This window comes from Dreissena polymorpha, chromosome 6 (genome assembly GCF_020536995.1).
Source record: "Dreissena polymorpha isolate Duluth1 chromosome 6, UMN_Dpol_1.0, whole genome shotgun sequence".
In the NCBI taxonomy this organism is placed as follows: domain Eukaryota; kingdom Metazoa; phylum Mollusca; class Bivalvia; order Myida; family Dreissenidae; genus Dreissena; species Dreissena polymorpha.
Window position 1 is genome coordinate 37,521,739 of NC_068360.1, and position 72,089 is coordinate 37,593,827.

General features: G+C 34.6%; 1 protein-coding gene across 1 annotated transcript; it reads left to right on the plus strand.

The window, feature by feature from the left end:
* The first annotated feature begins 18,495 nt into the window (after positions 1-18,495).
* LOC127835593 (uncharacterized) lies at positions 18,496-36,102 on the plus strand. Its single transcript, XM_052362028.1, has 7 exons — positions 18,496-18,560; positions 20,948-21,114; positions 21,325-21,449; positions 22,021-22,168; positions 34,247-34,374; positions 35,039-35,255; positions 35,546-36,102. Exons 1-7 carry the CDS (start codon positions 18,496-18,498, stop codon positions 35,812-35,814), a joined length of 1,119 nt encoding a protein of 372 aa, XP_052217988.1. The 3' UTR covers positions 35,815-36,102.
* The last annotated feature ends 35,987 nt before the right edge of the window (positions 36,103-72,089 follow it).

Here is a 72,089-nt window from a genome sequence, read left to right on the forward strand (position 1 = left end):
ATACAAATTAGTTTATGTGTTATTAAGTGTTTTAAATACTTTTTTCATATACTTTTTAAATATAAGCATGGGGCGAGATGGTATTTATATATTTATCTACGTGTACATTTAATATAATTATACATATTGTGTTAAATGTTTTCAATACAACAAAACTGCTTTTGTTTACGTAAACGTTATTTTAATAAATATGTTTGTTAAAAGCATGTGGAAAAATATGAACAAAAATTGCGCACTATCGCTTTTTTTTAAACGACACTTTTACACGAATATTTATTGTTAATGCAATTATAACACTGCATTTGTTTACATGTACACTTTTTATTTACATATTGGTTCAAGTGTTATTATTACTTTTATTCACCTGTACATTTCAACTTTTCTCCTATCCGTGACCATGTTTATTCATAGTATTTGTATTAAAGCCTGGTTTGCAAAGTTTTCGAGGTTCTCGTGGTTTATACTGTATAACTGTCCTTGCTGACCAGATCATTTTTGTATACTGTTCATGAAAGTTCAGTACACGCGTTTTTGTTGCGCATTCGGCCAGGGTAAATATATCCAGTAGTGGAACTGCTCCGGTGCAACTTTGTGGATTTGATCGTTTACGTCCCTATAGTATATAACTCCATCACGGGACCATGCGGATGTCACTATGTCCGTCTGCTTCTTTCGCACGCATGCGAACATGTGAGCATTGAATTTGGTCAGGTGGTCGTTGACGTAGATGGGGGAATTCAGTTTTCGTAGGTGCTTGGCTTGTTGCATTATGCAGCTTCTTTTCATTCGTGATACCATTATCAGAACAATGGGCCTGTCTTTCTCTTTTGTAAAAATGCCAATTCTATGGGTTATATCAATGTCGTTCTTTGTTAGGTTTAGATCCGGTATGTATTTGTTCAATGCGTTTATGACTTTCTCTGCTGTTTCATTTATATTTTCGTTTTCTTTGTCTGAAATGCCTTCTATTTTGATATTGCTTCGTCTACTATATTGTTCCAGTTCATTAATTTTCAATGCATTGTTTTTGCCCTGTGTTTTCATTTGTTTCTGAAGCCGTTCATTTTCACTTTTTTGCTCATTAAAGTCGGCCGAGTTGATGTTGGTATTTTTTTCCCATTTTTGTTATTTGTCGCAACAAAATGATTAAGAGTCAACATGTGATGGTATTTATGTCATATGTGCAAAAAATTTCGTCAAAATCAGTCAAGAAATGCCCAAATTCAGTCCAAAGATAGGGCTGTTCAATTTCTGTCCATGGACAGAAATGATCTCAATTTAAACACGCGCGGGTCACATGTAAAACCACGTGAAATAAAATAAATGCACAATTTCGGAGCACAGGTGCTGGGCGCGTGGCCAAGTCACTTAAACACTGTCAATATGTCATAAAACAACATTTTTCATCATTTTGACAAACAATTCTGATATAATATATGTGTTATCTACACTTCCGCGCTTTTCATAACAAAGAAGAACTACTAAATCACAGATTTGTCTTTTGTCCGTGTTCGATGATCCGTCCTTCACCTCACGCTATTTATCCAACTATTGGTTCCGCGCCTCAGAGTTACCGAATATCTGAAACCGAGAACCGTATTTACCTTGAGCGTCTGATCGACATGGAGCTGGACTCGAAATTGCCGATAAACAAATTCCGATTTACAACTATTAACAATGATTGCGACGTTATAACGCAAACGAAAGGACAAATCTGTGTTGTAAGTTGATAAACTCGTATTTGTTTATTGTACTAATGAGGATTATGTTCCATAGCTGGGATATTTCGATAGTTTTACTCTTGTAAAAATCGGCACTGAACGTTCGGTCACACGAGAGCCGACCTGGCATTTCTACGAGTTCGAGAATTGTTTTCTTGTAGTTTATTTTGGCAAGTAGCGGTTCTTGGTCATTTTTCGTCACGAGGCAACCTTTCCCAACAAAATGGTACATAGTTTACGAAAATCGACCGCCATTTTGGCACTTAATTGCTTAAACTTGATGATGTAGGTGATTTTCCTGTGTCAAAAGATACCTACCTTGTATATATATATCAGATTGGCCAAAATAATGATTTATTTTTTGATGACATATTGATAGTGTGTAAGTGACTTGGCAACGCGCCCAGCACCTGTGATTTAGTTGTTCTTCTTTGTTTTGAAAAGCGCGGAAGTGGAAATCCCAAGAAATCGGCGCTCACGTGAACCAAAGCATGTATTCGTCACAGGTTAATAATAGTCTTGATGTTTTACGTCATGTACATGATTAGTTTTGGTATTTTTGATGCTTTGGCATTTTTGGCACACTTTTTGCGAAAATCAGTAAGGAAGAGTTATGCTTTAGAATGTATCTGACGAATACTGATCAATTCTGGTAGTTGAGAAAACCAGATTGTTATGAGAAATATCAACTCGGCCGGCTTTAAGGGATTTGCCTAACGTTTCAATTTCCTTTGCTAATTTGCCATTCTCAATCTCTTTGTCGAACAACTCACTTTCCACTTTTTCAATTCTTAGGACTAGTGAACCTAGCATTTCTTCTTTTAATTGGAGAACAAAATCTTTGATAAGTTCTTTGAGTTCACTGCTGTCTTTGGTTAGCATATTGCTAAATTTTTGGTTTATGCTATGTATGTCGGACGCGATATTGATCTCTTGTTCATCTTGAGAGTCATCTTGTGTGTCACTGTGTTGATTGTTTTGTTTTTTCTTTTTCTATTTGATGTTTTTCTGCTCAGAAACACTTGTATCGGCGTCGTTTACGCTACTGCTTACGCTACGCGTGCGTTTGTCACCTGCCTTTATAAAACGAATCGGCCTATCTGTAACGAGGTTTTCTTTTCGTTTTTTATCTGTTTATGAATAATGTTTGTTGTTATTTTTATACACAGACCATCATGTAAGTAAGTACACAATTGATTCAATTGTTCTTTTAACAAAAGGTCGGTACCGCAACAGACGTGGCATAATACCATTAGCTTGATAGTTCAATGTTAAGTTTTATATAATGTAACTTTAAGTTAATCGTATGGCTAATACTCAACATTTATGTTAATTTAGTAGGCGTGCAATTCAAAAAGCATAATTTACGTCGAATATTGTTCATATTAATACACTTGCTTGACCCGAAGAACGCCGCCAGCCAAAAATAACACGAATGATTTCTGCGAGGGATATCAAACCATAAATAAGCGGTTCAATGTCGCTGTTTTAATCGGCAATGTGTGTAACCATCGTATAATAATACTTGCAGTAAAGTAAAAAAAAAACATACATGCTCATCCACATAACACATATAACCTTTGCACATTATGATATATATGGTTTTGATATTATGAAATTCAAAACATTTGAAAAAATGTTGTATATACTTATGCTATAACTGCCATGAATTGCGCACGTATTTGTAGAAGATATTGATCATATGATCAAACTGGTTAAATGCATTTTTTTATGTATACGCAGATACCTACATTTGTAACAACAGCCTGATAATTGGAACTATGCTTCCTGTGTTTAATAAATTTTCAGATTTATTCCTATGTCAATCAATGGAGGTTGTCTGGAAAGCGTTGCTATTTTCACAGTGATCCGCACACAACGTCGTTTGACCAGAGGTTTGTTAATTAACATATATACAATACGTATTTAATATCCCTTTACAAAATGGAATAGATTCCTAAATACATCCACAATCCGTGGACTGTCTGGCTAATGCGTCCGTTTGTTTACGTGGAATTCCTAGAACTCTAGTCAAAGTAAATAAATCAGTGTGATAGATGTATTGGCTGCATTCAACTTGTAGCTGTGTACATGCAATTCTTTGAGTTCGGTTACGCATGATTTAACTTTGATTTGATGAAATCATGTCGCATGGTAGGTATGGTTTTATACCATAAGGGCAAATCATCTTTTTTTCTTAAAAACAAGACTGGCATTCAGGAATGTATCACTAGATCATTTTGCAGGACATTCGCTTTTTATATATTAATTGCAAGCGATATATTACATAAACAGTTACTGTGTCACTTTTAATTTGCGTCCAAATTGGGGTATATTTTGTTTTGTTTCAGCAATACCTTTGAAAGCATCGGTGCAGGTGTGTCGTAATACGAAGTTTAACATTGAGGTATGATTTTGTTTCAACAACTTACATCTTAATTTAAAAACTATTAATGTAATGAAAACACATGTTTGTAATTATAGAAAGGAATAATTACTGATGTGCATATATCAAACTAAGTTATATTTAACTACAAATTGATAGACTGTGTATTTATGTTAACTATTTGCATTTTTTTTTCAGCTCATAGCTCATACTTTATGTTCTCAAAAGGTATGAAATAACACATTCTATCGAATAGCTATATAATTTTATCAAACTGAAAATCATTCTTACAGCAATACTATAAATTGTGTCTTAATTGTGTCTTAATTAATTTTAATTGAAACCTCAGCCATAACATATTGATATAAATGTAAGTTCAAAATCGTGTTTGCTTCACCCAGTCTAAGGCTGAGTCCAGCGACGTACAGCAACAACAATATAAGCATGGGGCGAGATGGTATTTATATATTTATCTACGTGTACATTTAATATAATTATACATATTGTGTTAAATGTTTTCAATACAACAAAACTGCTTTTGTTTACGTAAACGTTATTTTAATAAATATGTTTGTTAAAAGCATGTGGAAAAATATGAACAAAAATTGCGCACTATCGCTTTTTTTTAAACGACACTTTTACACGAATATTTATTGTTAATGCAATTATAACACTGCATTTGTTTACATGTACACTTTTTATTTACATATTGGTTCAAGTGTTATTATTACTTTTATTCACCTGTACATTTCAACTTTTCTCCTATCCGTGACCATGTTTATTCATAGTATTTGTATTAAAGCCTGGTTTGCAAAGTTTTCGAGGTTCTCGTGGTTTATACTGTATAACTGTCCTTGCTGACCAGATCATTTTTGTATACTGTTCATGAAAGTTCAGTACACGCGTTTTTGTTGCGCATTCGGCCAGGGTAAATATATCCAGTAGTGGAACTGCTCCGGTGCAACTTTGTGGATTTGATCGTTTACGTCCCTATAGTATATAACTCCATCACGGGACCATGCGGATGTCACTATGTCCGTCTGCTTCTTTCGCACGCATGCGAACATGTGAGCATTGAATTTGGTCAGGTGGTCGTTGACGTAGATGGGGGAATTCAGTTTTCGTAGGTGCTTGGCTTGTTGCATTATGCAGCTTCTTTTCATTCGTGATACCATTATCAGAACAATGGGCCTGTCTTTCTCTTTTGTAAAAATGCCAATTCTATGGGTTATATCAATGTCGTTCTTTGTTAGGTTTAGATCCGGTATGTATTTGTTCAATGCGTTTATGACTTTCTCTGCTGTTTCATTTATATTTTCGTTTTCTTTGTCTGAAATGCCTTCTATTTTGATATTGCTTCGTCTACTATATTGTTCCAGTTCATTAATTTTCAATGCATTGTTTTTGCCCTGTGTTTTCATTTGTTTCTGAAGCCGTTCATTTTCACTTTTTTGCTCATTAAAGTCGGCCGAGTTGATGTTGGTATTTTTTTCCCATTTTTGTTATTTGTCGCAACAAAATGATTAAGAGTCAACATGTGATGGTATTTATGTCATATGTGCAAAAAATTTCGTCAAAATCAGTCAAGAAATGCCCAAATTCAGTCCAAAGATAGGGCTGTTCAATTTCTGTCCATGGACAGAAATGATCTCAATTTAAACACGCGCGGGTCACATGTAAAACCACGTGAAATAAAATAAATGCACAATTTCGGAGCACAGGTGCTGGGCGCGTGGCCAAGTCACTTAAACACTGTCAATATGTCATAAAACAACATTTTTCATCATTTTGACAAACAATTCTGATATAATATATGTGTTATCTACACTTCCGCGCTTTTCATAACAAAGAAGAACTACTAAATCACAGATTTGTCTTTTGTCCGTGTTCGATGATCCGTCCTTCACCTCACGCTATTTATCCAACTATTGGTTCCGCGCCTCAGAGTTACCGAATATCTGAAACCGAGAACCGTATTTACCTTGAGCTTATGCTATACTTATATACTTATGCTATAACTGCCATGAATTGCGCACGTATTTGTAGAAGATATTGATCATATGATCAAACTGGTTAAATGCATTTTTTTATGTATACGCAGATACCTACATTTGTAACAACAGCCTGATAATTGGAACTATGCTTCCTGTGTTTAATAAATTTTCAGATTTATTCCTATGTCAATCAATGGAGGTTGTCTGGAAAGCGTTGCTATTTTCACAGTGATCCGCACACAACGTCGTTTGACCAGAGGTTTGTTAATTAACATATATACAATACGTATTTAATATCCCTTTACAAAATGGAATAGATTCCTAAATACATCCACAATCCGTGGACTGTCTGGCTAATGCGTCCGTTTGTTTACGTGGAATTCCTAGAACTCTAGTCAAAGTAAATAAATCAGTGTGATAGATGTATTGGCTGCATTCAACTTGTAGCTGTGTACATGCAATTCTTTGAGTTCGGTTACGCATGATTTAACTTTGATTTGATGAAATCATGTCGCATGGTAGGTATGGTTTTATACCATAAGGGCAAATCATCTTTTTTTCTTAAAAACAAGACTGGCATTCAGGAATGTATCACTAGATCATTTTGCAGGACATTCGCTTTTTATATATTAATTGCAAGCGATATATTACATAAACAGTTACTGTGTCACTTTTAATTTGCGTCCAAATTGGGGTATATTTTGTTTTGTTTCAGCAATACCTTTGAAAGCATCGGTGCAGGTGTGTCGTAATACGAAGTTTAACATTGAGGTATGATTTTGTTTCAACAACTTACATCTTAATTTAAAAACTATTAATGTAATGAAAACACATGTTTGTAATTATAGAAAGGAATAATTACTGATGTGCATATATCAAACTAAGTTATATTTAACTACAAATTGATAGACTGTGTATTTATGTTAACTATTTGCATTTTTTTTTCAGCTCATAGCTCATACTTTATGTTCTCAAAAGGTATGAAATAACACATTCTATCGAATAGCTATATAATTTTATCAAACTGAAAATCATTCTTACAGCAATACTATAAATTGTGTCTTAATTGTGTCTTAATTAATTTTAATTGAAACCTCAGCCATAACATATTGATATAAATGTAAGTTCAAAATCGTGTTTGCTTCACCCAGTCTAAGGCTGAGTCCAGCGACGTACAGCAACAACAATTGATCTGGAAACCGCTAGAAGATTGTGTGCAGCAACAATGAACACAACGGGTGTTCAGAATTGCTCTTCCATTCCTGGTCTCGATATTGAGTCGTACTACGACAACTGCGCCTCTGATATAGAGGTGTGTTGCCTTACTTTGGTTTATCCAAAAAGAATCGATCGTTCACATGTCCGTCACAAAATGTTTATAAACATGTTTTTATTATAATTTTGCGATTTGACATTCTTTGCTTATTAAGAATTTTATTATGAATGAATGTACAACGAACACATTATGGACTAGAATTTTTTTGAATCAGTGAATATATATTGTAAGGAATACACATTCAAAGATCATATTCTTTATTGAGTGTAAGTTGATGGCTTACAGTGTTAAATTAAGTGTGTATTAATATGCATGGGCACAGGCGTCGAATTCGATGGATTGGACTCAAATACACATAGAAGGAATAAAACAAGCCTGTATTGAACATCTTGAGTTTCACAAACCGATTCCACTCGAAGTTTTAGCGACGGCCGCAGTAATTGTTGAAAACGATACATCTACCGATCATGCGTATGAGTCATCTTTGACTCCATATGACGCTGAAATTCTTCTCGGCAACCTTCAAGACGTGTCCTGTATCAATGACTGTAGCGGTCGCTGTGAATGCGTTCACGGTGAGTTATGATTAATTTTTAAATATTTACATCTATATATATAAAGTCATTATAAAGTCATTATATATAAATATATATATCATTATAGCTATCGTGTTTTTATGCAGCTGCTTGCAAATGAGACACCGGATTTATCAGCAATGACTGCTCTATAGATGCAAATGCTGCGCCAGAAATTATCGGCATCCCCGATAGAGGACTCTGTGATTTGTCTGAACATCTGTGCGAACAAACAGCAATCATAGGAAGAAATCGTGTAGATTCAGAATTACTGACATGCAAGTTGATACCGTTTAAGGTATTTCATTAAAAGGGCATATGTAGTTATAGTACTTGATTTTATGTAATTTTTGTAAAAAAGTATAGTAATGGAATATAGTTCAATTAAATAATTACTCAACGCGGTGTTTTCTTTTTAAGTACGTCGCAAAATATATATTATATATATTTGTTTTTATATGTATTGTCCTTTATTTTCAAAAACAACGATTTCGCAGTGTTAAATGATTCGTCTCTTTCTGTAGTCGTGAATTCGAATCTGAAATAATGTTTCAACAATTGCGTTTTGTATTTCAGTTATTTGTGTTCATAGTGAATTCGAATCAGAAATAATATCTCACCACTTGTGTTGAGTATTTTATGGATTTGTTTTTTATCGATTCGTTAATACCTCGTATAATTCGTAAAAATTAAATATGTAAAACCTAAGAGAATAAATCGTTTTTGTACACATTTGTCTGCAACGGCCGATATTCCCATTTAAATAAACTCTAATGTATGTTAAGAAACATAGAAAACGAAGTTTTAACTTATTATTCTACAATGTTTCATCTGTTCATTTGCATCCATTGGTTTCTGAATGTAGTTTCATCTTGATGCGACAATAGAATTAGAATACCCCATAACAGTGAAAGCCCGGTTAGACACATTTCTTCAAGTAATTGTTCCACTCCCAGCCGAAAACAGAAGACGCCGATCTACCAGTGATCTACAAACTGATAGTTGTGCCACCGGTTATACTATATCGATTTCAAATGACGGACGTACGTACAGTGTAGCAGACATCATAGTCATGTTTGACTCCACATGTATGGAGTGTCACAAGGACAATGGAGCTTTTTCGTGCACAAAAAAGGTATTGTTGTCTTCTTGCATGCAACAACTTTGCTTCTTATCATTGAATAAACTTAGCATCACAACAATAAAGCATTAATTTACCATTTAACTAAACTCTTGACCCGTGTATATATTTACAGCCCGGCTCCTGCGTACTTGATGGACGGTGCTACGCTCAGGGTTACGCCATTGGATGCTACAGTTGCCAAGGGGATTCCCCAGAGTCCCTTTAATGGACCAAATGATCAGGTATGTTTTCTTAACGTAATGATCGATATGCACCTAACAAACATAAAGGTTTATTTGAAAACAATACAGCTCTAATCACGTACTTTGAACCTATTTATTTTAGCTCGATTGCATAAGGCTTATTGAAACGCTTATCATTTAAAACAAATATGTTGCGAGTCGATTTATTTATATCATTGCACTACATATAATTCATGAATTGTTTAAAATGTTCTTGTTCTGGTTCCATTGGTACAACGAGCAAATATTGGATCATTGTTCTCGTTATTGGCGTAGTCGGTGCTTCAGCTACTGTGATAACAACATTATACGTGACCAGATGCGTGTGGTACGTATATGGAGCACACATATTACGTGTGGTATATTTAAACAGCTTTAATTTCGATCAATTATACTAATGTAAGCATCCTGTTGGATTTTGTTGTCAAGTGTTTGAAATAATATGGTACGGTATTCAAACACATTCAAATGGAACACAAACTGTTCACAATTGCTATCGCCAAAACTTATTGTGTTTGAGACTATGTAATTGCAAGCATAGGTTAATGTAATTTGTGATGGATACTGACAACATGTTTATCTGAACTGCATAATTTGCATGATTTAAAATTGAAACAACATACATCTGCATATTTGTCTGAGCAATCTGACTTTGCTAGTTAGAGAGTAAATTGGATTTATATTTTCCCCGGGTATACTCAAGATTGAAAAGGTTAATGCAATTTAATGGAATTACTAATATTTGTCTTGTTAAGCATTAAAAGGCATACAATCCCTGCTTATATATGATCGAATACCGTGCGTCACGCCGTCGTCAACAGTTTGCGTCCAAGTGTCTGTAATAATTTCTTAATTTCGAAGCCAATCTTCTTAAAAATTCACACACAGGTTCCATTACATTACATAAGCACATTGTTCAATATAACTGAAAATAGAAGCAATCACATCTAAAAAATAGATATATGTTAGAACACTAGTTATTCCTAATTATGCGGTTATATTAGTAAATAATTTCAAATAAATTTTCATGAAATGCCTTTCTGTCAAATGTTTTCAAAAGTTCATGCTAAAGATGACTGCTTGAGCTAAGATTAGAGTTTTAGTTAACGTTGTGTATATTTGACAGATTATCTTGCGTCCCTGGCAAAACTTCATTAACAAATGTAAACATACATTTCTCTGAGAGCCCTCTACCAAACAGTTGCACATGCTTCTGCGCTACTTCACACTATGGCACCATAGCGTTACGAAAGATATGTGTATATATATACATTGTTTTTCTAATACTTGGGTAACATTCGTAAATAATTAAACACAAATAATTATAAAGAAAGTCTTCCACTGCCAAAACTGTTCAGAATGATTTCGCTATATTGAACAAATTATGATCTTTAAAGAATGAGACTATTTGCAATATATTTCACTGGGTTGACGTCTGCCCAAACTTATTCGACGAGGTTCATCTCCATTTGTCATAATACAAGCTTACGTTTAACATGTATGCACCATGCAAAGTACAAAACGTTAGTTGTTCTAATCAGAGAGCTAGATTTTTAAATATATAGGTAACGCAAATTAGCATTAAATCGCCCTCTGCCAAAATCATTTGTCCGGCTCGAAGTAAGAGCAGAAGCTGGTTCCAACTTTAAAGCTTTCTTCAACCTGAGTATAAAGCTTCATTAGCAACATAAACATGTGGTGTTTACCTTTTACCTAGTTTTCATTTTGAATTGCAGGCATACGAGATTGATGATACTTTAAACGCATATGTTTTTTTTATATTAATAATGAGCTAATTGAAAGGATATAATACTTAACTCCCCTGAAACAAACGTTTGGAGTGTCTTATTATTTTTAAGGTATTACTTAATTCTATGAACTAACGTCTAAAAGAGCTTATTATCAAAGAATATGAATAATACACCTGACATCTCACAACTGTACACGCTGATCAGTATCCAATTAATAACATTTCTGCGGACATACAAGAAATAGAAAAAACACTATTTGAATTCAATATATGTAAATATGTATTTAAAATAATTGCGATTTGATTATATATTCTTTAAACTAAGATACCTATGCGACTATATGGCTTCTAATCTACGCTTTTCATTTAAATGGCTTTAAGCAAGAAGAAGAACATCACTGGCGGTGCTTGGTCCGGCCAAACCGATATTTCGCCCAGTATCTACCAAATCTACACATAGGATTTAACTTGATGTGGACTTTGATAAACAAACGACAAAACAGGCTTGGCCATTTGATTAACTTTTATTGCTATATATTTATTAACTTATATTGCTAAGGATAGAAAGTTTAATGATATAATGATGACAAATATAAAACTATTACCCAGCCTACACTTATCAACACTTTTCGATTGGTTGTTTCAATTATGAGGCGTATTTCAAAAAATGAAACAATTACTATATTTTGTATATGTTATTGAAAAGTTTTATTTTTTATGTATATTGTTATATGTAGTGTGTTTTTGAAAAAGTGTTTGTGTGATGAATGTTGAAATTGTATTTATATTTTAATAGTGTACATTCAAAATTGGCTATCAGATATACGTACATGTGTGTCTAGAATGATAAACTGTATTTACATTATGGTGTGTTCAATGCTTTGTCAGCTAATAAGACAACTCTTAAACGTATCTCTTTTCTCCCAAGTTTTTAATCTGATAACTCTGATACATAACTTCTCTCCAGATATTATTTTTGTGGAGAATTAGATTTTAGCAGAACAGTTTCATTAAAACATTAAATGACCACTAATTATGTCAGCTGTTTGAACAAGATAAAGGAGCCTTTTCACGTTTTCGTTAATTGACAAAATAAAAAAAAATGTTTCAGATGCGCATATGTTCGTTGTAATGATATTTGTGAACAGTAATTCTGAACATTTACCATGCTCTAAAATGTCCATTATATTATTCTATTGACGATTTAAAAACCTGAAAATAATAAAGCGTTGCAACACGAAAGAATTGAATAATTTGGAGAGTTCTGTTGTTTATTTAACGGATACTGTTGAATGTGACAAACCCAGTCATGGCATAGACTGGATTTTAGTTGATTAAAACTTCCTTATAAAAATCCGTTAAAGCAGACAGGATCGTTCATGATTAGTCTGAGAGGATTGCACAGTTCTTCACTTAATATTATTAAAGATTATAATATTTAGTTTTTATGATTAGTCAATGATGTATATATTTAAGCGATTTAATCTCTTTGCAGCAGCAGTATTGATACATACACAAATTATTATAAGTAGTTCAACCGGTACTATTTTTTCTGCTAATGAATGAGATGTTAAGAACATGTTAAGTACATTATATACAGGTGTGTAGTGACGCATTATTAATATGTTGAACAAATTGCAAACTAATGGAACACAGAGCAATAATACTTAAAAAAAATAATATGTATTATTTAAGTCGTCTTTGTGTTTATGTTCAGTCGGAATAAATACAAAATTGACCTTAACCCAACGTTGAACGTTCGTGCACGATTATGTTACGGGCAGATAATTTCACCGGTACAATTTATAATAAGCCGTGCTTGTGTAATAAGTCGCAAACAAATACAAATATCGCGACACTCGCATATCAAGAAGTCATAGACTTACGTGGGAAACGGAATGCAGACTCAGTACCCCGTAAACGAAAAAAACATATAGAGACCAATTACATGTTAGCTTAAGAACACACATTTGAAGAGCATAACCTTTATGAAAACATGATACAACGTTAAATTACATTTGTTAGGAAATAACTTGATCTAAATGTCAGGTATTGGTGTTTGTTGGAGTTACGCTAATTTAAGAAGGTCAACAATCTTTTGTTATTTCTCTTTTTACTAAGAACCGCAAATACGTTTATGATCACTTAACATCAACCGTAAATACATTTGATGTAACCCTCTGGAACAGACACTGCAAAAGCTTGTGTGATTAAAAGTGGTATTACGGTATGCCGTTATACTTAACATAGACATTAACAACTGAAATTACAATTACCCTCGTATTGTTTTTTGTCGGAAACTGTTATTATCAATGCCATTTCATTAAGCGGTAATTCGACAATCAATCTCATAAGACAATTGTTTCGTTCAACTGGTTGCAAACTTCCGAAGAACTGTCACGTAACTTGTTACCCGAAATTAAAGATGGGAGCATAATCAGTACATCGTTGATTGTTTTAAATGTGAAAAGTTGGCCAATATGGTTATGTTAATGTTAACGCTGAAGTCACACACATTCGTCACATATACATAATGTAAATAAATTTACATTAACTTTGGCACACAACAATGGATATCAAGATGAATCGGACAGATCAATTCTAAAACCAAACATTAAAATTGTTTTGAGGTTAACTATACCAGTATAGGACTTCAATGAGCAAAACGAAACCCAATAATTATATAATGTGAAGTGTTTAGCAGACACGGAAAACCCAAATGACTATTTCGGAAGTCCTTAGCATGCGCCTGTATGACAAAAACATTTTAATTTTTCAATTGCGAAATATAATGGAATTCAATTGAATTAGCGATAACGCATCTCCGCTAAACGCTTCTGTGATTAATTTAAGGCAGGCTAAATATAAACACAGTAATAACAAGTCATCAGATAAAAATCTTGATAGCGTCTCACGGCCTTTGTATTCATTGCGAACGACACATTGTTAAAACCAAACATGTCATACAATTAGAACAAACAAGCGTACCGAAGTCAATGCACACATAAATATTCATGATGTCACTGCCTTTAAAATGGTAGCTGAAAATTATTTCGCGAGGCTGTGTTCGTATTCAATCGGTAACTAAGTTTCGTTTTGTCAAACATGCCTATCAATCGCAATACAACACTAAACTACCACGTTGTCACCTACTTGGAACGGTATATGAAATGCATTTGAGATTGTTGTTTTGTTTGAATGGGTTGCGATTAAACCGGTTTTTAACTTTCTAACCGTCACACTTTAACAATATACATATAAACATTATTAGTGAAAGTAAAGTGCCGTATAGCAAGACATACATCGGGATTGCATATTACTCCAAAGAGTAACAAAACTGAACGTTTCCCGACAGACAATCATATATTCAACCTAGTGTCTATCATATGACATAAATGAGAAATACTATTCAAACGAGAAATCGATAAGGGTGGGTTCCCTGACCGCATTGTTCATGGTATCCGCAACCAATCATGATGTTCCGGGTTGGATTCCTACTCTAGAAGCATTGTCAATGTACTCTCTAAATATATCATGATATAGTTCTAACCTGGACACGAACTCGAACAATGTATGAATGAACATTTGGGTTTCGATGCAATAGAGCTTAATCGATAGATTTAAACTTGAAATCGCTACAATTAACTTTAATTGCACAAGTTTAATAATTGCAGGACGACTCGTTGCGTGCACGATCCATGATACACGTATCGGTAACTTTTAAGGTTGCAGTGGCGTAGTTAAAATTGTGTCCGCCTAGCGATTCTGTGGTCACGGTTTCGATCCCCAGTGTGGGAGCGTTCTTAAGATCCCCTCCATAGACACAAAGTACTGGTTATAATCCCAGGAAACGGACTCACGAGCGTTTCAGATACAATTTAGTTTTTCAATGCAATCGAGCTTAAAAATTAGGTTTCAGCTAACGTTTTGGTCAACGTAAATATTACGTGTCGCATGCAATCAATAAACCCATCAACTGTAGAAAAGTTATAAAGTATAGCAAGGAGAGTATATTTCAACATACATAAGGCGTTACAAACATATCCACAGATGGTCAATCACGTACATACTTTGTTACAGAATTAATATAAAACATTTTCAGAAGGTTCTAATAAGATAACAAATTTGCAAACACTTTATCATATTTTGTATGTGTATATTAAATATATGAATAAATGGAAGTGTACGGAGAGAAAAGATTTATAATATTAGAAAGCTCTCAATTTAGACAAAAAGAGGTAAGATTTTGAACACGATTTTCATTGTCAGTCTTTAAGATGTCATGTATATAAATCCTTTTGCATCACAGATGTTCAAGTCATAGCGCATCCGAGTGTCGCTCGCAGGTCAAAGTTTCTAGAAAAGAATTAAAGGCAAAATTCAATATAAATAATAAATAAAACACAAATTACAGAATGTGCAGTTTATACTTGAAAAGTATGGATGGATTTTCCACCAACCTGTCCAAAGTGGCAAGCATGGGCAATTGCACACATAAGTCAATTATAGTCCATAATGGGCGGCTTTTCAAATAATATGAACGAAGTTGAACTCATAGTGGGGCAGATTGTAACAAACCGGATTTTGTTCATGAGTACAAGGTCAAGGTCACAATTCAAGGTACACTAGTACTTTTTCATATCATAACATCAACACACGTACATGTGTTCGTTTTAGTAAGTTTACAAAAATTATTAAAGTCATCAGACGGTGGGGTGAAAACTGTAATACAAAGAACTTATTGGTTTAGAAGTATAATTTAAATAACCCCCAGAAAAATCAACAACCGAGCCTAATCAAGCTTACCAAATAAGGCTATCTCAGTTACGGCTACAACTACGAAATGATAATGATGTTGTCCGTCCAACAAAACGTTTCAAATTTCATTACGCTGAACCAACTGAAAGACACTTAATACCAAAATCCCCATGAACAACAAGCCGGCGAGAGAACATAAACGAATAAGAGCGCAACCCTGGGCATATTTCTGGAAAAGATCCCTGGCGTGGAACTCCTTTGCGTCGACTTCGACGATTATGAGAAGGCATTCGAAAGCGTTGACTGGCAGTCCCTAAAGTGACTACTTAGAAGTAATTTCTGAATTCAAGAAACCAGGTTGTCTTTTAAGGTATTACGTGTAGCCTTTGAAGTAAGGACCATAGTGAGGCAAGACTGCTTAATCTCTCCGTTCCTGTTTTGGTTGGACTGGGTCATGATACCTTTACGAACTTGACGCAAAACGAAATCCAGTGGAAACTTTGGAATCAGACAACCTCGACTATCCGCTCTTCTCTCGCACACAAAACAAAAGATGCAGAAAAGCACCAACATCGTTGCAGAAAATATAGCTAGACTGGGCCTTACCATCAACAAAAGGAAGAGCAATGTGTTCAAGAAAAACGGATTCAACGGCACATCCTCACAGTTTAGAGTGAGGTGTTGTACGGGGTGAATAGATTCAATTATCATCATGGACAGCCATAATTCAGAAGTCAGAACCCGCATAGGAAAAGCACGAGCAGCCATCCATCAGCTGAAGACCATTTTCCAAACTAGCGCATTTTTCATCACAACAAAGATCTTGAATACCACCATGATGCCAATACATCTCTATTGAGCATAGATCTAAAACAAGCAATGAACGCCATGAACAAATTCAAAGTCTTAATCAACATCTGCCTCAGGAAGATCCCCAAGATCTGCCGACCAGACACGATCAACATCGAATAATTATGGAGAAGACCAAAGCCGTTGCCCATAGGGAAAAAAACAAAGCAGTAGTCCGTTGAAGAATACACCCTAAGGAGAGGTCAATGTCACGCCCCTCATATGCCTGAATCAAATACACGACCATCTCTCACCTTGAATCCCAAAGGAAGAGGAAGAGAGGCGGCCTAGAAACTACTTGCGTCGAGACCTTAATTAAGATGCAAAGCCGATCGGCAGACGTTGGGGCTGCTGGAGAGACTCGCTCAAAACTGAGAAGCCTGGAGGAAGCTGATCGGTGTCTGAGACGGGAACATCGTAAAATATGATGATGATAATGATGATAATGATGATGATGATGATTATGATGATGATGATGATGTCGATAATGATGATGATGATGATGATGATGATGATGATGATGATGATGATGATGATGATGATGATGATGATGATGATGATGATGATGATGATGATGATGATGATGATGATGATGATGATGATGATGATGATGATGATGATGATGATGATGATGATGATGATGATGATGATGATGATGATGATGATGATGATGATGATGATAATGATTATGATGTTTATGATGATGATTATGATGATGATGATGATAATCAATCAACATGGTGTTATTCAAAAACATCAACATCGTTTCGCTTTCCATGTGTACTTTGAGCAAACTTGCAAGTGTTCCTGTACAGAAGAAACATATAATTTTAAATATATATAATCGAAGGTTTCAGCGAGTTTAACTGATCTTTCCTAGAAATTATTATTGCAATCGGCTATTATATGAACGCTAATTATCATCCGCTATCTGTTAAAAACAAAGAAATTTTAAAATAAGTAATACATCATAGTATCAGTCTTACCACAGATGATGTGCAAACAGTGTTATTAGATGAAAGGCAATACGACATTCAGTGGGAGGTTGCCTATTAACTTGCGATTTTGATATGGCAATAGGTTTTCAAACAAAATGAACGTTGTTAAATTGTTTTAACAATCATATAAAGGTTTTATCAAACACACCTGGATCCGGTAAATTGTTCGATGACATACAAGATGCTGTATCACAGTATAAAGTTTTGGGTTTTCTGAATATTCAATTAAATTATACCGTCTATTTTCACAACCAGCATAATGTTAAATTTATAGACTCTCTAATATATAAATACTGCATTTCGTGTGGATTATCGTACATTATATGTAATCCGCTTTAACGCAGTTACAGTATTTCATAAAGTTGACAAAATGAGCAATGTCCCTTTAAAAATAAATCTAAATATATTAAACAGCGATGTATCCTTTAATATGAAGAATTATTATTTAAGCATATATGAATATTATTTTATACCGACAATGAGGCATTCGCAATGAACTATGAGACGCATATGTCCTGTAGATTTTTAATAAGTGTATCATTATGTTATCGCCAATAGTGGACCTTTAGTTCGGTAAAGGCGGATTGTGCGAGATACAGGTGAAGCCCTGTTAAACAGATCGCACGCGGTCTTTCGGTCGTGTTGTGCACGGTATTAAGCACCTAGTACACTATACATTAGTTAAACTTCTTGAGCGACACGTGGGTTACAATATTGGTGCCAAGAAGAGGACCAATCAAGCGACCCATTTGTTCTGGCTTCAGAGAGTTATCACTAGGCTATAATTCTGCTCTATATGTCTTCAAAGAGTTACCATTAGGCCATGGATCCGCTCAATCTGGCTTCAGTTATTTACCATTGGGCCATGGATCTACTCATCTGGCTTCAGTGAGTTACAACTAGGCCATAGATCTGTTCAATCTTCCTTCAGTGATTTACTATTAGGCCATGGCTCCATTCAATCTTTAGTGTGTTAACATTAGACCATTGATCTGCTTAAACTGGCTTCAGTGAGTTACCAATAATCCATGGGTCTGCTTAATCTAGTTTCAGTGAGTTACAATTAAGCCACCGATCTGCTCAATCTGGCTGGAGTGAGTTACAACTAGGCTATGGATCTGCTCAATCTGGTTTCAGTGAGTTACAACAAGGAAACGGATCTGCTCAATCTTGCTTCAATAAGTTACAACTAGGCCATAGGTCTCCTCAATCTGGCTTCAGTGAGTTACCATTAGGCGATGGATCTGCTCAATCTGGCTTCAGTGAGTAACAACAAGGCCATGTATCTGCTCAATCTGGCTTCAGTGAGTTACCATTAAGCCACGGATCATCTCAATCTGGCTTCAGTGATTTAAAACTAGGCCTTGGTCTGCTCAATCTGACTTCAGTGAGTAAAAACTAGGCAATGGATCTGCTCAATCTGGCTTCAATGAGTAACAATTAAGCCGCGGATCTGCTCAATCTGGCTTCAGTGACTTACCATTAAGCCACGGGTCTGCTTAATCTGGCATCAGTGAGTTACCATTAAGCCATGGGTCTGCTTAATCTAGTTTCAGTGAGTTACCATTAAGCCTCGGATCTGCTCAATCTATTTTCAGTTACTTACCATTAAGCCATGGGTCAGCTCAATCTATTTTCAGTGACTTACCATAAGGCCACGGATCTGCACAATCTGTCTTCAGTGAGTTACCATTAAGCCACGGATCATCTCAATCTGGCATCAGTGCGTTACAATTAAGCTACGGATATTCTCAATTTGGCTTCAGTGAGTTACCATAAGGCCATGGATCTGCTCAATCTGGCTTCAGTGAGTTACCATAAGGCCATGGATCTGCTTAATCTGGCTTCAGTTAGTTACCATTAGGACATGGATCTGCTCGATCTGGCTTCAGTGAGTTACCATAAGGCCATCGATCTGCTTGGTCTGGTTTTGGTGTGTTACCACTAGGTCATGCATCTGCTCAATCTGGCTTCAGTGAGTTACCATTGGGCCATGGATCTGCTCAATCTGGCTTCAGGGAGTAACCATTAGGCCATGTATATGCTCAATTTGGCTTCAGTGAGTTACCAGCAGGACATGGGTCTGGTCAATCTGCCTTCAGTGAGTTACCATTAGGCCATGGCTCTGCTCAATAAGTCTTTAGTAAGTCACTAGTAAGCCATGGATCTGCTCGATCTGGCTTCAGTGAGTTACCAGTAGGCCACAGATCTGCTCAAAATGGCTTCAGTAAGCTACCATAAGGCCATGGATCTGCTCAATCTGGCTCCAGTGTGTAACCATTAGGCCATGGATCAGCTCAATCTGGCGTCAGTGAGTTACCATTAGGCCATGGATCTGCTCAATCTGGCTTCAGTGAGTTACCATAAAGCAATGGATCCACTCAATCTGGCTTCAGTGAGTTACCATTGGGCCATGGATCTGCTCAATCTTGCTTCAGTGAGTTACCATTAGGCCATGGATCTGCTTAATCTGGCCTCAGTGAGTTACCATAGGGCCACGGATCGGCTCAATCTGGCTTCAGTGAGTTACCATTAGGCAATGGATCCACTCAATCTGACTTCAGTTAGTTACCACTAGTCCATGGATCTGCTCAATCTGACTTCAGTGAGTTACTATTAGGCTATGGGTCTGCTCAATTTGGCGTCATTGAGTTACTAGTAGACCATGGATCTGATTAATCAGACTACAGTGAGTTACCACTAGGCAATGGATCTGCTCAATTTGACTTCAGTTAATTACTATTAGACCATGGGTCTGCTCAATCTGGCATCGGTGAGTTACTAGTAGGCCATGGATCTGCTCAATCTGGCTTCAGTGAGTTACACTAAGCAATGTATCTGCTCATTCTGGCTTCAGTGAGTTACTAGTAGGCCATTGATCTGCTCTATCTGGCTTCAGTGAGTTACACTACGCCATGGATCTGCTCATTCTGGCTTGAGTCCGCTTCCATTAGGCCATGGATCTGCTCGATCAGGCTTCAGTTAGTTTCCGTTGGGCCATGGAGCTGCTCAATCTGGCTTCAGTTAGTTATCACTAGGACATGGATCTGCTCAATCTGGCTTCAGTGAGTTAACATAAGGCCATGGATCTGCTCAATCTGGCTCAGTGAGTTACCATTAATCCATGGATCTGCTCAATCTGGCTTCAATGAGTTATCATTAGGCCAGGAATCCGCTCAATCTGGCTTCAGTGAGTTACCCTTATGCCATTGATCTGCTCAATCTGGCTTCGGTGAGTTACCATTACGCCATGGGTCTGCTCAATCTGGCTTCAGTGAGTTACCAGTAGGCCATGGATCTGCTCAATCTGGCTTCAGTGAGTTACTATTAGGCCATGAATATGCTCAATCAGGCTTCAGTGAGTTACAAGAATGCCATGGATCTGCTCAATCTGGCTTTAGTGAGTTACCATTAGGCCATGGATCTGCTCAATCTGGCTCCAGTGAGTTACCATTAGGCCATGGATCCGCTCAATATGGCTTCAGTGAGTTACAATAAGGTGATGGATCCACTCAATCTGGCTTCAGTGAGTTACCATTAGGCCATTGATCTGCTCAATCTGTCTTCAGTGAGTTACCATTAGGCCATGTTCTGCTCAATCTGGCTTCAGTGAGTTACCATTAGGCCATGGATATGCTCAATCTGGCTTCAGTGAGTTACCATAAGGCAATGCATCCTATCAATCTGGCTTCAGTGAGCTACCATAAGGCAATAGATCCACTCAATCTGACTGCAGTTAGTTACTACAAGGCCATTGATCTGCTCAATCTGGCTTCAGTGAGTTACTATTAGGCCATGGGTCTGCTCAATCTGGTTTAAGTGAGTTACTAGTAGGCCATGGATCTGCTCAATCTGGTTTCAGAGAGTTACACTAAGCCACTAAGCCATGGATCTGCTCAATTTGACTTCAGTTAATTACTATTAGACCATGGGTCTGCTGAATCTGGCATCGGTGAGTTACTAGTAGGCCATGGATCTGCTCAATCTGGCTTCAGTGAGTTACACTAAGCAATGTATCTGCTCATTCTGGCTTCAGTGAGTTACTAGTAGGCCAATGATCTGCTCTATCTGGCTTCAGTGAGTTACACTACGCCATGGATCTGCTCATTTTGGCTTGAGTCCGTTTCCATTAGGCCATGGATCTGCTCGATCAGGCTTCAGTTAGTTGCCGTTGGGCCATGGAGCTGCTCAATCTGGCTTCAGTTAGTTATCACTAGGACATGGATCTGCTCGATCTGGCTTCAGTGAGTTAACATAAGGTCATGGATCTGCTCAATCTGGCTTCAGTGAGTTACCATTAATCCATGGATCTGCTCAATCTGGCTTCAATGAGTTATCATTAGGCCAGGAATCCGCTCAATCTGGCTTCAGTGAGTTACCATTATGCCATGGGTCTGCTCAATCTGGCTTCGGTGAGTTACCATTACGCCATGGGTCTGCTCAATCTGGCTTCAGTGAGTTACCACTAGGCCATGGATCTGCTCAATCTGGCTTCAGTGAGTTACCATAATGCCATGGATCTGCTCAATATGGCTTCAGTGAGTTACCATTAGGCCACGGATCTGCTCAATCTGGCTTCAGTTAGTTACCATTAGGCCATGGATCCGCTCAATCTGGCTTCAGTGAGTTACCATTAGGCCATGGATCCGCTCGATCTGGCGTCATTGAGTTACTTGTCGGCCATGGATCCGCTCAATCTGGCTTCAGTGAGTTACCAGTAGGCCATGTACTAGTATCTTCTCAATCTTGCTTCAGTGAGTTACCACTAGGTCATGGATCTGCTCAATCTGGCTTCGGTGAGTTACCATAAGGCCTTTGATCTGCTCAATCTGGCTTCAGTGAGTTATTATAAGGCCATGGATCCGCTCAATATGACTTCAGTGAGTTACCACTAGGCCATGGATCTGCTCAATCTGGCTTCAGTGAGTTTCCATTAGGCCATGGATCTGCTCAATCTAGTTTCAGTGAGTTACCATAAGGCTATGGATCTGCTCAATCTGGCTTCAGTGAGTTGCCATTAGGCCATGAATCTGCTCAATCTGTCTTCAGTGAGTTACCACTAGGCCATGGATCTGCTCAATCTGGCTTCAGTGAGTTACCATAAGGCCATGGATCTGCTCAATATGGCTTCAGTGAGTTACCATTTGGCCACGGATCTGCTCAATCTGGCTTCAGTTAGTTACCATTAGGCCATGGATCCGCTCAATCTGGCTTCAGTGAGTTACCATTAGGCCATGGATCTGCTCAATCTGGCTTCAGTGAGTTGCCATTAGGCCATGAATCTGCTCAAATTTGCTTCAGTGAGTTACCAGTACGCCATCGATCCGCTCACTCAGCCGCGTTCAACGCATGGAGTTATTCTACCTGTCAGTAGTACCTCCATGAAACTTCATGTTTTTATGTTTGGGGCGATGAACAAATACATGCACATGCACGTGAACAACGCGTTTAAGCTCCAATTTAAATGAGTGACGATACATATATCATACCTTTAAAACCCGGCAGTAATGCATCAGTATTATATCGACTAATGGATATTAGTTGATACTGAAGAAGCAATTTAAAAGGTAAACAAAATACAAAATAATTGCATCATACACAATGAAGCGTAGATATTATTATATAATAGTATGTGTAATCCCGTAATGATGTATTCTTTGACATTATGTTTAGCGTTTCTTCTAAAGAAGTATCGAATCACACTTAAAATTAAATTTCCTCATCACTCTTCAAATGTATAAATGTGTCGCAAATCTTCTTGTATTCAGACCAACTATACCTTGCTTAAACTATTGTTTTGCCTTCCGTGTATATGTTAGAGAACCACAATAAGCTTATTTCAGCAGATGTTTGTAGGCTAATTTACAATATAGGACACTGAAACCCGAAAGTCGAATAACATTCTTTGTTATATTTTCCGCATTTAAAGTTATGCGGTTTTAAAAGTAAAATAGTTTAAGCAACAGACACACAATTCTCAAAATGCGGACAAAATAAATTTGAATATTTGGAATTCTATTTGATATATATGGTAATGTATCAATTACGTTTTATTACATTGCTATTTCGTTAAGGTACGCGCAATAAACATGATTTAACATAATCTTCGCAGTTTTAAAGTTTATTACACAAATATATTTAACTGTTTTCCACCAAACTTCATTTGCAGTCGAATTATTGCCAATTTATGTCTACATTATTAAATCAAAATTTGTATGTTTATATGGCATGTGTTTTTTTGTATACGAGTTACGTCTAAACTATGTTTTCATTGACAGAAGGTGATAATTATCGATGTATTTTCCCATTTAAGGTTTTACTGTTAACTTGTACGCTGTGATATAAGTATTTTATTTTTAGATATAGTACAATCAGATAATATAGTGTTACAATTACGGCTTTAAACTGATTTAATGAATTTTACCTGAAGATTATATAATTATACGTTAACTCAAATCATTACTAAACGTTTCACGAGTAGCATGCGTTAAAATCGACAGTGTAGTTCAAACTAATTAGAACTTAACATGAAGCAATAATTGCATTTGATGAAAAATTGATTGCAAATGAAAAAACAATACTATAATATCGTTATTTTGATGATTCTAACTCAGTTGCCGCCGAGGACCCATGTCTGAAAGGCAATCACCAGCTACTCACGAATCTTGGATCCAGGAATGAATAGTGTCACCCATCAGAAATACCACTTCAACAGCGCCTGTGTGACCATACCTCAAACCAGGCTGGTATTCCACCGACGATGCGCTAATGCTGAATGGAGCTCCTAAAAATGGTACATGCGGAAAGGATAGTCCAGCGTGACTAAAAGGTAGGATGTACGGTATGATATTTGTCTTATTGTTCTAAACACGTGATGTGTTTTATTCATTAAAACAATAAAACAACAGCAAATTAACAGTTAACAATAAAAGCCTCAAATACGTGGTATTGAAAGTACATTCATTGATTTAGTAAGCAAACATAATGTATCAACAATATTAGGTTAATATATAATGTGTAGATATGATAAACATTATGTTTTTATTACATAACGATGGTTCGAAAATAATGTCAACTGTGTACAATTTGCAAAGCATTCTAATTATTTGCATTAAAAAACGAGAATTTTAACACGAGTGTGTGTCTGACGTTGTTGATGTATGATGTTATGTGAATAAAAACCCTGAAAGCGAAATGATACCTTACCGATATAAAGATCAATATATTATTATACAACAGTATATGGTAGGTTCTTGTTGAGTCGTGGATTTTTTTTGTCTGAGTAGTGGTTATAGAGATCGCATGAAATCACACGCAAAAACGAAATGATGTTACAACTTTTGAAAATTACTCACGACTAAACAAGCAGAAATCATATATGATATTGATTTCTTAGTTTGATAATTGTATTGTACACGTTTTGTAGACCAGTTTCCTAATGCTAGTGACGGTATTGTGAACAGAACAATATGTATCCAGGATCCGCAGGACAACTGCTTCGACGAGCTTCATATCCAAATCAAGAACTGCTCAACTTTTTACGTGTATTACATGAAACCGTTGCCCGAAACGGCGTCTTTCCAGCGGCCTACTGCTTCAGTGAGTTATAGGCTGCTTATTAAGTAACTGACGAAAATGTATAATCCAAAATACGATGAAATAGTATAGCTTATGCATGCACTATCGAATGTTAATATTAAGGCCTGCCGGTTTATGACGAGCATGTATCTCCTTTGTATATTTCTCGAGTGTAAATATTCCTATTTATATTTATTTTATCAATAAAACAAAACAGTTTATTATGATATACAGCCATTAGGTTACGTGTAATTAATTTATTTTCAAAAGCGAATAAAATTAACATATTATACAATAGAAAAATACAAAAATATATATTTCAAAAATAATCCAAAATAGCACCATAGGAAACATATATGTTACATGTGTTTTGCGTTTGGCTTGTTATATGTTATACGCAAACAAGGTGAATACATAATATTGTTTTGAAAATAAAGCTGTTATTTAAACTTGGAAATATTTTTTTAAAGGCTACTTTATCGTTTGTGTATTCAAATGCCTTAGTCATATGTTGTTTAAAGTAACCACTTAACTCAAAAACGTATGTATTCTTCGTATGAGTTTTTCTGCAATCCCTGTGATGTCTATAGTATTGTATTTAATTTATTAGAAAACAAGTAATCAAGATGCACTTAACGGCGTCAAGGCTTTTAACAGTGCGTTATTTCCATTGTTACTGCATATAAGAAGTGAAGTAGTGAATTTTGCAGCACGAGGTTTGCGATGGGACAAATGTCAAGAAACAACATTAAAACAACTCTGTTTCTACATTAATTGCGATTTTATCAAGTACATCCCTAACCCTACTGACAATGAAAGTGCGTCTTTCAATGATTCAACGACGCTTAATCAATTAAGGAAATGTTGTATTACCATACGTCGTGCACAACCAGATTCGATTGAATACATAAAAAGTAGATTTACCTAACACGCATGTCTATCTTAATTTATATAAAATTTGATAACCTATATGTATCAATATAACGATATTTTTTATCCAGCTTCACAGTTGAGTTGTCTCGGGGAACCTATGTCGTCTAGTACATCACAGCCTTCAATTCCTTCTGCATCCTCAAACGATCTTACTAATGTTGTGTCATCTATTGGTCAAGTGACATCCCTATTGAGTAGTGAAACGACATCAAATATCGATCGCGGGACGACAACAGTATCCAGCAACTTAGCATCATTTATGACATCCTTAAACACGTCTACAATGCCAACTTTACCAAATAAACGACTTGAGTCGTCAACGCTTGTACAACAATTCGAAAACAGAACTATTAACATCGGTATTACTAAACATATAATATTTTATATACCAGATGGTATTTATACACAACGTGACAAAATTGGTCAAACTCGAAAAATTACATAATATATAATATTTTAATTTGTATGATATACACGTAATTTTATAAACACACACCTTACAAACGAATGATATCATTAGTTTGTATGCATAGAGTAAACACTAATATCTACGTGAATTATTTGCCTGCAAATAAGTATATGTTTGTGAAGCCGTAAATAACGCTAAATAAGATGTCGATAACTGAACAAGATTTGAAACATCCGATTTATAAACGCATTCTAAACTTTGTATTCTATTTTTCAGAAGCGGGACAGCATACCAATGATGTGGCCGTCTACGCCTTGAGCATCAGTCTGACCGTATGCTGCTGTATAATTGCTGTTTTCGTGGTCTTTATTTGTTGTGCACTTAAACGAAGGTATAACATTGACATGCAATTTTGCAATAATATAAATGTTAATGTTTCAATACAAATACATCGTTTCGGGATTTTTGCTTGACTTCATACGCGGCATGTCGTCATGAATCATATTTAAAGAGTATTACGAAATCAAACTACGGATTACTGTTAATGTAAAAGTTATAAATTCGTTTAACAACAAATAAACGCAAATGTACATGTGAATTGCTTTGTGGCATGTAATAACATTAATAGTAAGGTAGCCGTTGTGTTCAAAGTGTGTTTATGAACATTCGGACTTGAGCTCGTGTGACACGGTATAACACAAGCCACTCGAATGATGCTGTCCATTTTATGTAATTGACTAGCCTTTTTTGATGCATGTATGGCTTTTTTGCTATGACATCGATATTATTTTCAATCGAAAAGGCTACGTTTTGACTAAATATCAAAATTTGCCTGACGTCCAATTAAAGTCAGCATTTCTTTTACCACAAACAGGATTGTTTGGTGTATAACGCTGCACCAGTGTATACATAATCCATAACACGTTGCATTTAAGTGTAATTGTGTTATTATTGTATTTCAGGAAATCGAGGAGTGCCGGTCCGTACCAAAATGAATATAATGAACCAATTCCACATTCTACGACATCTAACATATATGCCAGCATAGACCAACAGCAAACTAAGGTATAACTCGATTATACAAGCATCATATGAATCATAAAAATGAATAATAACCACATCGCTGAGATTTTAACAATGTAAATGAAGAGTGCAGAATATGCTTGATACACACTGACTATTGACACACTATTAAATTACTGAACGCTTAAACGAACTTGTAATAACACGTTTGAATGTGTACATGTTTTCTCTATTGCAAGTAAACAATAATATTCATGTCTGTGTTTTCTGATTGATGGAATACACTGTATAAAAACCAAACGTATCTCGTAAAATTGAACGTAAATACATGACAACATGTACATCATTAAAGACAAGTGTATCTCGCTCAGATTATAGCTTGATATTCATGTGTTACAGAGGGCACGTAGCCCCAGAAAAACCTGAACGATACTTATGCAGGGCTCCTAGATGCGTATTTTATAACATGGATGACTTAAACACACGCTTAAAAATCGTATCCGATGGTTGTAATGGCAAAGTCAATGATGCGATTACGGCATGCTATATGTTTTAAAGGTATTGTATGAGCAGGTGTTCAAACAACGATCGTCCAGCTTTCAATATTCAAACGCGATTAAGATATCATTCATATCGAAACCAATCAACTTAAATGCATACATTTCTTCTGACGATTTTCAATTATCATGTTATTACGCGCTTTCTTGTCGCGATTATATTGGCATTGATTGAATGTTTAATTGGACAAATTACCTGTAAACCGACATTTAAGGACATAAGTCTACGATATAAATCTAAATGGGGTTAGACGACAAAACGCTGCACGATATGATCACCATTAATAAGTGTTATTGATATATAAACAGCGTTTAAGTTATATTCAATGTCATCAAATGTTCAATAGTTTATAATTGTATTATCAACGGTCGTTATATGGGTCGATAATTCAAAGTCAGACATCAAACTTGATATTATTTTGGCCCATGCTGAGATATTTTGAAAACACGTGGAATTACATTTTAAAAAGCACATCCTATTTAATGATCTGTTATTATCAAGTATCCCGGTAAGACCAAACTAATGCATTTGAATATCAACCGTACTTTCGTTTTGACAACTGACGACAGAAATGATTCGATGTACGATGTGAATTTAGTTTTAATGCAGATTCTTTCATACAACACACGAACACTAACTCCGATCCTAATAAAAAGACAGTTCCGCTCGGCTTAGAGGACTGTGCAGTCATGTAAAATATCGAATATACTATATACATTTTTTAAACAACTAGTAGCAAGATGAGTTGTAGATGATTGGTCAGTTACCACATTTTAACTAACTCTTTTGACCTGTGATTTCTTTTCAGCTCAATTCAACCGTGAAAAATGCGCATAATATCACTTGAAAGTCAAGACGAATATCAGATCGTAGCATAATGAACGCAGCAGCGAATAGCAGTTCAGCGCAATGCAAGTGTTTATCAGCAAACACTACGAAGTAGATATTTAATACGTTTAAGCCAGCTTTAGAGCGTAATACGTTGTACGATTATGAACAGAGTTTCCATTAAATTCTATGATTTAGTAGTGAGCATTTGCATTAACATGCAAAATCAAATCATGTTTAAAAAGCACTATCATTCACATATATGTTGATTGTCCACTATGTGGTTCATATTTGGCTTTAAATAGAAACAAATCAAAATCACATTCCGTGATACGAAACTGACGGAAATTTAAACTCAGTCTAAATTTAGTGGCTATGTAAACCAAACACATAAAAGAACGGAGTATTGCGCAATTAATCATGCATTGAATGCTGTCAATAACGGATCACATTACATGTATTACAATTCAGTATATTCTGACTTGTTTGTTAATTTAACAAAAACTCTGCCCTACTTCAGCTGCGGCAGCATTGGGGAGACCTTGTTATAGGACAAGGGCATGCATTTATGACATTCAAGTGTCCCTTTCTTATTATATAAGATACAAATTACATCTATTTTTAACAGCTTAAGCCATTTCAAATTCAGTGACGCTTTAAAGGTATACATATTACTTTGAAATATAAATGATCCCATTATTATATTGGCCGTCGCTGAGCTGTTTGTGATAAAGGACATGGCATTGAATGTTCAATTAAAATGCATGTCATCTTGAAGCTATTACATGTAGTAGCTTTGAACTTTATAATTAAGGTTAACGCGTGTCATAGGAAGAATGCTGTTGGGAAACATAAAGCAAGGTTCTACCCCCTTGAACGCAGGCCTAGTAGAAAATTAAGTCACCTGTCACGAAAACATAATTAATAGTCCGCATGCGATTAATTTTTCGTCGACAAAACATTTAACATTAAACAATAATAGAAGAGTGCGAGATTAAAGCCACTGCATGACGTTCAAGACGGCATGCCGACCTTGCCTTAATTAATATAAACTTGCAATCTAAATGCCAGAAGCTACAAGTCACGGGACCAAATTTAGATTCAAACTACAGATAAACTGCAGCCAGCTAACTTCATCAGCTGGGTGCATTTTTTAAATACTTTATCGCTCCTTTAAGCGTAGCACAACCTTATATTGACTGGGCAGCAGTGTTGTTTAGTACGCTACTATTTAAGGTGAGCTTCCAGCCTAAATCGCCTTGCAGCCAGCTAGAGTTCTTATCAATTGCCTGTGTGATGTTTTGGAGTACCAGTTTCCTACATGCACCATACATTCTTAATTATTTCACCGTCTGCCACATGGATGTGACATCACCCCCCCCCCCCCCCCTGGCTTCAATCTCAATAGTCCACATTGTTTTGAAGAGAAACAAATACGTGCGACTCTCCGACATGTTTTATTGCGGATTAATGGGAACCGCACTGTATTGCGCAATAAACAAAGTGTATTTATAAGTATGCTGGATTTAATTTGATCGTTCCCAAATACAAATTTACACCGAGTACAACAAACTCTTTCTTCTTTCATAGTTCACACAACAGGAATCACCGCTTTGAAACGACCAAAGTAAATCACTGATGGTGCTGAGTTGTAAAAGTATGGTAACGAACCTCGACTTAGCTCAATGATGCTATTAATAAGTTTATATGAAGATGCATTAGGGAAAAGATAAACTGCAGAGGAGTTCTTGTTAACCTTAATGTATACCTTTGTTTAACGACTCATATGTTGATCATATTTGGTTTGTATGTTGTTTGTATCTGATGTGTGATCTTCACAATCGCCTTACAAAATTTTGTTCAACATGCTCTACATGCTCTAATTGATAAATTGTATGCAAGTACATAAACATACTACGCTTTTAAAATGATATTCTTTTATGTGTTTCCACCTCTAATGTATTACAAAGCCATGCCTTTCATCATGTATTAAGTGTGATCACAGACCTGAGGTAAAGACAACTTTTGTCATTTCACATGAAGCATTAAAGCAAAGGGTTACAAAACGAACGGCATATGTACGTAACCCAATGCGGATAATCTTACCTCATTGTACGTTTATTCGTTCGCGTTTGCATACATCACGCTTTGCAAAATTGCTGTATAGACTCAAAAAAAGCGGACATGTTTTGTTTTAAATGCAGACAGATCGATAACGATTCCGGTCTTCGCTGAATAAAAGACCATATAATTACAATGTATTAACTTACACAATGAACTACAGAAAATAGATCTAAACAAAGGGTAATCGTTAGTTAAACAAGCGTCCGTTAAATAAGTATTGCAAAATAAACCACGCATTTTAATTATGAATGGCTATTCATTCATGGTTAAACTATACAAATTTTGCTTTTGTGCGATTGTCGCAATTTATCAGTGTAATATTTTACTTAATATACCGTCACACTGCTTTGTAAATGTTTAATTTACTTTCATTTAGCTAAGCATGCAAAATAAAAAACACAGATTTTGTGAATGTAAATTGGTGAATTTGTAACAATTAAATTATTTCCTGTTGAATGGGTACCTGATGTTAAGTCATTCACGTAAAGTGTATCATATAAGATATTCATTAACATTCACATTGCCTATACATAGTTTCATTTTAATTTAAACAAAAGCGTTTGTGTTCTACTTGAGTGTGTAACATTTGGAATGCTGATTAAATTTTAATTGAGGCATATAGCGATATTTTGTCTCGTTACTCTTCTTTTGCGTGGAATTCTTTAGGACTATTTCGAGTTCCGTAAACGGGAAAGATCACAATTAATATTACTACGCAATGTTAGAATCAGTTAATTTAATGTGTTTGCTTTTATTTTATCATTTAAAGACTAAATCATTGAAGACTAAGAAAATTGACGGGATAAATAGAATACTAGCCCTAGCGTTGATTAGAGAGTAGTTTGTAAGGCTCGCGCTCCCGGCGCTCTAAGCCTCGCAACACACACTCCTATCTATTCAACGCTAACCTAGTATTCTCTATATTACTAACGATTTATAACGTTAGCTATATGTGATGTAACATAATCGCTTATTACTACTATTATTAACAAGTGTATTGCGCAAATATTTTCCAGCGGATTCTAGGCCAATAATCAATTTTTATTCTCTAGAGAATAATCTACTTAATCCAAAGCAATGGTATGTTTTTACATAAAGACACTTTACTACTACACGTTGTCCCATTATATGTAATCGCATGCATAGTCTTGGCTTTAATTATTTGTCTCAACTTTGGAATACGATGACGCGTAAGAGGAATTGAATTAGTAACAAAAGCACGTGTATCAGTCGCTACATCGACTTGCCATTGCCATTGTTATTTCGTGAGACCGTAAGTTTTGACTTTGTTGGCTCTGCAGCAACTTTATTTAATATCAGCAATTAAACCGTTATCATACTTTAGAAGCGCGTGGCATTTGTCTGCTACAATTAATCGCAAGGGTAATACTTCATTGTATGATCAATTATTAATACCAATATCATAAAAATAAATCACACGATTAATACACTTTTTGATACCGAACATGTTTTTAGAATAAAACAAAAGACAAAGCACATTATGCCCATTATATTCGTAAGCTTAAATCGGGAGATATGTTTTTGTACAATAATTTATATAATTAATTTGTGTGATGTATTTTGGTAATGTTGAATACATGTAAATGTACACAAGCATTGATCAGTATTCTGCCTAACTATTTATATATGTGTTGTAGCGTGTCGTTGGATAAATATATTAAACTGAAAATGTGTATTGCATTAACCGAAAGAGTGGTGGTTTACCTATGAATTTCGTTTCACAATTGTTCCGTTCGCGTATTGAATAACAGAGTGCGATTATAATTCAGTTCATTTTGCATTAAGCCATTTAACGAGATTTTCTCACACGCGTGTTCAGATTTTAATAAAGCTCAACTGTTTAAATATAAACGGTTATGTTTACAAATTCATGAAACATTTAAAATGATTGTGTAAAAATGTGATAACGATCACAATTATTTATATATTTGTTAAATCATAATTTGTATCGATACTGTGATTTAAGTAATAAATTAATAATGGAGATAAATATAAATTCGTGAAATAGTGATTTAAGCTTGCTCATTTATATATTATCTAACACAGTATTTACCGGTTTAACTTAATCAGAACAAATGCGGTGTTTTAGCATTGCTTTTGTTGTGTCTCTAATGATATATGGACGAGCTTACAGCAATGAATGTGCATCGTTGTCCGCATGCACAATACTTCCAGCAACCGGCCCATGGTCGTCAGATTGTCCTTGCGGAACAGCTAATTCACAGAAAATGAGAGACAAATCATTTTGCTGCTTTGAGTACCATACGGCACAAGAGTGCATTGAGTATTGCGGGTTGAACATAGAATCATTGGTTGAGTACGAAGAGTGCGAACAACCGGTATGTTACAATAGCGGGATATGGAACGAAACCGAGTGCGCATGTACGGACAGATATTATGGACGATGTTGCGAAAACCGTAAGCGACTTTTAAAAATTGAAGTAATGCTGATAATTCAGTGTACTTTTATTGAAATAATTATGTCTTTCTTTACCCGGCCTTCAAGTCTCACATATGACTCAAATATATTGGAAATAGTTAGTTTCAAGTATTATAAATTTCAAATGTAGTTTCGTTAAGATGCGAATGTGAGTTTTGGCAGTCATAAGTAAATGGATTTTGATACATGTGAGACATTCTTAAGTAAGATTTGGTAGGTATGTCAGATATTGTGTGTGCAGTTAAACGTGATATTATTAATATTAGAAGGCGTATGTTCTGATTAAACCATACCATTGTTTGTTATCGGTTTTTCTAAATGCTAAGCGTACCTTGTATATGTTTTGTGCGCAGTATTTACTATATGGCTTATTTCAGTGGTATTTTGAAACGAACGAAAGAATTCTGGCCTAATTTACACTGATGTTGGCCTGCGATAATGTATTTCGGAAGCATCTCTAAAAGATCGTGTAAATCAAAGAAATTGTTCCTAAGAGTACCAACACGAATGTCTAAAGTAGGTAATACATGTGTTTACCAATACCCATACATGCTCCTTGATTACCAGGTTCGATGCTATTTCTAAATGGTTGTGTATATTTACGTTTGTTGTCATAAGCGCACTGAGTATAGGAATGTAATTTACACAAATCTATTTAAGGCGTTAGTATATGCGAGGCAGTTCCAGCCGATGTTTCCACCGAATTTCAATTTGCAGTCGTTACCTTTTCAACAGGAGCTGTCTTGGAGATAGAGTTTGACAGTACATTAACCAAAGAGGAACTAAAGGTACTTTTTGGAAAGGAACAGTACTTATATTCAATCCGTCTTAATTGAGTTACAGATTGATAGCAATATGCGTTACTTCGAGCTGAAGCTTCAAGTTCCTCATGATCATATAAGGAGCATGCCGTAATTCATCTTACTAATATCTGACACAATATTGACGATGCTTATTACTCAGGATATATTATTTGATGATTTAAAGCCATTAACACTCAAAATCAGCAAATATTTCTTAAAATATTTCGTAATATAAAGTTACCCCATTAATAATCATTCTTCCTTATATCAAAAGCCGAATCTTTAACGCTAGATGTGGTCTGGCAACAAAGATTTAACATGATGCAAGATTCTCTTTTTTATTCTTTGTGGTACAATATATAACATTTTAATTTTCCGCAACAATATCTTTTCATACGACACACGAACACTAAATTGGTACATGAACATGTGTTGGATATATTGTACCACACACAATAAAAACGAGCATTGTGTATCTTCTTAAATCTATGTTACCAGACTACATCTAGAAACGAAACATTGACTATTTCTATAAGGAACACTGATTTTTGTATGGGTGAACTTTATTTTATAAAATATTCGTTGATTTTGAGCGTTAATGGGGCTTTACACACCGATTTAAGAAACAACACTTGATATCAAATTCCAGACACAAGTTCTGAAAATACCATACCGACCAGGCGCCACATATACTCATAAAGGTCTCGACATAGCCACTACATTGCTAGCACGAAGACAGAACCGTCTCGCTGGACTGTCCATTATGAAATTCGTATTTGTTTTGACGGACAGTATGTCTTCTAATCGGCTGGCAACTGAAGCTGCTGCTAGAAATCTGCGAAAAGATGCGTATGTTGTGTCAATAGGTAAAGTATGCTATACAATGATTCACAATAAGAAAGACAGACAAATTGTGAGAATGTATTGTTAGAATTTCTGCATTAAACATGCATATACAGTTTAATATCATAGTCTGAATGTAATGTAAAAGATGTCCAACTTTGCAGCGCATTAAGCTTAACTTGACTTTAGAGGGAAGACTAACATTTGGATTATGATAACAGACATATGTTTATGTTAGATAATTAAGTTAACATACATTGCAAATGATAATGTCTGCATATATTATGAAGGTAATACTTATTTGCAACTGCAGGAATTGGATCAGAAGTGTCTCACAAGGAGCTTCATAAGATCGCATCACCACCAGACTCGTATAGTTTGTCCTACGTTTACTCTGTAGAGAACTTCGACGCACTTAATACTCTTATTGATCGGCTTATCGACGCGACGTGTGAGAAATGTGGTGTGAGCAGCAAGTCCGACATCGTTGGAGTCATTGATAATTTATCTGAATCAGCGATGAATCGAGAAGAGTTTCAGGCGGCGTTGAATGGTTTGACATATATAGCTCAACATTTATAGGCGTACGGTGAACCAAACGGACAAAAACTGGAGATTGAAATAGTTAATGATTACGAAAATACACATCTTCGGTTGTCTACTTCAAATGATTTAAACGATGTGTTGTTCAAAATCCAAAATATTCGGCAACAACCGCTTTCATGTGAAACAGAGGAATGTGTAAACGAATATCCAAGAAAGAATATCACATCCGCTATTAAAGAAATTATTACCAATTTCGACGATTTAATAGAAGGTCGTGTTGGCGCAAGAAAGATCATGCTCGTATTTTCCTCAGGGAGATTTCACAACAAGAATGGAATAACATTAGTTATGCATTCGGTATATAATGAATCATTCGTTCAGGGCATTACACACACATAGAAGGATTGAAGGCCATTGTTAAAGGACCCAGTAATGTGTTGCACTTTTTTGATGGTGACGCTTCATGTGTTGCGATCTAAAATGACGTATATTACATGTTCTTAAAGATACCCAAAGGGAAACGCCTGTCGGATAGAAAGAAACATATATGATGTTTTGCAAATTAGATTTTAAAATCCCAAATAACGTACTAAAAAAGCTTTCGACTCTAACACATAATTTGTCAACCTAACGGAAATTTAAATTTGTAAAACATTATCGTTACTTATGATAAAATTTTGAGTAATCGCCTAGGTATAAACCAGTTTAAAGCCCAGCGAAAACTCTCTCTAAGCCAACAATGCATCACAAAAGACACACTAAAATAAATACGAATACATAAAGTTTACTGTGTATGTCCTTATTCAATATTTTTGGAAGTTTGAAGTTTGCTGATGTCGTCAATAAAGCTTACACGCACAACAGGCCACATCACTGGCACAACATGACGAATAGTTTTTGTCTGATTACTTGTTACTCTAAGCTATCGTATATTATAAAAAGGGAATAATTGGAATTGTATTAGTACGTTTGATACTAAAATTAGTCATACATGCCTGGTTGTGGTAAAATACCGTTCTATTTGCATTGACTTAAAAAGGTACATTGACACAATCATATAAACTTTCAAACGGAACTTCTATTGATGGCGATAGTAGAGGAAAGAAAATCGCTTCTGTGCCCGGCCATTATAATTTAGGTTATTTCCCCTGCAAATCAGAAACATATGCAGGTGCTTTTAAAATACCGTGAGTAAGACAGGAAGATAATTAGGTCCGTTGTATATTTACCAATAATTAAGCTTATAAATCATAATGTTTTATAAATCGATCCGATTAACATGTCAATTAATCTTTTGATTTGTCTGTCTGTTAGTGTATTAGTTAGTTGGTCTGTAGACTGATGTTGTCATACTTAAGAGATCATCACGGAGAGTGCAAATAAGTGTGCATAGAAACAAAGCCTTCATCGTGTGATATGTTTGTTTTATTTTATACCTCTTATTGTGTGTTTTGTTTACACATTTCCCCATAACATAACACATACATGTACTACAACAAATTCATTATCCAAACAAAAGCGAGTGCAAACAAAAATTAAAATGATACTTTCACATCACGCGTCAGGGTTCACATTCTGCAAAGATATTTGTAATGCTGAAAGTCAAACGAATATTAAAAGGTTGTGTTGTAGCATTTCGTTAGCATAATATGAGTGGTGCTGTTAAAGACATGAGGCAACGGGAGCAGTTTTCTGATTATTTTTTATCGACCAGTATTCGTTACGTTATCGAACACATATACTTAGAAGGTAACAATAAGATATATATTTGCACATGCATCTAGTTTTGAGTAGAACGCTAGCGAGTATCGCGGCTAAAGTAAAACACACTTGATATTGCCTTGTGATCTGCAATAATGCGGCCTTACATTTTAATTTCTAACAAATACAAATGAAACAAAAGGCTGTAGAGGTACTTGCCTGTGTCAGCTGATCAGTGGTTTATGCTAATGTGTTTCAATAACAACTATTTTGACAATGAAACTAAACTTATGAAGCAATGAATTTCATCATGGCTATATGTGTTCATTTAGAACAGACGTCGGTCATCTTGTAAACATATATTTCTTGTTTGAAGGTAGTTTTGGTTTGAATTCATTGCACCACTAAAAGGCCACTTACTGTTTGGATTTGACCATAACACATTTGGACAGTGCTCTGTAAAAAGGGGGTTTAATGCATGTGCGGAAAGTGTCGTCCCAGATTGGCCTGTGCAGTCCGCATAGGCTAATCAGGGACGACACTTTCCGCAAAAACTTGATTTTTGCTAAGAAGATATTTCTTTAAACGAAAGATAACATAAAAGCGGAAAGTGTCGTCCCTGATAAGCCTGTGTGGACTGCACAGGCTAATATGGGACGACACTTTATGCACATTCATTAAAACCCCTTTTCACAGAGCACGGCTCATTTGTTGTTGTTTCTTTGCTTGAAATTGGATCAATACAAATATTTTAACCGGAAGGATAACGGGTTTTGCATCTGGCCGAGTTTGGATGACTTGGATATTGGTATATTACATGTAGGAATGGTAATATGTATGTATATAATATTCCTTCTAATTTTGTTCGCGTGCGTCACAATAAATTTCTGATATGTTTCTGTTTATTTATTTTTGTTTTCCGTATGTGATGCAGAGGGAACCATTTTCTTTGTTATTTTACCCAAAGCTTGTTATGGAAAGAACAATTGTTAGGAAAATAACATTCTGCATAAAAATGCCCTAATAACTAACAGTTAATTTACTTCACACACCCATAACATCAAAGAGGTTTCGTTGAAAAATATTAACGAACTTGAATATAATTCGATTACCTACGATTTTTTTCGGGGGTGGAGTGGGGGGTTGCCCCGCTTCGAAACTTATTTTTAACGTTTTAAATCACTACGCTACGCTTCCAAATGGTGAACAAGAAAATATATGCAGTCACTGTGTAATAATATATATACTGTTGCCACTTTTGCTTATTTTTAACGATGACATTCACTTGTATATAAGTTATAATACATTATTTGTGTACGTTATAATTGATTTATCAACGAGGGAAATTAAATGGACTATGGTTATTTTCAATTGCACTTCAGAAATTAACCGTCAAACGGTTTTTCAGTTCCGAATGACGTTTGTAAGGATTTGTCATTTTGAAACGTTTATATGCTTACGAAATTTTTAAGTTCTTAAAAATGGTTAAGATCACTCATGCTCTTAATGTCTATCCCATTCACGTGACCAAAGTCAACATATATAACGCATATAAAAATCACAGAATAACTTTCTGTGGCTTACTCTTCAGAGTGGTTACTTATTTGTTGCCTTCAGTTTCAAATAAGACACTTCGAAAAAACGGTCTGATCAGGTAATGATTAAGTCTCGTTAATTGTGAGGAATAGCGGCGAATTTGTTAGAGCACTTTGATGAAATTATTATTTTAAAAGAAACCATCGGGCATTGCACACTGGTATTATAGAAAAATCAAATAATATATAATATATTATATTCTGTTCGTCCACTGTGGGGAATGGCGGGAAATTTGTTAGAGCACTTTGATGAAATTATTATTTTAAAAGAAACCAGCAGGCACTGTATACTATTACTAGTGTAGAATGCCTGCTGGTTAATTTTAGAATAATAGTTCCATCAAAGTGCCCTTTCAAATTTCCCGCCATTCCTATATATTCTGCTCGTCCGTGAATCAATGTGCTATCTGGTTTTACTTTAAACCTATGGATGTTCCTGTCAGCAGGGTCGAGACATTTTAATCTTAACGCCCAATTTGTCTTTGTGGAGTGTATTCTGAACAGTGTCTATGTGAAGTAACCGTTGCGAAAAGTTGCGTTTGTCCATTCATGTTTTGATGCCCACTTAGCTTTGGACCAATTTTCTTTCGGGAACATGTTCATTCTGTTCCGATTTATTTGACCCTTTTCACAATCCCGATATCGAGTTCGATCCGTAGAGTTGTCTTTCAAAGCTGTTATTTCCTATTGAGGCATTATATTCTAGGTGTATTAATTGTATAAATAAAAAAACGTTGTTAAAATGTTGATTTTATTCACATTTTACAACTCGTATTGTAGTTTAATAATTAAGATTTATGGTATCGAGTTATGTAGTAAATGGTTTTCCGTGATAAAATGAACAAAGAACCAAGCTGACGTTGCCAATAGAGGCATTAAAACGTTTAGTGAAGCAACTGAGCTATAATGAAGTTTATTTTATAAAAAGTTACATAGTTCATCAACATAAGCAATCATAAGTGAACTCGGGTATCCGTGAGTCGTAATAATGACAATAAGCAATAGCATTTATAACATAGATGCTTTTGTCTATTAAACTGAATGTGCTAAAAACATAACGTAGATGTATTTTATCACAAGAAATTTAAAACTGCTACATAGCATTAATTAATAAACTTGCGTTAGAAATAGTATGACATATCAATACACACATAATAAGCATCAATTATCTGTGTAAATTATCACAATCCGCGCTTCCAACCCAAGTCCTCGCGCTGGTACAAACAAATGCCATCGGTGTATCCGGATCGGGATCTTGGGTATCCGTGGGTCGTATAAGTTTTGACAATAAGCAATATCAGTTATAACATAGATGCTATTGTATATTAAACTGACTATTCTAAAAGAAACATAACGTAGTTGTGTTTAATCACAAGAGACTTAAAACTGCTACATAATTCTTAATAATTAACTTGCGTGATGACATATCAATAAACACATTATAAGCATCAATTACCTGTGTTGGCTAAGTATATTGAAATACTGGAAATAAATGAAATGTATTAATCACAATCCGCCATCCCAATTCATTACCCCATGCTGGCACAAACAAATGCCATCGCTGAATCAACATCGGTAATTTCGTTGTTCATCGTGCACACAAAATTCACCACAGTGCCAACATGCTGGTCGCGTACTATTGGGAAATCTGGTTCAGCGTCGTCAACACACGGAGAATCATTAGTAGGAAGTCAGAGAAGATGCCAAACATACTGTAACTAAAAATAACATGCGTTCATTTCCCCTTTTTCAAAACGAGAACTGAAAGCATGCAGACGAACAAGAAATAGAAAAAAGGCTGAGATAATGGACATATCAACGAATGCTCTACTAAAAGGTATTTATAAAGTCCCGCTCACTTGAGAACCTCAAAACATTCTTTATTATATAATAACTACTGAATGCCTGTAGGAAGAATCACTTGAAGTGGAAACATTTTTGCTGTCAACAGATACAAAACTTAACAAATGCATACAACGATATGATAGTCAGTGGACATTACCATTTTCATGTTGACAATACGTTAAATCAACGTCTTTGGGTGTGATATTTATATCATATACTGCAAATAACATAACTAATCTGATCAACATACTTGAATGTATTCCAAGGAATAGTTCACATATTTGGCTTTTTACATACACCGGTAAATGTATTTTATTGCCAGATTTTAGTCATGGACCTTAAGAGCTACATTTATAAAAAGAATTTAAGTAAGATAAACAATGTCTGTATTTGTTCTTACTGCAACTTGTTTGTTTTGTCCCAGAATTTAATTCACATGAGAAACGTCATACATTGAGTATGCAATTGAATGAGAATAAAACAAAAACGGTAACATAGTTTTGTAATAAAGTTTAGGTAAATTTACAAAATACGTGTGATAATTGTTATCATCGTTAATAAACGTCAGTTCTCGAAAGCATATGAAGGTGATGAAAATTCAAGAACTGGATTGATCTATTTATTAAATACATATATTTAACTTTCATCGTAAATATTTATCTTTGAGGTCGGTGGGAATAATCGAGCAATAGGAGAAAATAAATAATTGCTTTGCTGAGAGACAAACATTATTAAAAACTTAAAAGTAGAATTGTGTTGTTAAAAAAAACGGTTAATGGAACGACGCTTGATCACAAGTATTGGTTACACATACACCACACACAAAAGTTATCTTGCAAACTAATACACATTTAACGACGAATTAAATAAAAATAATACCTTTTAAACACGCGGGCGTTCCGAGCCAGGCTCCGCTCGAGTCACATCGGAGGACGTTGTTCGTCTTCGGAGCGTATCCCTGGTTACATGTGAACGTCAGCACTGCTCCTTCCTTCAGCGGTCCATTGTTCGTGTCAACAACGCCGTTTACTACTTGAGGACGAACAAAGAGACTAAACTGAAATAATGCGCATATTTCATACATGGCCTTCTATCCGCATACAGAGTTGTTGTTTTTGTATTATTCATTTTAAAGCATATATTGTATACATACATGTTTTTTTATTTGCAAAACAATGTTTTAACAAAGTCTACAGAAACTATGCCTGATAAAGTTTAAGACCTTGGTGTATGACATTTCGATCAATGACAACAGTAAGGGTTCTGTATATATACTTACTGATCTTTTAAGATTGTAAAAACCATTATACTAAATAATATTTAAAAAAAATAATTTAAAATAAGAGTGAATAGTATATAAGTGGACAAGCATTATGAGAATTTAATTCGATTCCATTTTTGATTAAAGATTTTCAATTTGTCATTACTGAGGGCTATTTTTTTCTCAATCTGGATTTTAAGTTTAAGACAATGAATAAAACAATTAAAATTTGTTATTTGTTTTCTGCACTTCATATTAAATATAAAGAAATTTAAGAATAAAATTAACAATATTATTAACGGTTATAGATTTAAATGAGTTTATTCCGAAAATTACACTTAAAAAGGATAATTTAACGCTTAGTTGTTGTTGTTTAGGAAAGGATTTTAACTGGTTCCAAATAGGCTGGATGTGTTTGCACTTCAAAATACATGTTCTATAGTATCGATGTTTTCACCGCAGAAGTCACATTAATTAGAGTTAGATAATTTGCATTTAAGGAGATGTTTATGTGTAGCTATAACTCTATGGACGTATTTATATTGAACTTTTCTCAGTGTGCTATCGATAGTTGCTTTACATGGCATGATAAATATTTGTTTCCAATTAAGTTCTTGTTCTCGAAAAAGGACTTGCCATTTATTTTGGGTTTTGGAGTTTTCTATATAGTTTTTAATTTGAAGTTTGTAAAATATTTTGTTCGTTTTGTTTTGTCTTGCAAGTATGTTTTCTACAAATGTTGTTTGAGTACATGGTGTGTTATTTGTAGTGATTATTGATTTAATATGTATGGGTATTTTTTTTATTATTAATGTGTAGTACTTCAGGAAATTACTTGAGGATATTACGTATATGTAACATATATTATCAAAGGAGTAGAAGTCCTTGATTCTGTAGTCGTATACTTGGTCGACGTATTTTATGTTTCGCTCAAACCAATCTTTATAGAAAAACGCCTTATTGTTTGAAGCTATGTCTTTATTGTTCCATAAAATAGTTTTACTGTTAGTTTGGGTTTCTAGGTTATGATTAACATTACTCCATGCTGATAGAAAATTAGATAGAAATATGTTTTCTTTTGAAATATATTATTGCTGATGTTACATTCAAAAAGTAAGGACTCGCTATATCTTTTTTAAGATTTTCTGGTAGAATAGTTTCCATTAACTCGTATTGGTACTATCTAGGTATCTTTCAACCTAGCTGCATTTGATTGCATTCACGAATGACTCCATATTCGTTAATTTGATACCTCCATTTTCTACGCATTGAATTAACTGAGTTCGTTTAATTTTATCAGGTTTATCGTCCCATATGAAATTAAATATTGTTGAATTTATATCGTTTATAATGTCATTTGGTGGATTTGGGAGAACTGTTGATACATAAATTAATTTAGGCAGTGCAAACGTTTTTAATACTGTGTTTTTTCCGATCAGTGTAAGTTTACGGTGTTGCCATGATTTTAAGCAGTTTTTAAATTTGTGTAATTTTGGCAGTATGTTTTTTAGAACTGTATCTTTTTAAATTTGGTAAATGTAATTCCTAACGTGATGGCTTCATCGGATGTCCAGTAAAATTTCATTTCTTTATTATAATGGACATTACTTTGTTTTAATTTACCTACTCGTAGCACAGTACATTTACTTTTGTTAAGTTTAAGACCCGATGTCATTCCGAAAAGGGTTAGTGACTCTATTAGGTAATGGAAACAATGGTAATTGTTATTTAAAAAGTAAGTTGCATCGTCAGCAAATAGGGACTGTTTACTTTCTTCGTCTGGTTGTATTGATATGCCATTAATATGTTTATTTGATTGGATGTGATGTGATAGATACTCGATGCATATAATAAATAGCGATGATGAAATTGGACACCCTTGTCGAACCCCTCGTTCAATTAAAAGCTGTTTGAGAAGAAGCCATTGTTAGTAATTATACTATCAATGCCGTTATAAAACAGTTTTACCCATTTAATGAGACTTTCACCAAAGTTCATATTTTCAAAGCAAGCGAACATAAACGAATGATCAAGTGAATCGAATGCCTTTTCAAAGTCTGCAAAGAATATTAGACCAGAATTATTTGAATTGTTAAAATATGTAATTCATTCTTGTATAAGACGAACGTTTTCACCAATGTAACGTCCTTTTTTAAAACCGGATTGAGATCTTGAAATGATTGATGGTAATATTTTTTAATTCTGTTTGCTATGCTTTTATTTGCTATTTTATAATCAATGTTCAGTAAACTTATCGGGCGTCAGTTTGACATGGGTTCTAAGTTTTTTCCAGGTTTTGGAATGAGTGATATTATACTTTGTTTTTGAAGCGTGGTTAGACTTCCTTTGTTAAATGAATAATTTGGTGAATTAGTTAAATGTGTTTTTATATCGTTCCAAATTATTTTATAAAACTCGGTAGTGATGCCATCAGATCCCGGACTTTTGTTATTTTGCATTTCTTTAAGAGCCAGTCCAAATTCATATTCTGATAGTAATCCGTCGCATAATTATTTTTTCACTTCATTTAAAGCATGATATGTATTTTTAAAGAGAGTGTTATTTTCAACATTCTTTCGTTTATAGAGCGTTTCGAAGTATAGGCGCTGTTCTTATAGTATTTGATTTTTATTTGTTATGTCTTTGCCATTGACTAGTAGTTTGTGCACAGTTTTTAGTACGCTTCTACGTTTTTCAATGTTTGCAAAGTATTTTGTATTTTTTCATTGTGTTCAACATGCTGTGCCCGCGCTCGAAGTATGATGCCATTGAGGTGTGTATGGTAATTTCCTTTTAATATTTGTTTTTTTTAAAACAATTTCATGTTTAATTGCAGTGGTATCATTTGTGTTTGTTTCATGCAACTGGTTTTCAAGTGTTCAATGATTTTTATGGTTTCATTTTCAAGTGTGTGTGTTTCTTTTTGTATAAATGACGTGTATCCTTTTGATATGTTACCTATGTTACCTTTAATTATTTCCCATAAGGTGTTTGGATTTGCATCTTCGTTATTTTAAACTGTATTGGTTATTTTCTGTTTTATGTGTGTTTGATATTGTGTGTATAATAAGATGCTATTATTAAGTATAAAGTACCCTGGGCCTCTTTCAGGTTGTATCTTATGCAGTTTTAGTTCAACTAGCGAGTGATCAGTCATAAATCCTGGTTTAATGTTGCATGTGTCGATAATATTACAAAGTGACTCAGATATTGAAAACATTGGATGGCTCGAATTCCGGATGGCTTGACCTTTGCTGTCAGTCATGGCAAGTTTGAGCCATAAGGTTTCGACTGTATTGAGGTATAATTCTTGCTGCTGTCTAACTGCTGGGTTTTGATATTTAGAATTATTAAATTAAAGGAAGTTGATAAAAGGTAGATATAGCAAACATATTTTATTTGTGTAACATTGGAGTTGAATGAACTGACTTAGTCAATTTTCATTAATAAAGAGTCTCTTTGTTTTGTGCAAAAGTTGTGTATAGTCAACCGTCTATATTGACACATTTTAAATAGTCGCATGATTTTGGCCAATTGGAGCAGTGACTCTCAAATGATGAACTCCAAGGATATTGTTATGTCTTAACTAAAGTTTTTTATGATGACATCATATGCAGCCATACAATTTTTTTCTCAGATTTGATATTTTCTGCATTTCCTAAAATTAACATACATTAAAATCAGTCAAACATTTATTTTATCTATACCTTACTTGAACCTTTTGACTGTAATAAATTTGCTTTGCCTTTTTTCAGATCCATAGGATGAATGAGGAAACAAACATGTTGCTGTTCGAAATGCCTCAAAGAAGTTTGTTGACAGTTTCATTATGCATTCAAGAATTCTGCGAAACACAAATTCTGGGAAAAGATGACTTAGTGTAAGTTTTAAGTCAATAGATTTATGCATTTGACATCAATTTGTACAAATTATGCTCCTAGAATCAAAACTGGCCACACCCTATACGTCACATGCTATATTTAGACCTTTATAAGGTTTTTAAGATTAAAAATATTAGAAACCACTTATTGTGAATTGTAAAACCTCCGAGATAAAATTACTTAAGTATCACAATTTTAATTTGGGTGAGTGATTACGGCCAACATGGCTTTCTTATTATAGTTATGATCACCATGTTTGTCTTTCAGGCTTTGCACTTCTTGCAACAATCTTACATGGTCAATCATGAGTTATGAGTTTGAGGCAGTTAACTCTCCATTCATCATGGTTCAGATGAAAAGATTCCAGAGGCTTGGAGATAGACATTCTAAAGTTCTTAGTCGCGTGCACTTAGAAAGGTACACATTTGTTCAATATTACGAAATGGATTTTTTTATTCTCATGTTTTTCATTATCAAATAACATACATTATTTACAATTTATTATTCAAACTTCGCAAACAAAGTTTGGAAGTGGGTATATTGGAGTCACTCTTGGCAAATATCAACATTTTCCAAGGGATTGAGCTGAGATACTAGTATGTCATCACCATAAATTATAACTTTTATAGACACAGTTTCCATTTGTTTAATCATGGCTGCTTTTGTTTTGACAAAGAGGTGTGGGTGTATAAATAGTTATATTTGTGTTAAAGCTTTAGTTTAAATATTTTTAAATGCCTTTATTTCTGTACATTAATTATAATTAATGACCAAATACAAGAGATTTCTTGAATAATGGCAATCATAAGTTATGAATTTAAAGTTAATGACAATAAGGCTATGTTTTTTTCCATTACCAAAGAAGGAGGGATACAGAATTTGCCTTGTCTGTCAGGCGGTTCTTCCGTCTGTCACAAACATTTCAGTGTGATATATAAAGAGCTATAAAATATGTCAACGTGAAACTTAATTTGTGTATTGATATAAATGAGGAACTGAGAACTTTAACCCATTTGCACCGGACAAAACGTTCTCGCACTTTTATATACGTTAGCTGTCCGTTATTATCTGTTGAACATGTGTTTGGTTTCCGGAACGGTGCCAGTAATGGACTTCTACCGGACTAAACGGAAGAGTAACGCATTAGTACCGGACAAAACGTTCTCCAACTTTTGTGTATTTTAGCTGTCTGTTATTATATGTTGAGCATGCGTCAGTTGTCCGGAACGGTTGGGTTTATCCGTTGCAAGTCTGGTATTAGTCCGGTAATTGTCTGGTCGTGGACTAGGACAACCGAACATTAACAGACATGTCATTGAACTGGATATGTACAGGATGTGCAACGCATAAGTTTCGAACAATCGGTAAACTAACGCATGAAGACTGCACATCAAACAGACGTATCTGTCCATTTTATCCAGTTGGAAGTTTTGAACATGCTCAAAACTTCCCAACGGACAGAACTGATGTCACTGGACATCGCCGAACAAGGAGCGGATTAATCGGATATGAAACGGACATTAAACTGGTAAGAACAGACATGAACAGAAAAAAATTATTTTTGTCCGTTTCTCGTCTGTTACATCGGTGTGACCGGGCCTTAAAAAGCAATATGAAAGTATTCAACCATGCTCAACAATAGAGGTGCGGAACATCACAGCACCTGGTCAGTTAAGTCAGGTGTCAGGTAGGTGCTCATTAGGATTTAATTTGTATTGTATTTGAAAGCAACTCATTATTGTTGTGACTTTATTTGCTAGTGTCATATTGGTGATAGCTTGCGAATGGGCCATTGTAAGAAAGCATGCTTTTTTCTTTTGCATTCGTGATTGTGTGTGAAGAACTTCAATGTGGTTAATGTGGTCACCTTATACTGAAAAACATGACCATGTAAATGGTAGTGACCTGACTTAGCATTCTTTCTAAAAAATTGTCTAAATGTTAAACAGTGTACTGAACTTTTGAAATTCTGTTTTGCCCATATTAGTACAGTATATACCAATATATGGTCACATACCTGTATTTAAACAAAATTATTGATGGTGACTATATGCACCACACACAATTTGAACCCTGCACTCCCCTGACTTAATCACTATTATTTGACACCCTATGTTGATTTTCAACTTTTATTTTTCTCAACTAATGAATGTTTTGACACAATTTCATGTTTGTGATAGCTTGCAAATAGACATTTGTAAAAAAGCATTCTTTTTCATGAGCATTGTTTCCCTTATCTTATAGTATGGTAAATATGGTCTCTTGATATTGACATTGAGAACATTACACATGCCATATAATAGTAATTATCTTAATCAAATAATTTTATGATAAGTCTATGGAACTGCAATTCAAATGGGACAATTTAATACATTAAAAAATAGTATTGATGTCAAATTGCACATAAGTATGCTCTGTCACAGTAATTGTATTTTTTCATTTAAATATTTTGTATGCAGTAACATAATGACATTTATAAATGTTTCCTGTAAAGATCAAAACCCAACATTTTAATATAATTATTGATGGTGACTATATAAACCATCAACAAGTTTTACCCTTTGAACTCATCTGCATGATTGTTAACCTTGTTTGACACCCAATATTGTTTCAGCTTTTGTCTTGATGTTTTGTTGTTATGAAGAAAATTTGGCAGACAGGCATTCTTTCAATTATATTAGCCAAGAGAAAGAAAAATATTTTGTTGTCGTAACAACCTTTTTGTAGAATAGTATTTCATGGCTGGTGAAGATTTTAATTTCTATAATCTAAATATCGAAAGCTTTTGCAAGAACATTAATGTACAGATGCTTTGACAAATAACTAAGGTTTATAATGCATGATCATGGATGTGATTTCTCTGAGAATTCACGCGGATATAACATTCTCAATGGGAATTTTAGAGAATTCTTTATATTTAAAAAAATAGTGAGATAGGTTAAAACTGATTTTGTGGAACATCACCCAAGCTGCCAGAAAAAATGCAATGTTTAAACCTCTACTAATATAAAATTGTCAGCATTCCGCGCCTGTAGTATTATTAAATTGATGCCTATAAAGATCTTTTCTACATTCCAGAGGTTGCATTTTTTGGTAGAATCTTCGTTAAACCTAAGATAAATTATGCTAATTACATGAAATATAAAAAGGTTTTCGTGCATTGAATTTTTCGGCCAATCCTATCAAAATTAGTCAGAACATTTTTTCCAGTGCAATCTCAGCTTGGTTTGAAACTGGGTCAAATGATCTAATAAACTAGGCAAGGCTGAAATTTAAAAGAGCATGCATTAACTTTTGTCAAATCTTCATTTAAGTTAAGTTTTTATTTACGTTTTGTACTTTTATTGTTTTGAACGCCACCTTTTCAGAATAGTTTAGTTTGTTTTGGTCTCAAAAGATTGCCTTAAAGGGCACAGGCCATCTTGTTTTTAAAATGTTGCAACATTGTATAGTTATATGTATTTAACATGTTTTGATGCCAGAAAGTAGCTTCAAAATACTTATAGATAGAAATATTTAATCCAAAATATAAACGTCTAATTTGTTTTCTTTATTTAGATGTCACAGTCCTTATACTCCCAAGTGGTGATGTATTGTTGTGTGATGACTTCAGTGTGAAAAAAAGCCAGACAGTTTCATAGAACAAAATCTGGTTCAGGTAAGGTATCCTAGCATAAATGAATTGCATCAAAATTTAATTCATGTTTATGTAGCTCACATGCAGACCTAGCTTTGGAATGAAGAATAGTTAAAATTAATACAGTAAACTCTCTGTAAACCGGACGGTCTCGGGACCGGCCTGATCGTCCGGTTTTCAGAGAGTTCCGGTTTACCAAGAGTTTTCATATTGCCGAAATATACATGGTATGAATTGTGTACAGAATCACATTAAAATAGAACAAACTATATACATTTACATGTACCATGTGATAACTGTACGCAGGTACTGATGATGTTAATTGCATTCTTAAAAAAATGTGTTTTTAATCGATTAAAAGCAAAAAAAATCCATACCGACTTGTTTTGATTAATCCCAAAGTAAGCGTGGTGCTTTATACATGTACGTACGTGGCATTTGTCATATAGGCGAGTGACGACACAAATAAGATTGTTGTAGATACACGATTTACTATTCAATACATACATGTACCACATTTCAAAAAACATACACACAAGCAAAAAACAGCGTCATATTCATAATCTCAAAATCTCCTGGTAGACGTTCTTTTTCTTCAAGATGTCGCCGACCGTTGTCTTCCCGATCTTGAAGCGCTGGCCGAGTGCCTTCAGAGATGGTTTTGGATGAGCAGTTGATTCCGTGATGAGCTTTATCTTATCCTCTAATGTAAAATACCGAGAAGATCACAAGAAAGTGATCGTCGCAACGGCATGCATTAATTTTTCAATTAAATTGTTTATCATAGGCGATAATAAATAATTACTAAAACGATCGAGTCAATCACTTTTTGGTGTTACCGCACGTCTATTATAGACATTCACAGTTTGTTTTACATTACTTAATCGGACTCCCATAGCGCGGTAACGACTTGACACCTTTATGGCATGTTTAATCCGATTATCGACAATTGCGCGAGCAAAATGTGTGACACCGCACTCGCTGTGCTGACTAGGTATTGTTATTTTCACGCCTCGGGCATCTTGAGAATTTAGACCGTCCGGTATACTCAATGTATTTTACGTTGAAAATGACCAAATTTACGGAGATACCCGTCCGGTTTCCGGTTTTCAGAGCGTTCGGTTTATTCAACTTTTTTAACAAAGAAATAGAAGGAGAAATACGGGACTGGCCCGACCGTCCGGAATCGGGAGAGTTCCGGTATTCAGAGAGTCCGGTATTGGCAGAGTCTACTGTAATCTTAAACCTTAAACAAATGGTTTCATGGCATTGACAATAAAACATTATATTTGAAAACGTGTACTTTAATGCCAAGTTTATTAATTGAATTAATAGTGGTATATGCATGCCAGTAATGTTTTTTAACTTATGAGTTTAGGAATCCTGCTACTTAATATACTACGAACAGTTTACAGTAAGTTACTCTCATTTGACTTTTAACTGCATGAATTATTCAAATTAGCTCCTAAGAATCAGTAATGTAAGTGAGTCACAATACGTTCATGCTTATTGTTAAGGTCAACATATGACAATTATGGCACCAAAATAAATTAACAGTTGGAGATTTGCATTATTTTAATTGATATATTACTGATATTGTATATTAAGTCTTAGAAAAATAAACATATTGTTTCCCTCAATTTTGTTACTCTAGAAAAATATCTGAACATTATTTGAAAAAGCTCTTTAGTGGCTCGAGTTTTGAATGAATGTACACTGTTTGCATTGCTCTCTGATCCCCTTTTAAAGGTCCACAACTGCTACTTAGACTTGGATGTAAAAGAAGGTACATGTTTAGTTATATACACGTTGTTGTTTACTGGTATGCTACTGCAATGAGAAAGCATGAAGTTACCACTTTCTTTATACATTTATGTCTACATTCTTATTTTGATGATATTGAGTCTGGAGAGTAGTGAGAAAAAAGTTTCCTATATTTAGCATTACTTTAAATGGAGCTTAAATATGACATACAGTGCTGGTAATTGATTTTTGAACCCGTTGATGCAAGGTTAGTGTTTCTAAAAACTGACATCAGAAAGCACTCACTCACTTTATTTTGGATTGCACAAAACATTTGTGCCAAAGAAGCTTAAACACAGGCCTATATTTGGGCCAGAAACAGAATGCTAAAGGAAACTCTTACGTAAATACATGTATAAAGAAAGTGTTTGAGATTTTGTGCCAAGCCAAAGTTGTGTGTATGGGTTGCTGACATGCCACAAATTTTGTGATTGAATAATGATTAAAAAACTGAGAAGAAAAGAAAACACACTCTAACTTGTTAAACATAAATACTTCATAAGTGAATTATTTACGGTTATTTTTTTAGAAAATGTCTGAGAAATAAATCAGGCGCAATAACCCTTTTTTAAATTAAATATCATATAAGTCTAAACCTAATACTTGTATATAATTAGTACATCATGAACATGTCTTTTTTAAGATGATGCTGAAGACACATTTTTGGGAAGCATAAGACGATTAGATGGCAATACTTTCGTGGCAGCACATTTCAACATGATGGTCAATGCCTCAGACATCAAGACACTTTTCGACACTAACTGGTTAAATGACAAAGTAAGAAACAAAGTATATATCAGATGCTTATTTATAAGCAATGATGGCATTTACATAATTTTAGCTTCCCATAACTCTAACCTGAAGTGTTTATAACCACCTGATTATAATGCATAATGCCTGATGTAACTGATTATATAAAATAAGTCATTGTTGTTTTACCTTTGATGGCAGGTTTATTTGTACATATATAGAATAAATGTACTTTTTTTAGGTTGTTTACATCTACTTCCGAATTATTCATGCTTCTTGCCCATGGATCTCCGTTGTCGACCCGATGTTTATCACTGCCCTAAACGAGGGGAGATCATCAGCTGCCAAAAAATTCCTGACACCACAGCACCTCCAAGCTAACCAAGTTCTTATACCTTATGTTTTAGAAGGCTACTGGACATTGATCGTATGTTATATTTGTGTGCTTACCTGTTCTCAGAGAGGCCATTTTATATTTAGAAACATCAGTGTCTTTAGCCCAATTATATTCAATAAGTAAATAATTCACATAATTATAACAGCTTAAGTTCTGGAACTGGCTGGCCTTGAATGTTATGGTACATGGTGGGTTTTCATAATATATAAGCACAATTAATCAGGACATCAGACAAGCTGGGAGCATTGTTCGATTCACACCATAGAGTTAAAACATGATATTATTTGTATGCCCACGAAGGAGGGCATATAGTGATTGGACTGTCCGTCTGTCTTTCTTTCCGCCACACTTTGCATTTAGGTTTCGAAAATTGAACATAACTAAAGATATAACCTTCATATTTGGTATGCATGTGTATATGGACAAGGCCTTTCCATACGCACAAACAAATTTACCCCTGTGACCTTTACCTTGAACTTAGGGTCGGCATTAAGGTTTTGAAATCTGTATATAGGTTTCGAAAAATACTAATAACTTCTATGTCCCTTGCGATATAACCTTCATATTTGGTATGCATGTGCATATGGACAAGGCCTTTCGGTACACACAACAAATTAGACCCCTGTGACCTTGACCTTGAACTTGGGTTCGCGTTTAGGTTTCAAAATCTGCATTTAGGTTTAGAAAAATGCTCATATCTTCTATGTCCCTTGAGATGTAACCTTCATATTTGGTATGCATTTGTATATGGACAATGTCTGTCCATACTCTCAAAAAATTTGACCCCTGTGACCTTGACCTTGAACTTAGGAACCTGGATAGGTTTCGAAATCTGTGTTTAGGTCTAGAAAAATGCTCATAACTTTTATCAAAGCGTTAGTAGTGGGCATATGTCATCCTATGGTGACAGCTCTTGTTTGAGATAATTACCGTAAGATATGTATGCATAGATATGATGACATTCAAGGGTGTTGTGGTTTAGAGAATGGCAGGGTGGACATAACATGTAATAGTTCAATAAACTAATTTCTCGTGTTGTCCAGCATTGATGGATGTTGTTATTATTAGTATGATAAGCATCACACTCATAAACCATAAGCCATTTCATGACGAGTCACAATGCACGGCCTCAATTTGGTTGACATTATAAGCATATTAAGTACCAAGAGGATCTAGGTAACAACATAACAAGATAATTTCACAGAAAACTGGAGCATGTCTTTGTCAATCATTGATTGATTTAAATAACCTTTTAGAATATGATTTGTCATATAATAGAACCGGGTCCCTTGGTTTAAGATGAAGATCATAATCTCGTCCTACAATTTTGTCAGGGTCTACACATGACAGTGGTTCTCTTTGTTTTTCCTTTATTTATTCTTATAAAATTGAATACTAGTTACACATGGGCATGGCTGTTCTGGCTTAGGTAGCAGATCACATTTGTTCATATAACTCTACCTAGATTTAATATTTCCTGTTATTGGTTGTGTTATATTTTAGAATTCCCCAATAATTCTTGTATTGACAGTTTCGGTGTCATTTAAATAAAACTAGACATTTTATAAACAAGTTTTTAAAATCTTTTAATATTATCAATTTATTATATTTCATTAATTTTTCTGCCCATGGACAAAATGCCTCACAGTTGGACTTTACAACATAGGTAGGTATGATCAAGACAAAACCTGTATCTACCGTGCTCTTATTAATATCTATAAGGTCTAACTGTATATCTTAAATTGAAACATTTGCAGACCTGACCACAAAGTTAAATGTGATCACTTTAGTCAATAATGTATTGTTAAGTCAAGAGGTACCTTTTGAATACAGTCAACCTTGGTATTAGAGACTACACAAGGTAGTAACCAAATTTGGTATTTTTATGAAATTGCCCTTAAAAAAGACCATTCTGGAAAAAAATGTAATCATCATCAGTATCAAAATCATAGACAGATTCTGTCACTAGGCTATCTTGTCTAACATTTAAATAACATAAAATCAATTAGGTGTTAAACATATAATTACCTTGCGGTTTTATAACTAGTAATTATCCAACAAAACATGGTTTATATCTTGTAATAATTTAACAAAAGACTGGTGCCTTTTTTGACGATAAGTGTGTTTTAAAAATTGTGTAAACAAGAAGCGAGAAAGTGTTATTCTAAGGCTTCTTGACATGAAGCAGCTTTCCTTTGATTAAATCAAACTGACGATAAATCAGCGCTAAAATTTTCAAATTTGACCTAAAGTGGTAGCTAAATCCAAGATTTTGACTTCAACATACACAAAAAATCAGTGGTCGCTGGTCGCGTAAGACAAACGTTTTTAATAAAATATCAAAATAAAGTAAAAATGCTCAGGGTGAAATTCTAAGTGGTAGCATAAGACGAAGGTTGCTTATTTCAAGGGGTCCCATCCACAATATTGAAGGTACTCGAAGACCATATTTTAAGTCAAATTTCTATCAATAGTTTGTTGTGATCTGTTCCAAACTTAATTTCCAATGTATGTTACTGTTTTGTATATGGCTATTGTGAAACTGTGTGAGCAGTTCTATAAGAGGCAGTTTCTACCTATTGCTACAAAGTAGATTGAGCTATTCTGGAAAAACCAAAGACATCTGTCCCTTGTCTGCCTTTCCAAAGACACACAATTTTTTTCAACTGTTGAGGTTGCTCATCAATAGTTAAATAAACTGTTGCTTAGCTGTAATAAAATTAATGTTTTTTAAAAGATTGGTGTAAATCAATAAAGTGTTTAGACTCTAAAGCAACAAGAAAGGCAAAAAGCGAGCATAAAACTACTCGTCACTCATGAAAATATGTTCTGTGTGACCACATGATTATACAATTTTTACACCAACATCAATGAATATGATCTCTGTTTTTGCTTTCCTTATTAGAAGTTAACATAACAATAAATGCTTATTGTCGAAAGGAGGTGGCCAAGCAGACAAATGGTTACGACTGTGGAGTTCATATGTGCCAAAATGCTGCGGATGTTGCGTATGCCTTGCCGTTTTCATGTTCTCCGGTATGTCTTATCAACATTTAATTTAATTCATGAAAAAAAAAATGAAAAAATGATATATTCCTCTCCAGATTGATTAATCATTCCACGGAGCTTTTACTTCAGACATTTGGTAAAATCTATTTCTCAGGTATTAATTTAAACAACGCAAAAAATTGCCAGATTGGAAATATGTTAAATAATAACCCATTACTTGAATTGGCATTTATTAGTTATTATTAATTATTTCCCCATGATATATACAAAACTCCTTGACATAAAGCATGCAAGTTGTAATGTTTACTATTTAGTGAAGGAAGAAGCCTGTTTATTCAGAAGTCAAAGGTAACAGGGGCTCATAAGAAGAAATTTAATCGGTACACTTAATCATCAGTTGTTTCAAGTAGTTATTTAAATTGCTGTTTATGCCTATGACAAGCTCCATTTAGCAGACTTTCAATTGTGATCCAGCATGGTGTTAAGAAAACAACATATCCAGCAATTTTCATCTCACACAGTGACTTTTCGCTTGCTTCTTTATAGTACATGTAGGGGATTGAAGCCAAAAACAAAATATAAGAGAGGTATTTTGCCTTATATGCTATCCATAAATAATAAACCCAGACCTAGTATCATAGATAGCCGATGCGTTTTCTGTCTAAAAAAGGCCCTTTTGAATTGCAAGTTGACATTTTTATTCTCTGGAGTAGTACTGTTGAAGGTCTAAAAATAGCACCTGTCCACCCATACGTTCCTGGAGTTTCTGTTTTCAATTTTTTTAAACATAAACAAACTTTCGCTGTTGAATCAACTTGACGTGAAGACAATTGTCAAGAAAAGAAAGTTCATACTTTATTATGGCCATTTCTGGTTTTTCACTGAGAAATATGTATTATCCATCAATTGTGTTTATATGCTCCTATTTAACTGCTTGCTGTATTTTGCTGAAACTTTAAACGGCTGTGGATTATAACCATTAGAAAGGCGTTGATTATGTTCGCAAACAATTCTTGCTGACTTATAGCCCCATGGACCTTTCACAGCAGAATAATGGCCATTGTCTGTTCTTTCCATTAGGAATATTATTATAAGCCCTACCTTATTTTGATTTTTGTACCAAACTACCTTCTTGTCAAATATATATTTCAATATTTCAAAGCTGAATGACCTTAATGTTATTTTAAGGAAAATATTATTTATGCAATAAAATCCAGCTGAATTATATTTAATTATCTTTGTTTTCTTTTAGCACAATAGAATAAATGTATGGTACCCAAAGTTTGCCAAGCTACGCTTCTTGCTTACCTCGTACTGTGTTATAAAGCGTCCTTGAATTAATATTTTGCGAGAATGTAGCTGGAGCCTCATATAAATATACTATCCTCAATAAGGCACAATATAATCAATATATATTAACAAGTACCTTTCTTTTACCAGCTTCAATATAATAATAGGGCTCATATTATTCAAACCATTCTTAGAGTTGGACTTAGATTTCTTAGAATTACCAATATTTTTTCATGAAACTTGGAACATGGATAGATACCAATAGGTCTATTAAGAACGTCATTTCATTTTGTTCCTACGTCAAAAATTATGGTTGTTATGGCATCAAATAGACTAGAAATACTGATGAAAATGGTTGTTTTCTGGATCCTGCGTTAACTTTAAAATTTCTTAACATTTTTTCATGAAACTCGTAACATGGATAGATAACAATATGGACATTATGCATGTCATTTCAATTGGTTCCTACGTAAACATTCTGGTTGCTATGGCCACAAATTAAAAAAATATTCTGACAATGGTGGAATTTCTGACAATAGTGGAGCCGGTAGGGGACTTTTATTGCTTTGCAATAGTCTTGTTTTAACTGGCTTGTTAACATTACATGCTTTTATTGAAAGTAAATGGAAACTTTAAAAAATATGTAAGCTTTTGTTTTGTTCTTTTTTCCAGAACAAGGTTCATGCCATCCGGAAGGCGATGACATTTGAGATACTGACTGGAGCATTGATGCCCAGAGAATAATGCGAACAGTTTTGTAGATCACGCACTATTTTGGCCATAGATTAAGTGATTACATATATTTGTTCAAACTGATTGAGAAATTTTGATGCATGCTAAAAAAGCATCAATATTATTTGTGGATCAATGCAGAGACCTGTTATTATACGTTATGCGTGCATGTTTGCCTCAAAGGGTCTCCCTGTTGTGTTAAGTTTGTAAATATTTGTTTCTTGCCAAAACTCTGTTTAATTGGCCACTGAATTAAAAAAAAATCGTGTTTGTATTACTATGCTTTTTAAAGCCAGTAAAAAGGGCGATATAATTATTGAGTGTCTTTACTGAACTTAATTTTTAGGTCACCTGAGCACAACGTGCTCATAGTGATCGCCTGTTGTCCGTCGTGTGTTGTGCGCCGTCAACATTTGCCGTGTTAACTCTCTAGACGCCACATTTATTGTCCAATCTTCGTGAAATTTGGTGAGAAGATTGATCTCAATGATATCTCGTAAGAGTTCGAAAATGGTTACCTTTGCTTGAAAAACATGGCTGCCAAGGGGTGGGAGATTTTTCCTTATATGGCTATAGTAAAATTTTGTTAACACTCTAGAGGCAACATTTATTATCTGATCTTCATGAAACTTGGTCAGACGATCCATCCCAATATTATCTTAGACGAGTTTGGAAATGATGCTGTTTATTGAAAAAAATGGCCGCCATGGGACGGGGCATTTTTCCTTATATGGCTATAGTAAAACCTTGTTAATACTCTAGAGGCCACATCAATTGGCCGATCTTTATGAAACTTGATCAGAAGATTTTTCCGAATGATATCTTGGATGACTTAAAAAATGATTACATTTGCTTGAAAAACATAGCTGCCAAGGGCCGGGGCATTTCTCCTTATATGGCCATGGTAAAACCTTTTTAACACTCCAGAAGCCACATTTATTGTCCAATCTTAATGAAACTTTGTCAGAAGATTCATACCAATAATATCTTGGACGATTTAGAAAAAGATGCCAGTGGGTTGAAAAACATTGCCGCCAGAAGGGGGGGGGGCATTTTTCCTTATATGGCTATAGTAAAACCTTGATAACACTCGAGGAGCTACAATTAGTTTCAAATCATAATGAAACTTGGTCTTAATATTTGTCCTAATGTATCTTGTACTAGTTTGATAAAGGTTCTGGTTGCTTTAAAAACATGGCAACCAGTTGACGGTGCATTGTTTTCTTATATGGTTATATATTGCTTTTGTAAAACCTTGTTAACACTCAAGAAGCAACATTTATAGTCAGATCTTCGTGAAACTTGGTGAGTAGATTTGGTCCAATGATATCTTTGATGAGTTTGAAAACAGTGCCGGTTGGTTGAAAAATATGGCCGCCAAAGGGGGGGGGGGCGGATTTTTTTTCATTATATTGCTATTATAATACCTTGCTAACACTCTAGAGGGAACATTTATTGTCCATTAATCATCATGAAACTTGGTCAAAAGATTTGTCCCTATGATATCTTGGACATGTTGGAAAATGGTTCCGGTTGCTTAAAAAACATTGCCACCAGGGGGCGGAGCATTTTTCCTTATATGGCTATATATGGCGTTTGTAAAACCTTGTTAACACTCTAGAGGCCACATTTATTGTTCGATCTTCATAAACCTTTATCACAAGGTTCATCATAATTATATCTTGGATGAAAATGGTTTTGGTTGGTTGAAAAGCATGGCCACCAGGGGGTCGGGCATTTTTTCCTTATATGGCTTTAGTAAAACCTTGTTTACACTCAAGGTAAATATTCTCGAAGTTTAATCTAGTAATATTTATTTCGCAGAAAACTACTTAAGGGTGAAAAAACTGTTAATAGCTATGATTGTTTGAATTCCAATCAGAAGTGCACTCTTCCCTTTTCAGCTGCCTTAGCACAAATCAATACACGTCTCTGAGTGAACATTGATGTTTTAGTATAAGATCAGAAACTTGATACCTTGTTGTGCTATTCCTTTGATGTGTGGCACCATATATAAGAGAAGATATATTTTTTGAGGCACACAGTGTATTGATGAGGTCTGAATTTGTTTGTGTGATTATCAATTTTTTTTGTTTTAAAATGGATTTATTTATTTTTTAATTGGAAATATAATTGCAAGGTGAGTCTGAAAATAGTTCATGTTTGTTAAACAACAAGGCTCTCAGGGGGGTGGTAGTTTTTTATGTCTTCAGTTTCTTATTGTGAAACATTAATTAAATCTCGGGTTATCATTTATTACAAAAACGTAATGCATCACTTTACAGACAACAAAAAAGATCATTTGGAGTTTGTATTTACAGTATCATAGAATTATTGTCCCCCACCGGTTTCACTCGAGGGAAATTATGGTTTGCGCTCTATGCGTCTGTCTGTCTGTTGGTCACAGCTTTCTGGATCCTGCAATAACTTGTTCTTCATACTTTTTCATGACACTTGAAACATGGATAGATGGCAATATGGACATTTCATTTTGTTCCTACGTCAAAAAAATTGGGTTGCTACGGCAACCAATATATATATATATAATCTGACAATGGTGGAGCTGGTAGGGGACATATATTGCCGGCAATAGTCTTGTTTTTAGCTCACCTGTCACGAAGTGACGTGTTGAGCTTATGTGACCTTGGATGTCCGGCTTCCGTATGTGCGTGCGTGTGTCAGTCAACATTTTGTTTGTGTAGACAGTAGAGGTCTTAGTTTTCATCCAATCTTTATGAAATTTTGTCAGAATGTTTATCTTGATAAAATCTGGGTTGAGATTGTATTTGGGTCATCTGGGGTCAAAAACTAGGTCACTAGGCCAAATACTAGAAAAACCTTGTGTAGACAATAGAGGTCACAGTTTTCATGCAATCTTTATGAAATTTGGCCAGAATATTATTCTTGATAAAATCTGGGTTGGGATTGTATAGGGTCATCTGGGGTCAAAAACTAGGTCACTAGGTCAAATCATAGAAAAACTTTGTGAATACAATAGAGGTCATAGTTTTCATATGATCTTAATGAAATATGGTCAGAATGTTTATCTTGATAATATCTGATTTTGGATCGTATATGGGTCATCTGGGGTCAAAAATTAGGTCACCAGGCCAATTCTAGTCAAACCTTGTGTAGATGAAAGAGGTCACAGTTGTCATCACATCTTAATGAAATTTTGTCAGAATGTATTAATAAATGGAATTTAGCTTGGGATTGTATATGGGTCTAATAAAATTTAAGTGAAGCAAGCTAAGTCAGGTGAGCGATTCAGGGCCATCATGTCACTCTTGTTTATTTATTAAATTAACAAATTTGTCTTTGCAGTTGATAGCGTAGTTGAATGAGAGGAACTGTACATTATACTATCAAAGCGAGAAAGTTGTTAACGAATTTTGCCTTTGGACAACACTTGTTTTATGTTAATTGTTATATCTTAATGCATGTGCAATTTTTGCTCAACATTGTGATTATTAATATTTGTGTCGTTTTTATTAAATTATAATTATTTTGAGGTCTGTTTGTTCTGATATACATTTATTAACATTACAACCAGGTGTGTGTATAATAGTTTTCATTAATCTAGTATTTAACATTAAATCAAGTGTGACATTTATATAAAAAAACAAGACCGACATCAAATACGGATAAGAAAGACTATGCATGCCACAACATCTAGTGACATGTGATGCAACCTTCTGTTGTGAGACCTTTATTATTCGGTAGTCATTGAAAAACATTGTTGGCAACAGGGATAATTTGAATGCACCCGGATCGAATGATCGGGGGTATGTTGGTTTTTGGCCTGTCTGTCTGTCTGTTTTTGTATGTGTGCGTCTGTCCCAAAACTTTAACCTTGGTCATAACTTTTGAAGTATTGAAGATAGCAACTTGATATTTGGCATTTTGAGTGGTGATAGATCGAGGTCATTATTCAAGGTCAGTGGTCAGATATATGGCTTCCAACGGGCGCAGTAGGAGGCATTGTGTTTCACAAACACAGCTCTTGTTTACTATTTGAATGAATTTTTAAATTAATTTCTGCTCAAAAACAATGTATGGTACTTAACAAATAAGTGCATTACTCAGATAGATAATTATTGAAAAGCCGTACAAATCTTGTCAGTTTTATGTTTAAATAAATTTTTGATGTTGTGTAATACATATCAGCTGTTTTGTTAGATATATATACATATGTGATACTGTGAACCTGAAATGTATAATGATGACTATTAATTAGTATCTAAGTTAAATTAAGTTCAATTAAAAGGTGTATACAATTGTCAAGCATATGGAATTTGTTTTTTGTATATCCTTCTGCTCAAAAATAATGTTTGGTACTTAACAAATAAGTGCATATATTACTCAGGTAGATAATTATTGAAAAGCCATACAAATCCAGTCAGTTGTGACGTTTAAATTGATCTTTGATGTCGCGTAATACATATGAGTTATTTTGTTAAATATATATATGTGATGTTGTGAAAGTAAAAATATATAATGATGACTAATAATTAGTATCTAAGTTAAATGAAGTTAAATTAAAAGGTGTATACAATTGTCAAGCATATGGAATTTGTTTTTTGTGTATCCTTTCCGTACATATTTTAATTGTTTTCATCAAACGGTTTTGATGTTGTTTTTAAATACATCAGCATCAACAATTGTATTATAATCCCAAACACACGAAAAGCAATAACAAACATTTAAATAAAAAACTCTTTTAACAGCATGAACACCATGAACACCACAATCAACTATAATATTACACTATCACCATGATCGCATTTATTGCTACAACTTCTGCTGATATTCTAGCTGCAACTACCATATTATTTTACGTGAATAACAATCAATAATACATTAAAAAAGCACAAGTGTTACTACAAAACTTAACTTTTTGTATTGACTTCGTTTCATTCACATGCGCGTGTTCAAAGACTTTCCCCACCTGTAATCGCATAGTGTAAGTACAAATATTGTGTCCATGTACTCCTAAATAATACACTTACTAGATTGTTAATGTTTGGACAAATGTAGTATTACTGTGTCAATTCCTATGTACTTCAGTTGTAATTGAAGATATTTAATTTTTTACAAAGATGAAATTTAATTTTGATTTAGTCTCCATCTGTTTGTGGCGTGGATGGTGTGTGTGGGGGACTGATGTACACTGGGAAAAACACGTGCCCAGTATGTAATAACCATACTTTAAACTTGCTAAATAGGTTTAAAAGCTGTGTAAATAGGCTTAAGAAGTTGTATGTTTGCACCTATGTACTATACTTGCTAAATGGGCTGAAAAGGCTTTAAAATAGGCTAAATAGACTTTTTATGATTTATTTTTCAACATATGTTCTAAACTTTCTAAATAAGCAGAAAAGATTTATAAATAAGCATTTAAATAGGCTAACTAGTAGGTATGTTTGAACCTATATACTAAACATGATAAATAGGCTGAAAGACGGTTTAATAGGCTAAATATGTTTTACGTTTCAACCTATGTACTACGCGTGGTAAATAGGCTGAAATGGATGTAAAATAAACCAGATGCGATGTATGTTTGAATCTATTTACTGAACTTACTAAATATGCTCAATAACGATTAATATATAGGCTACTCATGCTGTATGAGAAAACCTTTGTATTAAACTTGCTATAGTTTAAAAAGCTTGAAAGGTCATTAAATATACTAACTATGATGCCTGCATTAACCATTGTACTTAACTTGCTAAATACTAGTAGGCTAAACGGCTAAAAAAGGCTTATAAATAGCCTAAATGGGATGTATGTATGAAACTATTTACTTAACATAATAAATAGGATAATAAGCCTGAGAAGGCTCTTAAATAAGCTAAATAGGCTCAATATGATATATGTTTTAACATATGTACTTAACTTGCTTAAGAAGCTAAATAGGCTTTTCAATAGGCAAAATATACTAAATATGATGAATGTGTCTATATATGTACAAAACATGCTAAATAAGCTAAATACGCTATTAAATAGGATGTATGTGTCTACATATTATGAAACTTGCTAAATACGCTAAATAGCCTGTTAAATGGGCTAAATAGGATGTGTGCGTCTACGTATGTACTAAGCTTGCTAAATTGGATGTTAAATAGGCTAAATATTCTAATTAGGATGTATGAGTCTACATTCATGTATGTTCTAAACTTGCTAAATAGGCTAAATAGGATTTATGTGTCTACTTATGTACTAACTTTGCTAAATATGATAAATTGGCTGTTAAATAGGCTAAAAGAATGCATGTGTCTACGTATGTACTTTACTTGCTGAAAAGGCTAAAAAGGCTGTTAAATAGGCGTAAAAAGATAAATATGTCTACGTATGTACTAAACATGTACAAAACATGCTAAATAAGCTAAATACGCTATTAAATAGGATGTATGTGTCTACATATTATGAAACTTGCTAAATACGCTAAATAACCTGTTAAATGGGCTAAATTGGATGTATGCGTCTACATATGTACTAAGCTTTCTGAATTGGCTGTAAAATAGGCTGAATATGCTAAGTATGATGTATGGGTTAATTAGGATTTATGTGTCTACATATTTTCTAAATAGGCTGTTAAATTGGCTAAATAGGATGTTTATGTCTACCTATGTACTAAACCTGCTAAAAAGGCTAAATAGGCTGTTAAATAGGCTAAATAGGATGTATGTTTTAACCTTTGTAATAAACTTTCTAAATGGGCTGAAAAGGCTGTTACATAGTCTAAATGGGCTTAAATATGATGTTAAATAGGATAAATAGGCTAAAAAGGATGTATATCTACGTATGTACTTAACTTGCTAAATAGACTGTTAAATAGGCAAAAAAGGATGTATTTTTAACATTTGTACTCAACTTTCTAAATAGGCTGAAAAGGCTGTTAAATAGGCTAAATAGGATGAATGTGTCTACGTATGTACTACTTGCTAAACATGCTGTTAATAGGCTAAATAGGCTTTATACGATGTATGTGTCTACGTATGTACTAATCTTGCTGAAAAGGCTGTTAAAAAGGATGTATGTGTCTGCGTATTTACTAAAATTGCTAAATAGGCTGTTAAATAGGCTACATAGGATTTATGTGTCTACGTATGTACTTATCTTGCTAAAAAGGCTGTTAAATAGGATGTTTGTATCTACGTATTTACTAAAATTGCTAAAAAAAAGGCTAAATAGGATGTATTTTTTAACCTTCGTACTTACTTTCTAGATAGGCTGAAAATGCTATTAAATAGGCTAAATAGGATGTATGTTTTAACCTTTGTACTAAACTTTCAAAATAGGCTGAAAAGGCTGTGAAATAGACTAAAAAGGCTAAATAGGATGTTGAATAGGCTAGCTAAATAGGCTAAAAAGGATGTTTATGTGTACGTGTGTACTTAACTTGCTTAAAAGGCTAAATAAGCTGTTAAATAATAAATAAGATGTATATTTAACCTTTGTACTAAACTTTCTAAAAAGGCTGAAAGGGCGTTAAATAGCCAAATAGGATGTATTTTTTAATCTTTGATTTAAACTTTCTAAATAGGCTGAAAAGGCTGATAAATAGACTAAATAGGCTAATGTTTAATAGGGTAAACATGATGTACTAAACTTGTAAATAGGCTAAATAGGCTAGGCTAAATAGGATGTATTTTTGAAACCTTTGTACTAAACTTTCTAAATAGGATGATAAGGCTGTTAAATAAGCTAAATAGGCTAACTAGGATGTATGTTTGAACCTTTGTACTAAATTGGCTAAATATTCTGAAAAGACTGTTTAATAGTCTTAATAGGATCTATGTTTCAGCCTTTGTACTAAAACGGGTAAATAGGCTTATAAGCTGAAAAGGCGGTTAAATAGGCTAAATAGGATGTATGTTTCAACCTATGTACTAAATAGGCTGAAAAGGCTGTTCAATAGGCTAAATAGAATATTATGTTCAACATATGTACTAAATAGGCTGAAAAGGCTTTTAAATATGCTAAATAGGATGTATGTTTCAACATATGAGCTAAATAGGCTAAACAGGATGTATATTTCTACCTATGAACTAAACATGCCAAATAGGCTAAATAGGCTGTTTAATATGCTAAATAGGATGTATTTTTAACCTTTGTTCTAAACTTTCTAAATTGGCTAATAAGGCTGAAAAAGCTGTGAATTAAGTCAAATAGGGTAAATTTGATGTATGTTTGAACCTATGTACTAAGGCTTAATAGGCTAAAAAGGCTGTTAAAAAGGCTAAATAGGATGTATATTAAGACCTATGTACTGCATAGGCTAAATAGGCTTATATGTTGAAAATTCTGTAAAATAGGCTAAATAGGGTGTATTTTTCAACCTATGTACTAAATAAGCTAAATAGGCTGAAAAGGCTGTTAAATAGGCTAAATAGGATGTTGTTTGTTTCAACCTAAGTACTAAATAGGCTAAAAGGCTGAAAAGGCTGTTAAATATGATAAATAGGATGTATTTTTCAACCTATGTACTTAACATGCTAAATAGGCTGAAAATGCTGTTAAATAGGCTAAATAGACTAAATACAATGTTTGTTTCAACCTATGTACTTAATAGGCTAAATAGGCTGAACAGGCTGTTAAATAGGCTCAATAGGGTGTATATTTCAACCTATGTACTAAATAGGCTGAAAAGGCTGTTAAAAAGGATTAATAAAGTGTATGTTTCAACATAGGCTAAATAGGCTTATATGTTGAAAATTCTGAAAAATAGGCTTAATAGGGTGTATTTTTCAACCTATGTACTAAATAAGCTTAATAGGCTGAAAAGGCTGTTAAATAGGCTAAATAAGATGTTGTTTGTTTCAACCTAAGTACTAAATAGGCTAAAAGGCTGAAAAGGCTGTTAAATATGATTAATAGGATGTATTTTTCAACCTTTGTACTTAACATGCTAAATAGGCTGAAAATGCTGTTAAATAGGCTAAAAAGACTAAATAGAATGTATGTTTCAACCTATGTACTTAATAGGCTAAATAAGCTGAAAAGGCTGTTAAATAGGCTCAATAGGGTGTATATTTCTACCTATGTACTAAATAGGCTGAAAAGGCTGTTAAATAGGATTAATTGAGTGTATGTTTCAACCTATGTACTAAATTGGCTAAATAGGTTGAAAATGCTGTTTAATAGGCTAAATAGGCTAAATAGAATTTATGTTTCAACCCATTTACTAAATAGGCTAAATAGGCTGAAAAGGCTGTTAAATAGGCTAAATAGAATGTATGTTTCAACCTATGTACTTAATAGGCTGAAAAGGCTCTTAAATAGGCTAAATAGGGTGTGTATTTCAACCTATGTACTAAATATGCTAATGAGGCTGAAAAGGCAGTTAAATAGGCTAAATAGGCTAAACTATGTTCTTATAGGCTGAAAGACTGTTAAATAGGCTCAATAGAACGTATTTTTCAACCTATGTACTAAATCGGCTAAATAGGCTGAAAATGCTGTTAAATAGACTAAATAGGCTAAATAAGATGTATGTTACAACCTATGTATTCAAATAGGCTGAAAAGGCTGTTAAATAGGCTAAAATGAGCTAAATAGGATGTATGTTTCAAACTGTGTACTAAATAGGCTAAATATGCCGAAAATGCTGTTAAATAGGCTAAATAGGATGTATTTTTCAACCTATGTACTAAATAAGCTAAATAGGCTGAAAATGCTGTTAAATAGGCTAAATAGGATGTATGTTTCAACTAATGTACTAAATAGGCTAAATAGGCTGAAAATGCTGTAAAAGAGGCTAAATAGGATGTATGTTTCAACCTTTTTACTAAATAGGCTAAAATAGGCTAAAAGGCTGAAGAGGCTGTTAAATTGGCTAAATAGGCTTAACAGGATGTATGTTTCAACCTATTTACTAAATAGGCTAAATAGGCTAAATAGGCTAAATAGGCTAACTTCACACACGTCTGATATATTTGTTTCTTAAGTACGTGCAACGTATTATATGACCTCCCGTATAATCATACCTGAGGACCAAGCACGGTTATTTGACATTTACTAACGAATTGTAATTTCATTTAAATAACAATGGTTGATATGGTATGTGGTATTGAAAGGATAACAAATACGTCTTGTTCTATTTCTTTATTAATTTTTGTGTATAATTTAAGTTCTGGGAAAACGGGGCTTAATGAATTTGCTTTAAGTGTATTCACGATATTATTTTAAACCTATTAATTTAGCTGAATTGCATCGAAAGATTAAGGCTGATATGAAACGCTTTCGAGTCCGTTTCCTAGGATTAGAACCAGTACTTGGTGTCTATTGGAGAGATCTAAAGCACGCTCTCACAATAGGGATCGAGCATGTGAACTCCGGGTCGCTAGGCGGACACCTTATCCACTTCGCCAACATATTAGCAGTTCGCATGCGCTAATCGTGGACGACGCATTCCTCGTGTATGTATTTTGTTTGTTTAAAGGAAGTCTCTTTTAAACGAAACTCTTGTCAAAACGAAGCAGTGCCGTCCCTGATAAGCTTCTGCGGACTGCGCATGCTAACCTGGGACGACACTTTACGAGAATTGCATTCATTTAACGACGTTTTCCTAAAAATGGGCTCAAATGAAATTCAAAAAAAGCTTAGTATTCTGTTTTATCGGTTATATCCTCATCAGTTTTACACAGTTAACAAATCAATCCTTTTTGTATGTCACCTTTCACAGCCATTCATATCAATATAAATCATTAACAACGACGAAATATGTTCTCTTCGTGTGTTTTGACCCGTTTTGTTTTTCACGTCTTTTGATACCTGTATGATCAGTTGGTACGCTTCAGTAACCGAAAAACTACTGCCGAATACTTTGTTTACTTTGTGTGTCAATTAAATTAAGTACCAGCAAGTATCTGTAGAAAAACAAATTGCATTTGATAAGAAGCTTACGGTGACGGATATATAGGATCTGGCACGAGTTGTCATAGCATACCATATTTTAGTAAACGAGTTCAGGAAGTTTGTTAGTAAGCGAGCCTTTGGCGAGCTTACTTACGAATTTCCAAGACGAGTTTAATAAAATATGGTATGATATGACAACGAGTGTCAGATCTTTTTTAGCACATGCTTTTAAATGAGCAAATTAAATAAATATTAACGCAAACATAATGATAAACCCCGAATGTTGTTTACATTTCGTGACGTCATATAACATTGCACATCATGTCAGCAACATAACAAAATGCGATTGGTCAATAATCGAAAACTAAGCAAATGAAAACGCTTAAAAATGTTGTATTGCACATGTGTAATATACAAAAATATGTAATGGTTGTATTACATGGGAAACAGGGTACAGCATGTGATAAATAATAATTGATTAATAAAAAAATCGATATTCGATATTGTAGCTCTACATTTTTTAAATTTAAGTTATATGAATTTATATTCAACGTTTATTGTTAAACATACAGTACTGGTGCGACATGAAAAATTGTATTGTTAAACATCCCAGTGGGCATCCAAACGTTGCTGCCACGTTGTATTTAGGTTGCAGTCAAACGTTTCAGTTTGGTTGTAACAATGGCGTATATGAAATTTTTCCCGACGTTTTGTCCAAACGTTGCAGCAACGTTTTTTCCAAACGAGATATTTTTCGATATCTTCGTTATACGATACTGTTCCCATAGTGTCTTAATATGATTACTTGTGTTCTATCAAGTGCATTATATCAGACAGTATGAAACTGTATAAAACAATATTGTTTACCGAACTTTTTTTAAAATGAAGACTTCCTAGTTTAAATCAGACAAGTTCTTCGTGTTTATCCCACACAAACTATTTGCAGATGTTAATATATTTGAAGCACGGTTATCCTGGTCTGAATGCAAACGAAAAAGTATCGCGGCTGTCAAACATCATCATCATCATCATCATCATCCTCATCCTCATCCTCATCATCATCATCATCATCATCATCATCATCATCATCATCATCATCATCATCATCATCATCATCATCGTCATCGTCATCATCGTCATCATCATCATCATCATCAGCAGCAGCAGCAGCAGCAGCAGCATCAGCATCATCACCATCATATGATGATCATCATCATCATGATTAACATCAGTTAATAAAGATTTCAATGATTAGAACATAAGTTTATCTTTTTAATATGATAATGGCTTTTTTCAGCAAATACTGATGTAAGGGTCGAGACAAACTTACCCTAACCCAACAGTAATATAACGTTGAAATTTAAACATTTTGATATTAATCAAACGAAGTTGAAGGACCTTTTCTGTCATACTTATAGGTCTTATGCCATATGCGATCAGCGTAGCTCCAGCCTTACCTGCGAAATAACGCAGTCTGGACTGGAGCAACGCTGTCCGCTATGAAGTCAAGCGAGGTTTAGTTGTCCCATTTGTGGACATGGTAGCTCCTGACCAGACTACTTGATTGCACATAATGGGAGGAAATACTCTTGCCGCATATGACATAAGAAACATGTCCGCATGACGAAAGTCATATAGAGCAAAATAGAACGTAATACGGGTACTTCAAAACATTCAGTGAACACGATCAATCGGCTTTAAATAAAACGCTGTACACTCTACTTGGTAATTAAAGTGTGTCAACGTTGTTTTTGTTTGTAAACTTCAGTTTGAAACTTCTTTAACTGAATTTAAAACAGTTTATTCCTGTTTGAGTGTTTCCACCGCGTGTGACTTAGCAGCTGAAACTTCACATTAAAATAAAGTAAGATTGTTAAAGACCTTCACAAATAGAGCCTGGAGGAATCGATATATATACACACCATTGTCATTATTACATGATCGTTTATAATACATCTTCTGTTGTAATAGATTGGCAACATCGTATCTTATCGTTACGCAGTGCATTGATTCTCGATTAACTTACCTCCTCGTACAAGAACGCACTTATTTTGAATAGATCTTGATAATCGTTTCGGATCGACATCAGATCGACTCCGTTTTCAAAACACTCCGTAGGTAACATTATCTGCACTGGATAGTACACCGTTTCTGATCGTTGCACCTCTAACGATAAATCGCAAAGAGGCGTATCATATCGCACGGACATACATAACATAATATCTTAGCCTGAAAGCGCGTAGAAAGACCACGGTCAGTTACGTGTGGCCAATCTTAAAGAATAACACAAAAGCACGACAACACGACAGTAAGAATGTCGCACGACAGTAAGAATGCCGCATGACAATAACAATGTCGCACAACTTCACGACAGTATGAATGCCGCACGACAGTAATAATGTCGCTCAACAGCACGACAGTATGATTGCCGCACTTCAGCTTGACAGAAGGAATGTCGCAGGAATTTCGAACTTCAGCATGACAGTAGGAATGTCGCACTTCAGCATGACACAGAAGGAATGTCGCACTTCAGCATGACACAGAAGGAATGTCGCACTTCAGCATGACACAGAAGGAATGTCGCACGACAGTAGGAATGTCGCATTTCAGCATGACAGAAGGAATGTCGCACTTTAAATGTCACACTTCAGCATGACAATATGAATGTAACACGACAGTAGAAATGTCACACTTCAGCATGCCAATAGGAATGTCGCACTTCAGCATGGCACTAGGAATGCCGCATATTAATAGGAAAGTCTCACTTCTGCATGACAGTAGGAATATCGCACTTCAACATGACCGTAGGAATGTCGCTAGACAGTAGGAATGTCGCACTTTAACATGACAGTAAGAATGTCGCACGACAGAAGGAATGTCGCTCTTCAGCATGAGAGTAGAAATGTTGCACGACAGCACTATAGTAGCAATTTCGCACGACGGTAGGAATGTCGCACGCTAGTAGCAATGTTGCACGACGGTAGGAATGTCGTATGACAACACGACAGTAGTAATGTCGTACGACGGTAAGAATGTTGCATGATAGCACAACAGTAGGAATGCCGCACGACAGCTCGTCGTGGGGAATGCAGCACGACAGTAGAAAAGTCGCACGACAGAACGACAGTAGGAATGTAGCACGAGAGCACGCCGGTAGGAATGTAGAACGACATAACGACAGTAGGAATGTAGCACGAAATAAGGAATTACGCACAACGGCCTGACAGTAAGAATGTAGCACGAAAGAATGACAATTGGAAGTCGCAAGACAGCATGACGGTAGGAATGTCGCAGGAAATCACGAGAGTAGAAATCTAGCACGAGATCATGAAAGTCGAAATGTCGAACGACAGTAAGAATGTAGCATTTTTAGACTTTTAATGATTATAAGTACGGGCTCTGATGCGATTTTGTTCATGTTTACACTGGCGTATTTCAGTAGCACAAAGATTGACTTTAGGAAACAATTTCCTAAAACAATCACGTTCTTTCATGAAATATTATATTTTGTCATTTAAATTTTGAAATTTGAAACACTTACGTTTCATGC

Bases quoted from the DNA above. Each gene is read 5' to 3' on its own strand.
- LOC127835593 (XM_052362028.1), top strand. From the start codon at position 18,496: ATGGATCCGCTCAATCTGGCTTCAGTTATTTACCATTGGGCCATGGAT. The intron at 18,561-20,947 runs GTGAGTTACAAC...ATCTGGCTTCAG, and splicing joins GATCTACTCATCTGGCTTCA to TGAGTTACCAGTAGGCCATG. The intron at 35,256-35,545 runs GTAAAGTATGCT...TTGCAACTGCAG, and splicing joins TGCGTATGTTGTGTCAATAG to GAATTGGATCAGAAGTGTCT.